The sequence below is a fragment of the Odocoileus virginianus genome, chromosome 11 (assembly GCF_023699985.2).
Source record: "Odocoileus virginianus isolate 20LAN1187 ecotype Illinois chromosome 11, Ovbor_1.2, whole genome shotgun sequence".
NCBI lineage: Eukaryota > Metazoa > Chordata > Mammalia > Artiodactyla > Cervidae > Odocoileus > Odocoileus virginianus.
Window position 1 is genome coordinate 6,580,077 of NC_069684.1, and position 72,089 is coordinate 6,652,165.

Here is a 72,089-nt window from a genome sequence, read left to right on the forward strand (position 1 = left end):
GCAAAGTTCGTGTCCGCATGAAGACATTCTGGTAATCAAGGAATTTCACCACTAGTTTTGAATCCTCAGAGCTGCCTTGTGAAATGGATGAGGTGGGTGTTTATTTGTAACCTGCTGGCTCGCTAAAATATTGCAAAAATATCTAATCCATGAAATTTCATTCAACGAAGTACATCAATGACAAAAATAATGTAACCATCTGAACATGTTTTTTAATTCCAAATTCCCTTCTGTTCTTAACATAATGTGATAATTTAGTATTATTTTATTCATCAATTTTCCTACCAGTTAAACACATACACACACACACCCCCTACCATCCTAACCCAACCCCTTCACACCCCCACAGCAGTGCTCAGTGAAAAATATCACTACCGCGTCTGTTACGAGCTTATCATGTGCTGGACACCTGGGCCTTATTTTATATTATTTCTGATCTTTCCTATAACCTCAAAAAGTAATTATTCCTATCCTAGATTTACAGATGAGAAAACTGTGATTCAAGAGACGATTTCACTCAAGATCACAGGGCTAGTTAGTAGCTTTGTCCGAGTCCAGATATATACCTGTCTTGGTTCTGTCAGTGTTTCTGACTCAGAGTAGAGTTTCCCTAACTCCCTCCTCTTCTTTGTTTAACCCGTTCACTACAACTCTCCAAAGTTATAGTTTGAAACACAGGTTTGATCATATAGCTACTCTTACAAAGAATGAATGGATTACCTCAATTTTTAAGATAAAATGTGCCAACCTCAGCATAGAATACAGGGTCCTTCTTGGCTGTCCCCGGGCTTTGCTTGACTCTCTTCATTTTCCATGAACCATTTATTCCCAGCACACAGCAGGCTTTCTTTGTGGCTGTTCATGCACACATTTCATCTCCACCCTATTCTTTTTCTCTCTCTAGGAAAACCCTACTCTTCCTTTCATACCTACTTCAAAGAGTTCCTTGCTTGGGAACCTTCCCTAGCTTCTCCAGAGTTATTTCCTCCTCCAGGGATCCCCAGCATGCATACGTGCTAAGTCGCTTCAGCTGTGTCTGACTCTTTGCAACCCCATGGACTGCAGCACGCCAGACTCCTCTGTCCACTGGATTCTCCAGGCAAGAATACCAGAGTGGGTTGCCATGCCCTTCTCCAGGGGGAGATCAAACCTGCATCTCTTAAGTCTCTTGGGATGGTAGATGGGTTCTTAATCACTAGTGCCACGTGGGAGACCTGGATCCCAGAGCCATCATGTTAACGGTGTTAATCATAAAGTCCCTTGTGGTGGCTCAGACAGTAAAGAATCCATCTGCAATGTGAGAGACCCAGGTTCAATCCCCGGTAGGGAAGATCTCCCAGAGAAGGGAATGGCTACCCACTTAAGTATTCTTGCCTGGAAAATTCCATGGACAGAGGAGCCTGGTGGGCTAGAGTTCATGGGGTCGCAAAGAGTCTGCCACGAACACACTTGCCACATGGGTTCCTTTACTTGGTATCGCCTTTGTTTAATTGTCTTCCTTCCCTTCCCCGCCCCCCTTCCCCCACGCTCTGGGCTCCTTGAAAGCTGAGTCAAATGGAGCATAGCACTGGGCTTGTCACACAGTAGGCCTCGAAAAATTCTAGGTGAATAATAAACCACTGCCCCCTTCCTCCCTGTCCTTCTTTCATGACCTCAAATCCAACAGAGCCGGAAGAGAAACGCAACTAAAGCATGGCTAGGAGGGCTCCCTGAAAGGAAGCACTCCAGGGCAGCAGAGTGGCTCCGGCGACGTCCCCAGCAGAGATGTAATTTACAGGTTGTCTTGATGTGACTCGATAATGCAATAATTGACGAACTGATCGCATAATGTAAAACCGTCTGGCTCTGAATAGACCGCTCTCAGAGATGAAACAAAAATGAGAGCATGTCTGCATAATCGGTGTGTAAACGCAAGCAGGGTATTAAGCATTCCTTTTTATTCTTAAAGAGCTGAAATGAGATGAGCTCTCCCCGCCCCAAAGCAATCTCTCTCTCTCTCTCTCTCTCTCTCTTTTTCTCTGCTAATAAGCTCTGAGCAATTTGGAGGCAAGGTGTGATATTGCTCTCACAGATAAATAATAACAAACAAACAAAAAAATCATAATGTTGATGTGATTATACCTCACTGACTACAGGGAATTAAAGGTAGATTCTCTTTTTTATTAGTTTACTGATCCTGGGCATCCGACTCCCCATAACTGCTCCATATATCACACTAGTTAATCATTCTTGTCATTATCTTTAATGTCTTATTAGAGGGCTTCATTCATCTGGTTTTTATCTGTTTCATTGGAAGCAGTTTTAATCGCATTTCCACAGCGCTGATAAGCCTGTTAGTTTGCACAAATTGGTTTTGGTGACAATGTGTAGATAGCAAAAACGTGCCATTTCCAAACGGAGCGGAGAAGTCTATTCAGGTCCAAAAAGCCAGGTGGCTTGAGCAAAGGAGAGGTGGAGACAGTGGTACTGGCTTCCTACAGGAAAAAATGAAGAAGGTAGAAAACAGGATGAGAAGAAGGGAGAACAGGAAACTCAGATAAATTGTTACAAGACCCCCGCACCCGCACCCACAGCCGCACCGGCCCAGCCCCGCAAGTCAGGAGAGCCAGCGGTGATGGCCGCATCTGACCACTAGATGGCCGCATCGAGTCAACAGTGTCCCATCGCAGCGGTGGAAGAGGGCGCACGTTTGGTGGTAGCGCTTTGCCCCCCAGACTGGAGCACCTAACTCTGACTCCACTCTGAGGGTGCTCCCAGCACAGCCAGAGGTCTTTCCTGAGAGACCTTGTCAGAGTTTCCTTCCTGCTCTGGGGTGTTTAATTTCAGGCTGTCTTGTGCCATCTATCCAGCTAATGAAGCAGCGTTCATCACTTCCACCTCACTTTAGAATGGCCTGGCTCTGGGTTTCTTAGAATAAAGGAGGCAATAAGCCTATCAGGTCCAGTAGCTCGAAAATGCATTCATCGTAGATGCTAAGTACAGTTTCTGCAGGTTTCCAGGTTGGGAGTCATCTTTTGCGGGGGAGAGGCGGGGGTCGGGGGGAGAGAGGGGAGGGAATCAATAGCCTGTCGATCTGATTGGCAAATTTCGGAGTCTGTCAGGTTTAAGAAGGCAGCCTCTTGAATTTCCTGACTCCTGCTGCTCGGGTCCTGGTACTGAAGCCAGAAAATGAGGCTTGTCTATTACTGTCCTGGCCCCTTTCTTGGGAGAGTTGATCTGGACGCGGGTGTCTGGAAAGATTTAAATCCAAAATCACTCTCCAAATGCACTAAACTCTATCAGATTTATACTTCACACACACATGAAACACCAAAATAATAGTAATAGGGAAAGGAAGCATTTCAGACAAAAAAAAAAAAAGGGTCTCATAATAGGCTTCCAAATCACTTGTTTCCGAGGCAAACAGATACCAGCCAGATGCAGACAGTCAATTATCTGGTGGTGTCTGGGGTGGGAGGGCGCTAATAATATTCCAAAATCCTCAGCTGCCAAAACACTTTGCAGATCCATTTTCAGACCCTCTGCTTTTCAAGGAACATTCGGTTCATGTTTGTCTGATTCATTCTCACAACTCAAATGTTGATATAAAGTCTGCTTATGAAATTCTGAGACCTCTTGTTTTTAGAAACTCAGGAGGCCACACTTCCCTCAGACCTAGGCGAAGTGTGAACGCCTCTCTATTTTAGAATCTGAAACTCGTTGAAATTACAGTCTCAACTAAGTTCTTGCAACCCCTCTTTATCCCGTGTTCTGATTTGCCTGGTTTAAAAGCATATCCATCTCGTAACTACTCTGTGGAGCAAAGAATTGAGGATGACGTTTATGTGTCGCTTCTGACCTGAGCCTCCAAGGTGGAAATAGAATCCCAAGCCTACAAGATAAAGAGACCGGTTTTCTGCAGCTGGCTTTACCTGCGCTCTCCCTCTCAAATCAGGTGCCTTGGGGCAATCATGGCAACAAATAATGTCTAGAGCCCACAAAACCAGCTAGGTTTCCATTTCTTTCCAATGTGGTGCTGTTCCTTCACACGGAAATGATAGCACAGGGCAACTGTGTACCTGCCTGGGGCCATGTGAGTGCAGCCTCCATCATTATCCAGCCCCAGTGGGGACATAATGGTCATGCACGTGGTCTGATGAGAACGTGGCCTTTTGAAACCCGGTTTGTCCCGGTGGCCATGGCGCCTACTATCGGGGCTGTCTGTTCCGGATGTTCCCGTCAAGATTTGACTTATATGTGTGTATCTTTATTCTTCCTCTAAAACATGCCATTAACTCTTTGGAACAAAATGCACATGAGGTCCCCCTACCAGCCAGTATGCACCAACTGTAGTTGGATTTGCTGCCCAGCAGCTTCGGATATGAACTCAAGGCCTTTCAGGGACCATCCTCTCTGCCCCCTACCCCCACCCCAACCAGTTCCCAGCAGGACATCGAGCTCCTAAAGGTCAGGGTATGGATCTGTGATGGATGTTCTGGCTCCTTAAACTACCCCAGAATGCACTGCTGCATGCCGCATAGCATCAGGAGCCTCAGACGCATCGTGCCAGCTGCTCCCACACAGAACAAGGTCTACTTGAGAGGGGCAGAAGGACCCCACACGGGGCTAGAGACTAAGGAACTCATCCCTCTTCTGTTTCACATCCTTACACCGAGAACCAGAAAACCGCATCTGTGAGGACACACTTTATGTATAAAGTGCCGAGTGCATAGGAGTCAGATCTGTTAATAGCCTGATCCAAGTTAGCAAGGGCTGTCAGAAAACAGAAGCCAGGAAAAGCAGACACGTAGCAAATGGTCCATCTGCCCGGGCCCAGAATCCAAATATTACAGACCCGATGTCGGGAACGCAGTTGTAACTGCCAGTGGGGGTTCCTGCCAAACTTTTTCAAAACTTTCTGTGGTGCAGCTGACACCTATTTGAAAGTTTCTCCCCCCTTCTACCCACTGAGATAATGTCAGGTTTCTCTGACCTGAGTGCAGAGGGAGAATAAAAATCAAAGTAAGCTGTGTTTCTTGGACTCTGCAGTCTGTCTTAGAACAGCATCTCTGCGTCCCTGTCCCTACGGGATCGCCAGCTTCCCTTGGATTCCCAGTGGTGTCCACTGACTCTCGGCGCCTCTGCTGATACCTACTGCCGAGACCATAGACAGCTAGACCGAGGTGCAGATCCTAGGCTGTCTCTTGGATCTGGGAGCACCCAGGGAAGCCGATGCTTCTGTTACGCTCTTGTATTTATTTGTCTGCGCCGGGTGTCAGTTGCGGCACACAGGGCCTTCATCGCGTCACGTGGGATATTTCGCTGAGGCCCACGGGCTCTTCAGTTGTGGCGGGTGGGCTCCAGAGCTTGAGGGCTCAGTAGTTTGGGTGTGCGGGCTTAGTTGCTCCACAACGTGTGGGATCTTAGTTCCCCAACCAGGGATCGAACCTGCGTGCCCTGCGTTGCAAGGCAGACTCTTCACCCCTAGACCAGCAGGGAAGTTCTGTTGTGCTCCTATGTTATAGCTGTCCCCTCATCCAAGAATTTGGGTTTACCATGGGGTCTGGATTCTCAAAAGTAAATGTCAGAATTTCCTCTTTCTCTCCCTTTGCTGCATGGTCATAGACCACTCTCACACCCTTCGGCCTTCTTTCTCAAGGACATGCTCTTTCTCAGCATGCCTTTGGTGCCTCCAGCAAGTAGGTGCTAGGTGGCCAGTGAGGAAGGCTCCCCAGATGGAGCCCATCTTTGGGATCAAACAGCAGTGGCTCAATCTGGGACCTCCCCCAGCTCCTGATGCACACACACAGACTCCACACCTACACATCCCAGGGCTTAGGACACTTAGAAGCATTGCTTCTGTTTCCATTTGAGAGCATCTGTTCAGTCCGATTTAATATTTAGGAAGATGTACGTAACCCAGATAAAATGGGTCCCAAGTTACAGCCCCATCTACAAATTAAGTCATATTCAAAGAAACCCCATCTTTCCAGATTTTTAGAGAATTTTAATATTGAACAGACTCTCTTGGGAGAAAAAAAAACTGTCAAAGGAGCCCAATTCATAGCTCCTAGTAAAAACTTCTTAGAAATTACCTTGCCTCCTTCCTCTGATTCTCAGGATAACTCGCCTGCCCCGGGGGATCTGAATCCTTTCCCCAAGGAGTCCTGTGGGTACCCGTGTGAGTTCTTAGCTTTCCCCATCTCCCCGTTTCTTCCCTTTCTATTCTCTCATTTTCCCCATGAGTAAAGCTCAGTCCTTTTATATGCAGCCCCTCCCCCACAAACTCTCTTTTCTGCCTCTCACCACAAGTCATTGGAATTCTGCTTCATCAAAGTCCAAGAATTGAGCCCCAGAGAGATTCAGTCATCTGTCTCTCAAGGTAGAATTCTCTATAGAGAGTGGGAGATGGAGACGCTGAGGATGCCAGACTGTGTCCCCTAGTGTTCCCCATGATGGCAGGCGGTGGCGGAGCGGACAGTGGCTCTCACATTAACGCTTTATGTCTCCAAAACACAGAGATGGAGGTTGAGTTGTGGTCACAGCCCTCTCCCTATGGTCTAAACCAGTTGAGAAACAGGCACTACAGCCATAGGAGACCCAGATAGAAATTTATCCGTTGGCAAACCTGGATGGCAGAACTTTAGACCTGCGATCAAAATCAGGCTCCTCCCTGCTTTCCATCACATTAGTTCCTAGGTCTCCGACAAGGGAGATGGAGACTGAAAGCTGACCTCATCCTGCCCGTCAGCCACCTGGAGGAGCCTTGTCTGTCACTCATCTTCCTAGACTCGGAGGGCCCAAGAGCCAAGAGGAGGATGAACGTGTAGACTCTCCCGCAGAGGAGCGGGATCAGAAGGAAGGGTGCTCACCTGCAGTGAGAAGACCTTGGAGGGTTTGAGCCATGCCCGCCCCTGCCCTTCATCCAATCAAATGAGTCACCCTATTCTCATCACCCAATGTAAAATCCTCTCCTGTGGGGGTTTGGCCGCTAAGTCGTGTCTGACTCTTACAACCCCATGGACTGTAGCCTGCCAGGCTCCTCTGTCCATGGGATTCTCTAGGCAAGAATACTGGAGTGGGTTGCCGTGCCCTTCTCCAGGAGATCTTCCCGACCCAGGGATCGAAACCGGGTCTTCTGCATTGCAAGCAGATTCTTTACCAACTGAGCTATAAGGGAAGGTTACAGATCCTCTCCTGGGACTTTTAAAAGCTCAACAAAAGCCCACTCCATGCTAATCGAAGACATAAAGATAGAAATGGGGAGAAAATAATCTGCTACAACTAATAAGCCTGAGTTTCTGCATACAAAAAATTTGTTCTAGACGTTGATCTTTTAAAGGATTTTGTCGTCTTTCCTTATTGAAAAGATTTTGGGTGTCTTTTCACATGAAGTAGCAGGAAGAAAAATAGAATGAAAAGAGTCAGAAAACAGGGTTCTAACTCAAATCCTTACTCAGGCTCTTCAGTTGGAATTTGTCTCCAGCACTCTGTCTCTCGGTTCCTGGCAGACCACTGGCCAGGCAGCCCCTTTATCCACGTACCCGAGGGTCCTCCTTGGTTCAGCAGTCCAAGTTCTAATCTGTATGGAAGAAAAGACACCTCCGTCACAGCAGTTTTATTTTTTAAAGAGCTATAATCTGAGGTCCTAGAGGCTGGATAGTGCAGAGAAGCCAGGAATAGTCCCTAGAACACTAACTGCCTCTGTTGAAATAGTGGCTCCACCACTATTTAGCTGAGTGACCTCTGGCAAGTTATTTAACCTATTTCCTCACCTATAAAATAGGAGATAATAGCAGCGTAAGCCTATTAGGGAGTTAAATGTCTTAGGGTGCGTGAGCCTTGCAGTAGTCACAGAGGAGGAGACACGAAGTCATTGCCCGCATTGTTGTTCAGTCACCAAGTCGTGTCTGACCCTGTGACCCCGTGGGCTGCAGCACCCCAGGCTTCCCTGTCCTTCACCATCCCAGAGTTTGCTCAAACTCGTGATCATTGAGTCAGTGATGCCATCCAACCAGCTCATCCTGTCACCCTCTTCTCCTCCTGCACTCAGTCTTTCCCAGCATTGGAGTCTTTTTCCAATGAATTGGCTCTTCACATCAGGTGGCCAGAGTCTTGGAACTTAAGTCTCAGCATCAGTGTTTCCAATGAATATTCAGGGTTGATTTTCTTTCAGATGGACTGGTTTGCTTTCCTTGCTGTCCAAGCAACTCTCAAGAGTCTTCTCCAGCACTGCAGTTCCAAAGCATCAGTTCTTTGGTGCTCAACTTTGTTACGGTCCAATTCTCACATCCATACGTGACTACTGGAAAAACCATAGCTTCGACTAGATGGACCTTTGTCAGCAGCGTTATGGTTTAGTAAAGTTCAGTGCAGAAACCAACAGAATACTATAACCTCATCACAATCACTTTATGAACCTTTCCAGTAACATGGAAATGCTCAGGCTTAATTGCTAAATTTGAAAGCCAGAATTAAAATGTTGATATACCATTTTGAACCATGTTTAAAAATAACAGCAACTAGAATGCATTGTAACAAAATGTTAATTGTTATCTTTGGTCGTCAGATTACAAAAAAATATTTTATTTTTTCTTTCTGCTTTCCCACATGAATGTTCTACAATAGAATGTATCCATTTAAAAAATGCTAACTTTGATTATTTAAATAATTCTGGCATCAGGGGAAGATACAGCAGGCAAGCCATTTCTAACAAAATGTTGCTCTTTCTGTCTGGATAAACCACACATTGGAGTGACAATAAATTCTATTTTCGATGGAAGCAAGGCATTCCTTTGTCAGTAGTAAATCACTCTGCGGCTACCCCACCCCACCAGCGTTACAAATGCCTCTGTAGGTGTTTCTCCTGGGGCTGCATTCCACAACCCCACAGCAGGTATCAAGTTCTGCCATTCCTTTGAGGATCCATCCATCCTGAAGACAGGCGTTGCTTGAAGCAAGAAGCCTTGTCAGCCCCACCTGCCCCATCACCCCACCCTTCACATCATATTTACCGACGTATTAAGTATTTGATGACGGAATGTGCTCAAGGCCAAAGATGACAGCTAGGCCTCTCTTCTATTGCTGTTCCTTTACCCTGCCACCTAGCAGGTAGAAAAATTTTACTGAATGATACAACTAGAATAATTCCAGCCCCAGGCTGAAGCCTCAGCCTCTAGGTCTCTGACCCTCTAAAACATTCCTTGGATGGAAACTTCCAGCTGGACTCTCATCCTTGAGGTGCATGGCCAGTTTCAGTGGGTTGCAATTTTTCCCCCCAGTATTTATGAGTTTAGATTGCTGCAAACCAGGAGAGGTTATCTGCTAAGTGCATCACAGGACTCAATCTGTCAGCTTCAGCATTTACCCTAGGGGGAAAGGAGCTGTCTGGCCAAGCCCTAGGTGATGGCCCATCGTGAACTCACACACACCGTGACTCAAAGCTCAGTGTCAGCAAAGATGGACTCAGCTCCAGGCCACCCACATGCAAGATCTGCCTTGTCTTGCCTTTTTTTCCCTCTATTTCTTGCTTTTTAATACTCCCCTGGACTCATCAAAGTTCCAAAACATTGTAGCTAGAGAGGAACTGAACTCTGCCCAACATCACAGACCTAGTCAAAAATAATACTAATAATAGCAGTGGTAGTGACAGTAACAAACTCAGACAAGCTTACAGGCCAGGCACTCTTCCAAGATTTTCAATAAAGTAACTCATTAACCTGCACCACAACCTCATAAGGTAAATTCTATCTGGTTGGCCAAATTGGCCAACCCAATGTTAGTATCCACATGTCATGGAGGAGGAAACTAAGACCCAGGATATTAAGTGGCTTTTCCAAGCCACCTGCGTGAACCCAGGACCCTTGGTCTCTTGATTTATCACTCATTTTTCTTTCCAAGATACTAGGCTGTTGCATGGAACTCAAAAGCCAGTACCCTTAGAATCTTCCTCCTGACTGCTGGACCAGACAGAAACAAAACAAAATAATCACTGACGTGCAGAAAAGAGCCCATTTAACTTTATCTCAGAAAAGATTCTCTGACCACCCACCCGGGTGCCAGATGCTGTGAGAAGTCAGTTGCAACTTAAGATGTAATAGGGACAGAGGTCAACACAATATTGCAAAGCAATTATCCTCCAATTTAAAAAATATAATAGGGGAAGACAGAAGAATGAAATAAGTGTTGAACATTGATAACATTTATGGAAAATCCTTTTTTAAAGGACTGAACACAATGCAAACAAACCATAGTGAGACAGATTCTTGACTCTCCCACCTAGCTCTCCTTCACCAACTCTAAACCTCAAGGTCAAGACCCTCCGGTGAGGCTGTAATTAGCCAAAGTGAGGGGAAGGGGATGCATCTTGGTTGATAATCTCACTGCTTGCAAGGAGGCTGGGGGAAGCTCATCCCATTTTAGAGATCAAATAGCCAAGGCTGAGGGCGATTCGGTCATTTGCCTCTGACATCATAAAAGTACTCTGCCGCGCACACAGGACTTGAAACCCTCTGTGGCCCCAAAGCAAACGTGCTCCCACTGCAGAACACCTCCTCCCCACTCCCTCCATTCCCTGGACTCATCTCCCAGCAAAGCCTTTACCTGTGGGTCCCACTTGGTGAGTGATGGATGAAAATTTCTGAGCAGTGCCCCGCTCCTCCAAGCCTGGCCTGGCGGCTGCGCCATTCCAGAACAAACACGTGTTTGATCTACGAGGCTACTTTCTCGCCGTGAAAGCCATGAAAGGATGCGTTTCCCAAGTGACCTCTTCCTTGGTAGCTGGAGAGAAAGTGTGATAAAAAGCAAAGCCGTGTCCTTTGAAGATAATTCATACATTGGCCAATAGATGCGATAAAGTAGCTAGAAATCCAGCACAGGCTACAAACAACTCCACATTAAAGGCATCTGTGTTTAATAAAACTAATAAATCAAATGCTCTTAGGTGGTGCCTCCTGGCTATGTTTTAGGGCTATAATTGCTGCACATGGATAATACAAGGATAAAAGGCATTGAGTCAGCAGAGAGACCGCTAACCCCTGACGTGCCCCTTGAGTGTTTCTGGGATTCTTTCAGTGTTTTGTTTGCGGAAGTTTATCAAAAGCAAAGTCCCTTTCCTAGAAAAGTGCCAGGCTACCAACCTATGCTCTTAAACAGGGAGTACGCTTTCTCTCCGGGAATCTACAAGCACAACAGAAAAGCCAGAGAGGAAGGCGAGACCTGATACAGACTTATTTACAAAACAGACTCAGAGAAAGAACCTACGGTTGCTGTGGGAAAGGGTAGGGGAAAGGGACAGTTAGGGAGTATGGGGGAGAACGAATACTTGTATATGTATGGCTGAGTCCCTTCGCTGTCCTCCTGAATCTATCACAACATTGTTAACTGGCTGTTCAGTTCAGTTTAGTTCAGTCAGGTCAGTCGCTCTGCCGTGTCCAACTCTTTGAGACCCCATGGACTGTAGCACCCCAGGTTTCCCTGTCCCTCACCAACTCCCAGAGTTTAATCAAACTCACGTCCATCGCATCAGTGATGCCATCCAACCATCTCATCCCCTGTCGTCCCCTTCTCCTCCCACCTTCAATCTTTCCCAGCATCAGGGTCTTTGCTATACTCCAATACAAAATAACAAACTTAATTTTTTTAAGTAAAAAATTAAAAATGGAACAAAAAAGAGGGGACATTAAATATGTTAATTTATTATGCCTCTCAGATGTGCATTTCAGAAGTCTTTTTCGATTTAATCCTCACAGGCACCCCTCAGATGTGTGACACTATTGCCTTACAGCTGAGAACACACACCAGTGACGTGAATGTCCAATGGCAGAACTGATAGACTTCCAAGCCAGTGAACGAAGAAGCTGAAGAAGCTTGGAGTATTCAGCCTTGAGACAATGAACTACAAGAGCAACTGCTATAAACTCTAGGTCCGTCTAAGACTATTCCTTGAAGAAGGGAAACCCCTTTGCATTAGACCAGAAGGGAACAAAGGATGTGGGTTTAGAGACAGGAGGAGCTTGTTGGTAGTAGCCTTCTCAGAGGACTGTTGCACCTAAAAGGAAGTGGTGGAAGCTCCTGTCCTGGAGAAAACCTAGATTCACAGCAACGCTGTAGACAGGACATTTGACGGGGTCCGTGCTCAGGCGTTAGCACGTACAAACAAGTAACCACCTCTCTCACCTCCCCTGTGCTTGGTAAAATGGAGACAGTAATAACTAGTTTGGAGGATTGGGGGAAAGCAGTAAATGAAATGATGTATATAAAATCCTTGGTAAACCCTAAGTTGATATCAAGAACGAGGATTGTTAAGACTCCATCTTTCTGGAACTTTTATCATATAACCCAGCCTAGAGACAGAGGGATGGACTCCATGACTTCCTAAGACTCATTTTTATCACCAGAAGTAGACAACTCAAAGCTTGGGAGGGAAGGCAAGCGGCTTCTAGGGATCGTTATCTTTACAAGCTTTCAGAAAACCTCAGCCTAAAATAGAGATGGCTCATCCCTCCCCTCTCCCATGAAATGCTTCAATGACATAGTCAACTCCATTTCAGCTGCAGAGTGTGAGGGCTGCAGAAGTGGTGAAAGTCAGCCCGCCTTCTGCCAGGACGGAGGATAGTTTGGGTGACGAGTTACAGGGTCATGATACTGATGCAAATTCATGATTTGGGGCTGAAAGAAATCGGCCTTTGCCTCAGAGGCTATTTAATGCCGTAAGACTCCAGGCCCCATTTCAGAGGACAACTTAAAAAAAAAAGAAAAGACAGTGACCTTAATTATTATAGCATATTGATTAGTTAGGGACAGATGGCTTAAAGTTTATTCCCTACCTTTACAATAACTTACCAGATACACACTAGTTCATTTCTTACTCAGTTATCCCCCTTCATTGGATGAGCGATAACCTCAATCTTTTATGAGCCATAATATACATCGTTGGGTTTCCCAGGTGGCGCAGTGGTAAAGAATCTGCCTGCCAATGCTGGAGATCAGGAGATGCAGGTTCAATCCCTATGTCAGGAAGACCCTCTGGAGGAAGAAATAGCAACCCACTCCAGTGTTGTTTCCAGGACAATCCCATGGACAGAGAAGCCTGGTGAGCTAGAGTCCATGGGGTTACAAAGAGTCAGACATGTCTGAGCACACATGCACGCACACAATAGGCATTCTTCATATGATATCTTTCTAGCCCTGTGCAAGCTAATGGAGAGGCTTAAGCTAAAAAACTTTAAGAGCCATACAGATGTAGAAGAATATAGAAATAGAAATTGATATAGATATACTTAGACTGATGAATTATCATGACAAAGCAGCCTGAGATCTTCTCTGTCATTTGTTTTAACAGTGAGAAGCTGTAAGTACTTCACAACTACATCCTTATTCTCTCGAAACTCACATCAAAGAGCCTTCTGATTTTTCAATAATATAATAGCATTTTGGCTTTTTTGAAAGCGTTTGGGTATACTTTTGATAAATTTTTCCACACAAGTCACCAAAAATCCTTTATAAGACTAATTAAATCACTAGAAGTGACTGCGTTTATCAAGGCCCCTGCAGATTAAAAGTTAAGTCAGTCAGCCTGGTACAGGTATGATGTTTCTGGATGGGAGACTTTAGCTCCCATCACACAGAAGCGCTACCATAAGATTTTCTTCTTATATTTACAACTCTAGGGTGTTTTGTAGAGCCTGAAAAGTCAGAAGTGGCAGACTAACTCAACCAGCCTCTTGGTACTGATGATTATCATCAAGGCACACTAGTGCAAGCACTGTGCCTGGTGAAAGTGAAATGAAAGTGAAAGTCACTCAGTCATGTCCTACTCTTTGTGAATCCATGGACTATACAGTCCATGGAATTCTCCAGGTCAGAATACTGGAGTGGGTAGCCTTTCCCTTCTCCCAGGGATCTTCCCGACCCAGGAGTCAAACTGGGGTCTCTTGCATTGTAGGAGGATTCTTTACCAACTGAGTTATCAGGAAAACCTGGATATGAGGTTGCAAATACCTACTTTCCCTCCATTCTTTCCCTCATTTACCTACCACCAAGGCGAGAAGGCAGAGCTATGTTTCAAGTCATAAAGGGCAACCTAACCTTGCCTCACCCAATACCACATGAGTATGATGGATTTTTGATGGTTATAAAAATTCAGAAGAGGGAAAAATCTCTCCGACACAGGGGTGATTAAGTAAGTTCTGAAAATTCTCTGAGAATTCTTTGAGCCTCTGGTATCCACTCAGTAGTTTGTGAGCCTAGAGCAAATGGGCTGCTTGCAGAATATTATTATAAAGCCAGTTATTCTCTCAGTGTTCTAAGCAATTTCCTAGCTGCCTCTTGGACATCTGACCCCAGTTTCAGCAACAGGAAATTTCAGTGCCTACGAAAGTCTATTGTTTGGTACAGCGCTGGATCTTAAACTTGAATTCAACTGCCCAAATGTAATATTGCCATCCCTTGTATTGGGAAGTTATTTCTACTTTTTAAAGTGTGTTTCCATTCGGGGGGCATTTTGTCTTAATAGGATTTCTGAGATCAAATAGAAATTATTAACCTCAATTTACATCTCAAGTGACTGAGGCTCAGAAAAGTTGTTCAATACCAGACAAAAATCTGGAGCAGAAGCAGGCCTAGGACTCAGGACCTCCCAGATCCGCATCCAGGTGGGAAGACAAGTTTGTCAGCTAGCAGTTACCTGACATCAAGGCAGTGGGATGTGATTAATGGTCGTTTGCCAAATGTCTGCAGATCCTTCGAGAAAAAGGCATTGCAAAAGTGCAACATATTAGGCTAATTATTACCAGACCAACTCCTTGGAGACGTATTTTCATCAGAAGCTGTCTTTAGAGGCTCCCCAAACAGTAGGTAGTTCTGTAAAGCCAGCTTTTCCTGTGATGCCCAAATCATAACCACTGTTTGGTCATGCATCTCTTCTTCAGAACAGAGCTCTGAACATGACGAGAAATGACTTTCAAGTCACAAGGAGTCAGGCTATGGACAGAACCCTTACCTTAGACCTGTTCCTTAACCCCAACTGGAGTGCGCTGTTCTGGGGAGAGAAGATGACATGGAAGGAATCAATGTAGACTTCCAGGAATGAAGGGGCCATGGGGATAAGCTTACTAAGTGTCTACACTGTGCCAGGTCATTTTGCACAGACCCTAACAGTTAACACTCACCACATCCTATGAATGATGTAAGCACAGTTATACCTTTCTAAGCCGAGGAGCCCTGCCAGAGGTTAGCAAATATGCTCCCGGTCATCTGGGTATGAAGAAGTGGGCTCCACACCAGCACTCCAGTATATCTGATCAAAAGTCCATGCTGTTTGCGCTTCCAATTCTAAGTCAAGCCAACTGCTGAAGGAGGCTAAAAGAGAATTTAGTTAAGGTTTAGAAAAAAATCTGCCTCTAACCACCATACTTCTCCCCTGGAGGACTGGCCATTTTATGCAGTGGGCTGACAGCAAAATGAAAATGCAGGAGCCCCTATTTAGAAATTATTCAGAATTTTAAGACAGCCGCAGAGGATTAAACCAAACGCAGGAAGCTTCTGAGCACTGGGTCCTGTTTAACTGCATGGGTTGTATGAATAAGTCTATGAAGTGGCCCTGCTCAACAGAGCCCGGGACATAACAAAGGTGAGAAGGCAAGAGTTCTGAGGTTGGAGGCCAATCTGGAAATTTGGTCCCAGGGGAAGAAAAATGGACTGTGTGGTCCCCAGGAGCCTCCCCTCCCATCATGGGCTGCTCATCTCACACACACACACACACACTCACACACACACACACACACACACACACACACACACACACTGCCTGGGGGAACTCACTGATCAAGACTGATAAAAATTACATGGCAAGGCCCTGGGGGCAATTGTAATCCTTTTTCTAATCTCAGGAAGATTCGAAATAGCATCCCAGTGACACAAGGCATGAGCGAACATCACCCCTATTGCAGCTGTCACTTGTATCTGCAATCAGGTGAATTATAGAGATTAGCCACGTCCAAGAATTACTGCACTTTTTGCATGCTTCTGTGCATGGCCCGTCTTAAGGTGGAACTGCTCAGGTTTGCATTCAGACTCTGGAGGAAGCTTCGGAAGGTCCGTGCTGCCACCCAGTGTTCAGAAAGCAAGTCCAGAAGAAGCCACTGAAGCCTGGGCACACATCGCAGGCTCTGCCAGGCGCTGGAGCCAACCTGAAGCCACAGAAAAGGATGCTGTAAAGCCTCTGCAGGCCCCAGGTAAGCTTATTGAGAAGTCGCATCCTATATCACATCAAAGATATTAAAATGAACCTACACTGCATACTAGAAATTGATGTGCAACCATCTAAGACTTGAGTAATTTTTGAGTTTGATGGACATGTTGTTTTGTGGAGATTTAGTTAAACATTTATTCTGATTTTGCAATTTTTGTTTTTGGAATATGGATTCAGTGTGGGGGCCCTGGGGGAAAAGGAAGAGCTCTTAGACTTTACCCTAAGACAGAAGTGTTTGAAAAACCACCTGCCCTTTGCGCCTTTAGTACCTGCTACAGTGTGGGTAGGCGTGAAAACAGAGGAGAACCATGGAAGAAGAGAAAACGAGAGGAATGTTGGATCTGATCACCTCTGAATGTACGCCTCAAGTACCAGTCCTTTCATTATACTTGTGTGAAGCAGCGGCCTCAGTCTGCTGAATGCATAGAAGAACCATAGACAAACCATGTCCAGGATCTACTAGATCTTTTTTTTTAATTTATTTATTTTTAATTGAAAGATGATTGTTTTACAGCATTGTGTTGGTCTCTGCCATACACCAACATGAGCCAGCCATAGGTACACATGTGTGCCCTCCCTCCTAAACCTCCCTGCCAGCTCCCACCCCATCCCACCCCTCTAGGTTATCACAGACCCCTGGTTTGAGTTCCCTGAGTCATCCAGCAAATCCCCACTGGCTGTATATTTTACATATGGAAGTTACACATTTCCATGCTACTCTCTCCATCCGTCCCACCCTCTCTTCCCCCCACGTCCACAAGACTGTTTCCTACGTCTGAGTCTCCATTGCTGCCCTGAGAATAGGTCCATCAGCACCACCTTACTAGATTTCATGATTGAAATACCAACAACAACAAAAACCCTTGGTCAGGTCTGCTGTCTGGTGCAGTTTTTCCCAAAGGCCCTCTGCCCTCTGACAGCGGAGGGTTCAGCTGCCAACAGCTAAGCTGCCAACACGGAGTCTTCACACTCCCTGAGGACCCGGATCCCTCCTGAGTTGTGACTCTTAACTACATGAGAGAAAGTCCCTCGAGATTTTCCAGCAGCAGAATAACAGCATCCAAATCGAATTCCCTGCTCCCCCCACCTGGCCTTGCTCATGACTGACAAGTGGAATGCAGAGGTGAGACCAGGGGAGGCCCAAATGACCAGCTTTGTGTAAAGGAGGGCAAATTGGACCAGGAAGAGAAGTGAGACGTTCAAAATGGGAGAGGCTGTAGATAGCATTTAATCTGTCCCTCTGCTCTCTAGCAGAACTGAAGTGCATCTATTTTGACTACCATATGGACTGAACCTCGTAAACCCACATGTTTGTGGATTTAAGATTTCTTTGGATTTAGGACACAGGGGGTTTTTATTTTGTGAAATCGTGTCTTTTTTACCCCCTTCCATGATTGATTCTGTTTTGTTTTCTTTTTCTTTTTTGGCTGCACAGCATTCAGGATCTTAGTTCCTCGACCAAGGATTGAACCCAGGCCCCCTGCATTGGGAGAGCTAAGTCTTAACCACTGGACCACCAGTGGCTGTAAGTCCCCATTACTTTATTCTGTAAGCTCTTGAATTTTATCTTCAATCACACTGGTTAACACCCTGTTCCCCCCATTGATTATCCATGGCTGCATTTTACCATGAGCCACTCAGACTCGGCCTCGAGAGAATGATCACGGGGTCACATGATTCAGAGTTGGCCGAGTCTTTGTCTATAGACCTGCGCTCCACCTGGAGCGGAAGTCATCTTTCCAGCACTCCTCGTCAGTGCCTTTTCCGACTCTCCCTCAATAATTACCTATCAAAGGAAGCTGCCACTTCGTGAAGCACTCTGCTTCCTACTAGTGAAGTACATCTGCTGGACAGGCCTTCCTTCTGCTTTCCCTTTAAGACTTAAAGGGCCAGCCAGTGGGAGCCAAGGTGAGCCAGGGATGTTGAGTCTGGAGGTAGGTGTGTGGCTCTTCTCCACTGCAGGTCACCAGCAGGAGCCCTGCGTGGCCTTGGGGACTCCGTATGGAAAAGGCTAAATGCTCCGAAGAGAAAGCACCAGCAACCAGCTCCATTCCTTCCCCCAAAACTGCCTCTAAGGAGTCTAGGCTTTTGTGAAAGAAGTCAGTCTAAGACCTCAAAGGACAGGTGAGCTTAGGTGACTGTGAGCAGGCCACTTTCTTGCACTTGCTCCAGCGCTCGGCCTGTTCTGAGAACATGGAACTCTTCCTTGTAGAGCTCATCCAAGTAGCATCCGCGAAATGTCTGAAACGGAGACCGCACGGAGCCGTATGTGTGTTCCTCCACACGCACCGGTGTCAAAGTGCGGCTCCAGTACCTGGCTGCCATCTGTGGTTTCGAGTGTGGGTGGGTGCTTGTCCAAATGCTGAAAGCTCAGTCCTGGGCTTCTGAAACCCAGAAGGAAAGACCACCCGAATGTGAGTCAAAAGCCCCATTTGGCTTTAAATTCTACACCATCCACATAAAAAAAGGAGGGGGCAGGGAGGAGAAGGAGGGAAGGGGGAGGATGAGAAGGAAAAGAAACTCAGGCTTGAGTTCCGGCATCAGATGGAAGATGGGCTTCAAAGGGTGGACAGTAGGTTTTGAAATCTCATCCATGTATTTTTCCATTCAAGAGCAAATGATCATGGGCTGACTAGCAGCTGAGCGTGGGACTAGTGCTAGGGATACAGAGATGAACAAAATAAACACAGGTCCCCGGCATTTCAGTTTAAAGGGAAAGTAAATGATTCAACACCTAAAATATATTTACAGGTACGATTCTTATGAGAATCTCTCAGTCTACCCATAATTATTCACTTGCCCAAATTTAACTCAGAAGGATTGTCCCTCAACCAGAAGGTCTTCCACACCTGTCCCTACTGACCCTCCACCCAGCAGGCCCGATAGTGGGAGTGGTTTTACAGATTATATTAGTTTCCTATTGCTACCGTAATGAGTTACCACCCAATTAGTGGCTTCAAACAATACAAAAGCTTTCTCTGACAGTTCTGGTGGTCAAAAGTCTCACTGGGCTAAAACTGAAGTATTAGCTGGGTCCTTGTAGAAATTTTAAGGGAGAATTGTTTTCCTTGCTTTTTTCCAGCTTCTAGAAGTCTCCTATGTCCCTTGGCTCTTGGCCTCTTCCTCCAGCTTCAAAATCAGCCACAAAGCAGTTTTCAAATCTCATGACTCTGGCCGTCCTGCCTCCCTCTTATAAACACCTTAGTGGTCACGCCGGCCCACCAGACAGGCCAGGCTAATCTTCTGCCTCAAGATCATTAACTTAATCATATATGCAAAGTCTCCCTGGCCGTATAACTTCACATATTCACAGGTTTTAGAAATTAGGTCGTGAACATTTTAAGGAGGGGGCCTCTATTTTGCCTATCACATGTGTCATTTCTTGTGTTTTAACACAAATAATCCATGTTCGTTATAGAAAATTTAGAAAATATAGAAAAATTTTAAATTAGAAAACAGAATACAGACACTTTAAAAAAACACTTCCGTTTTTGTCCTTTAAAAAAAAGCAAACAAAACTTGACTAAATATTCTCCAACACACTTCCTCATCTTACCATATATTGTTATCATCCTCCTTTATCGACAGATATAACTCGATATACCAGCATTTGGTTGACTTCACGGTGTTCTATTATGTTATTGATATTGTACTACAATTTTTGAGCATGTAGGTTGTTTTGGATTTCTGTACATACCAGTAATGATGTTATAACATTCTTGTCCGTGCATATTTGTATATTTGCCTGGTATTTTCTAAGGATGAGTTCCCAACAATGCGATCACTAAGCCGATGGCTGTGGCTACGTTTGAGGCTTGAAATATATGTGGTCAAAGGACCCTATAGGAAATTAGAGCCAATTCAGAGACTTCCCTGCAGAGCAGACTGTTACCCCACATGCTCAGAGCCCTGGCTGGGTTCTGACTTTTAATCTTTCACCAAACTGATGGGCAGATTGAAATCCCATATAGTTGTTTTAATTCATAGTCCCTTGAAAACCAGTAATGCTGAGCATTTTTCCTATATTAATATTTATTTTCTACTTACCTTCCTTTTGTTACTTGCCACCTTATGTACTTTCTATATTAACATGCTTCTAATTTTCTTAATGTGTGTTCATAAATCTATATGTTAACCCCTTGTCATATTTAAAATGAGCCCTGGTGGCTCAGACGGTAAAGCATCTGCCTACAATGCAGGAGACCCAGGTTCAATCCCTGGGCTGGGAAGATCTCCTGGAGAAGGAAATGGCGACCCACTCCAGTATTCTTGCCTGGAAAATCCCATGAATGGAGGAGCCTGATAAGTTAAAGTCCATGGGGTCACAAAGAGTCAGACACGACTGAGCGACTTCACTTTCACTTTATGTCATATTTACCACAAATAATCCTCTTAGTTTGGTGCCTTTTTTGATTGAGTTTTTATTGGGAAATGGCTTTAAAAATTTCTGTGGTCAAATCTATCAGGTTTTATTTGCTTTTTTTTTTTTTTCTTTTAATAGTATCTGCCTTTGGGCTTCTCAGCCAGCTCTGGGGTAAAGAATCCATCTGCCAGTGCAGGAGACGTGAGAGATGTGGGTTTGAGTGGAAATGGCAACCCACTCCAGTATTCCTGCCTGGAAAATCCCATGGACAGAGGAGCCTGGCGAACTACAGTCCATGGGGTCTCAAAAGAGTCCGACAGGGCTGAGCAACTGACTGACTGATGACACCTTTGGATTCATGCTTCGTATCATGGTGTGGTAGTATGGTCCTCACCCACCCAATATTACACAAACATTCTGTGTTCGGGTTGTTAGTCCATCTTGACTGTTTTGCCTAAAATATATGCTAGTGCCGTTTGCTAAAAGGATTCTGTTCAGGCAGCCACTTGAAATGCAATGATGCAGCTGCCTTTGGGGCTGACATCAGGCTCTAAATAATGGGCATGTTGTGAGGCTGCGTCCAAAGGCTTGGCAGCCGTGTCTCTAATTGGGGTTACACTTGAGGTCCTAATTCATTGTGATTTTTAAACCAAGTGAAGAGCCTTCAGAGAGAGAGGACCTACCACCTCGTTCTATTCAGTTGAGATAAATGACTCAGCTCTTGCTTTTTATGGTGAAGCAATTTAATTTCATTTTCCTTGGATCACTGAGGTGTGGGAAAAGATTCGATGAAATGGGGTCCAAGCCCATGGAGTTCTTGGCTCTGGTTTTAGGCTACAACCAAAGAGAATCAGGAAATGAAGGGCTTTGGAAAGAAGAACTTAAAGAAGTTACTGCCATAGACCCATGGACCACTGCCCACTGCTTGGGGTTGGGAGTGGGCACATTTCTTTGTTCCTACCCCACCTGGAGGGGTAGCTGTGGATTGATTCAGCAAGTGTTTCCTGCTGAGTTTGGGTTGGTGCCAGGTAGATGCAGAAAACCCAAGCTGACATGGAAGGAACTCCACTTATCAGATGGATTTAACTGTACTCAGCAAGCCGAAAGATTTAGGTGGAAGCACTTCTATTTTTCTGAAAATCTGAGTCCCAGAACTTTCCGGTGAATAGAGAAACTATATGCTAAACCTCCTCCCCTTTCTCTAAGTCTGCAAAAGTACATGGGAGCAGAGACTCTGCTGAGGACGTCACAAAGGAGTCAGACACAACTTAGAGACTAAAACAACAGCAATTTATATAATATTGTACATTAACTATACTTCAATAAAAACTCTTTTTCTTAAGAGACTCTGCCATCTAAGCAGGCATTACCCCACACCAGTCCACTCCTCCTCTTCCCATCCAAATTTGAGTTTGGTCATGTTTGGGGCCCGGTCCCATGAAAGGAGCTCAGTTTCCTCAAGCACACCCTTTAGCAAGACCTTCCCTTGGACTTGACACTAATCTGTTGCTGCCAAATCTCATTCCACTTCCAGGAGGAGAAAACATATGGCCTGTTAATTTTTGCCAAAACTGATCAGAAAACAGAACTCAGTCCTCATAAAAAGCACACAGTACCTGCCTCCCTTTTCCTTGCTGACAATAAAAATGAAGCTTGAGTTTGGGGAGCTATCTTTCTTGAAGGAAGTATTTTTCATCCAGATCTAACTCCTAGTTCCATCATTTCTCACCTGCTCAAACACCCTGATCACCAGGGCAGAGGACTATAAATAACTGAAATTAAAACTTTGTTAAGAATTATGTTTTATGCATAATAATATCCAGATCATTCCATAGAACTCCATTGATAATTTTTGAACTTTCCTTAAAAAGGTGGAAATGAAACCACAGTATTTTTTTTGTATTTTAATTACTCACTGAATAAAACCTGAAAGTATTTAATTATTAGATTTATGCCTCAAGATAAGTTCAATGGTAATTACAGGATGTCTTTGTTTAAATTCTAATTCCAAATAACAAAATCCCAAACACATTGGATCATTATGACTATAATTAGAATAAAGGTTTCTTACAGTTGAAACCAAAGTTTGGCTTTTTTGTTTAACCTTTTTGCACCTCATCAAAGGGGAATGCTTTGGGAAGAAATCTGTTTCAATCTCTCTAATGCTGGTTTAAAACAAAATAAAAAACATAATTGTCTGCAGGAATGCTTTTTTACTGCAATACTGGCAGAGAGAAGGCAAGCTCGGAGCTTTCAGCTTACTTGAGGTTTCAGGGCATGCTGACTTTTCTCTGGCCATTTGTCACCCTTGGACACAGGGAGAACTCAGACAACCAGGCAAAAAGATGAAATAGATGCAGCCACAATATCAAGGCAATCGAAAGAGAGACCTATGAAATAATCCATCTTTCCCACCCCCAATTTGTCAACCAGTTTGGGGGTAACTTTTTCTGAGTTCTGCTTCAATTAAAGATGAATGAATGAAGATGGGCTGGGATTGGGTAGATCTTAGAAGGAGCCACACAGAGACTGGGATATCTAAAGCAAAAATCCATAAACAGACCTCTAACTAAGGCTCGGAAGGTATTTAGTGCTTGGGGGCTGGCAGCAATCATTTATTGAGAGAAAATGAGCTGCTTCTTTCCCTGTGTTGACGAGGCTGTAGAGAAACCCTTGCTGATGGCTGCAACAGCATCTGAATTGAGCTCACCACCCTGAAGACTTGTCCACGCTCTGTTTGGGGATTTGGGAAGTGGTAAGGGCAGTGGCTTGTGGTTTCAAGGGAGAGTTGCAGGATAGGGAGTTCAGGAAGGAGAGGAGACACACATCTTAACGAAGTAAATAAACCAGCCCTAGGTGGCTTCCCCTGGCTGGAGGCAGAAAGGCAAGTGCTTGCTTACTGGAAAGCGCTTGAAGACTAGAGGGATGAGAGGACAGGAGGAGGGAAGCAAAAGAAGAAAGGAAAGCTGTGCAGAGAAGCCCAGAGAGCAATCATAATACTCAGAAAAATGTCACATTAAACCTCCAGCTGCCGGTGGTTGAGCGGAGAGAGTTCCAGACAATAGCTAAGAAAACAAGTTGAATCTTGCGTTCATTCCTGTGGTTAAAACAAGTCTGTACGACCACGAGGAAAATTCCATTCTCCACAGACCTTAACTCCCTACTTACCTGAGCTGCAGACACTTTCTGTTGAAAGGCTCCTTAATGGAATCCATTCTTTGTTTTTTTTTTTTTAAATGGTACAAATGAACTTGTTTACAAAACAGAAACTTAAAGTCACAGATGTAGAAAACAAATTTATGGTTACTGGGAGGGGGGGAAGGGGGAGGGGGGAAAGGGGGCAGGTGGGGAGGAGGGATAAATCGGGAGATTAGGATTGACGTATGCACACACTCCTATATATAAAATAGATAACTAATAAAACCTTTTTGATAACACAAGGAACTCTGCTGTGTGTTCTGCAATGACCTATATGGGAACAGAATCTAAAAGAGAGTGGCTATATGTATATGCATAACTGCTTCACTTTGCTGGACACCAGAAACTAACACAACATTGTACATCAACTATACTCCAATAAAAATCCATTTTAAAAAAAGTCCATTCTTAAAGACAAAACAGTGGAAAACCTCCTAAAGTTAGAGCTGGTGATGCACAAACACCCAGCACCCCTCTTGCCTCAACCTTTCTCTCCTGTTTGGGTCCTCACATCTTGGGAAGTACCTCTTTTCCTACTAAGGGCCCAGTTAGTATGTTGGCTAACGCGCAAAGAATAAAGAAGGTTCGGGAAAAGGACAAATCCTCTCTGCCACTGTCCTGTACTCCACCCCCAACCACAGCCACATTCATGTTCTGACCCTTGAGACCCATGGATGTCAAATAAAATTAATTGCTAGCTTAATAAGGGCTTATTGAATGTCTACTATATCTCGGACTCCAGAGAATTCATCTAGGAAGAATAACAAAGGTCAAGCTGTTGTGAAGAAGTTCCAAGTCAGGAGGCACATGGCTGCTAATTGTATGACAGATAGAGCAAGCGCTGTATACCATGGACACTGAACTGGCCTTTTCCTTTCCTTCTTTGGGATCTTCAGGAGTCCAGGTGACATGCGCTGCCTCTGGACTCAGTGCAGCCACATGTGCCGCTTCTTCACCAAGAACCCCAACATCTGCTCCTTTTCCCCCCTCCCAGACAAGCCTTTGATCAGCCTGCTCTGGTAGCTCTCCTGTTGGAAGACAGAGGTATTCAGTAGTTGTGTTGGGTCCAGGGGAAGCTGGGAAACTAGTTATCTTTCCTTAAGCCCTTTGATTCCTAATCCAGGGCTGGGGGCTGGTTAGCACACCCAGGAGAGGGAGAACGTACTCAGAGGGACATGGGTGCTGGAATCAAGCGTGTCTCCCCACTGAGAAAATATAACACCAATAATGCAATTCTGTGGGAAAGAGGGGACGTTGGTAGACTGTGGCACTCCAAGGAGAGGATGACTTATTTATAGTCAAACTGGGAAAGATTTGCAACTTGACATGTCTTCTATGCTCATCTTTTAAAAGCTTTCAGTAAATGCTAATATGTGTTTAGCTAGCTATAAAGAGAGCTATAGGAATTGATTAGTGCCCTCAGGGAGTTTATGGAAGTAGTGTGCTTACAAATATTAACAACCAGTTCTCCAGCAGGGGGATAAATACCCTGTTTTCTAGCTTTTGCTGGTTTCCATGGTGTAAATACTCCCTCGGTGGTTGATTTTAAGCTCCAACATGAGGAATGGGGAAGAAATAGGTGCCATCAGGTCTTTTTAGCTACTATGAACTCACTCAGAACACAAACGGCATATGGTCTAACACACTAACCCGAGATAAACAGAAGCTCCTGATCAATCGGCTGATCGACATCAAATGGAAAATCTTTAACCAAGACCAAGAGGGAAGCGTGTTTTAGGGGTAGCTGGGAAAATGCACGGTATCTATATCCCCCTTTCAGCTTCCTTGGAAGCACAAGATATCTATAGAAAGTCAGAGCATGCAAAGACTGCAGATAATCAAGACCCACTACCTATTCCTCCACTTACAAAAGGGGACCTGGTTATATACATACAGCCTCTGCTCCAAATGTGCCACTTTTGTGGATAGATCTAATTTCCTTACCATTAGGTTGGGGGTATTGAGCAGGAACCTTGCAAAATGAACTACATTATTTTCAGAAAGAAAATCAAGCAGAACTTATTGGGGTCCTCCAAGCACCCATGGGAGAACAAGTCTGTACAGCTGACAGTGGGTGGGCGAAGGTGCCGTCAGGGTGAAGGCACTGACTGTGTCTGAATTTGTTATTCAATGACTTGCCCTGAACACAAGCTTTCTTGCAGAACAGAAACAAACCCACAAGTCTGCCAGGCTCTGGCTGCCCTAGCCTTTGAATCATTGGTGAGAAATAAGCTCTGTCTAGGAAGAAAAAAAAAAAAAATACATTCCCATGTGAAGAACCCTAGCAGTAATTTTCTGGGCGGGAGAGCTACTGCTGTGTCTCCTGGGCAAATGTAATGGGATTGCAAAGTCTTTGGTGCTGAGAAAGCTCAGCTTCTTCCTGCCTGTGATTCATGATCCCTGAGACAACGATGAGCAATGAAAAGTCAAAGGAACATCAAGTGAAGCTAGATTTAGGAAAATAACACATTACATTTAAATATCCATATATATTTAATCTGTGTTTAATAATGCAAGGAATACATTACTCAAGGCTTAGGCAGATTCCACATTGAGGTTAGTTACAGAACAGCCTGGCTCGCTAAAGTTTCCCAGCCTTGGCACCACAGGAATGAAACTTCTGGAGGAGGGAAGCGTGTCGTTGCAAACCTGGGGCACTGCAGACATGCGAACGGGAGGTTTGTGGAGGTCACCATGAAGTCAACGTTGCTGCAGAGAGAAGAACTTGGGGTGAGCGAGAGAAAGCTAAAGCTCCAGCCTCTGAACTGACTGACTCTTTTTCCCACCCTCTGCAGGGCAGGACAGGGAGTGGGAGGTAACGTGATGGAGGGGCAAAGGGACTAGGGTCTCTACTCCAGCTATTGTTTCGCCTCCAGTCTCCTCTCTCGTCCTTGGCTTTAATTCTAGACCACCAGATGGGGAATGGCTGTGTGGGCCCCAGGAGAAAGTCAGAATGGTCCCCAGGGTGCAATGCCAGGCCTCCAAGACTCCTGCTGCCATCTGGAGCGGAGAGGCAGGTGAGTGTACCGGAGGATGAAGGGGGAATCACGAGTGTGCCCAGCCTTCATTGCCGTCATGCTCCTCCAGAGCTGGAAAGGGAACCAGTGGGAACACAGCATCACATATGCCAAGTGGCATCTGGGACCTGGAGAGAAATAAGGGGCTGGACTGCCAAAAAGGACAAGAAATCCTTCTGCTTTGATTTGACCATTGCCCAATATAACAATGATAAAGCCTCAATTACTTTGAGCTTGTCATGACTTCCTTATTCATTTGGGGGGGACTCTAAGTCCTTGACAACCTCAACTAAGGCAGTCTGAAAAGCAAAGTTACAACAGGAAAGGATCTCAAATCATAACCCAATCTCCCAATTTTACAGATAAGAAGATTGAGGCCCACAGAAGCCATGCAGCCCCTCCAAGTTTGCCCAGTCAGTAAGTGGACAAGCAGGATGAAAGCCCAACTCTCTCACTCCAGGGATCTGTCCATGCACTCCCCTGCCCCTCCTGTGAAGCCCTGCTGTGGAACTAAATCACTAAGCCATACCCGACTCTTTGCGACCCCAAGAACTGTAGCCCACCAGGCTCCTCTGTCCTTTGGATTTTTCAGGCAAGAATACTGGAGTGGGTTGCCGTTTCCTCTTCTAGGGGACCTTCCTGACCCAGGGATCAAACCCACGTCTCCTGCATCTCCTGTGGTGGCAGGTGGATTCTTTAGCACTGAGCCGCCTGGGAAGCCCATGGGTTTGGGTGGTCTGCAGAAAAGGAAAGCCAACACGCCTTACATACCAGGCACTGTGCTAAGGGCTTGAGTGTATATTATCTCCGAAAGATTAAATACTAACATACCTCCGCAGACATTTACAGCCAAAAAGAAAGCTTGGCTCTGATTCTGGCTCTGCCAGTCTTCACCTGTGTGACGACGGCTCGGTCACTGTGCTTCCTAGGTGCCCTTCCTCCCGTCACCTGTAGGACCCCCACAGGCCGTTCACAGACTCAGAGTGAGGGCTAGTCTGGTCCAGAGCAGAAAGGAAGGGGCGAGGAGGAGGAAAAGTAGGCTGGGGACGTGGACAGATGTGACTCTCACAAGCGCCTGGAGGAAGCAGAACTATGATGAGCGTCCAGCTAGGAGCCCATATGTATCCTTGAGGAAGCCGTGAAATAACTCCAAGTCTGTACTTGGGAGCATCCTCACTCCATTCCCTGTGAGAGTCTTCCCACAAATCAAAATGGTCCAAGCTGTTCCCAGAAAAGAATCGCAGGAGATGCAGGGACCTGGGTTCTTTCAACCTTCCTTCTAAGAACTGAGTCCCTAAAGATTGAAACCATCTGAAACTTCCTCATCCCCCAGAGGGCTCCTCCCTTGGAGGGAAAGCAAATTACCTCTTTATGTCATTTAGGTTAAGTACCACTTTGAGAAGCATGCTCATTCTAGCAGTTGGCACTTAAAAAAAAAAAAAAAAAAAACATGAGTTGTGACTCACTAGTAATTTTGAGCCAAGTGTTTTGAATTGGCTCAGGGCAGGAAAATGGCCAGGGGGGTGGATAGAGAGGGGTGGAGAGGACCCACGTAGATGATGACCGAGATCTACCCAACTCAGGTCCAAAGAGGCAAGTACAGGGGAGACTCTCAGAACATATGCTCCTGTTCTTGTTGTGTCGCTGCCAGGAGCTTCCTAAATCATTGTGAAATGGCTGCTTTCTGCTTGCCTCTATCATGTATTATGGGGCATTAATAAATAATGGGAGGTTGTAGGACGAAAAGGCGGGAAAACCCAAAGGGAAGGTGATGGAGAGGCATAATTTAACAAGTAAATGAAAGAAGCTATTAAATCATAGTTAAATTATGTTGGCACTGGCAAAAAAAAAAAAAAGAGTTTCCTGCTGCAAAATGCTTTCAATAAAAGATTGAAATTTCTCTCCTGGCTGACAAAAGACATCTCCCAATCATAAGGATAGGAGTCTGCGGCCTGCGGTTTCTTTAGATACAGCGAACTTGGGCAAGGGCTCTGAGGATGGAGAATTTCATGGAGTTTCTTAGTACATACTTGTTCTAGCATGAGTCCAGGTTCAACATTTGATGCCCCATCTATGACCAACTCTTGCTAGTGGCCTCAGGAACCAGTTTGCTAGTCGATGCCTATTTTTCCATTGACTCCCTTGGGCATATTTTGGGTTTCCCACCCTAAAGGAGGGAAAATTGAGGTTACCAAAGTTGTGACTTAAAAATAACTCTTTGTACGTATAGTTTTCTACCTTCTCAATTACCATCATATCCATTAACACTTTGAGATTTGCCATAATGATGCTACAACTCAGCAGGGAAACTATATCCGGTTTATCTCTGTGTGCCCAGAGATAGAAAACTGCACATTTTATAAAACTGAGTCAGATGAATGGAGAGATGTATCATACCTGGAGAGGTGGGGGAATGAATGAATTCTCATCTTATAGCTGAGAGGCTCGGAGAGTCTACGCGGCTTGCCCAAGACTGAACGATACAACATGGGAGTTGTAACCAGGCAGCCACACTTTCAAAAACTCAACCCTGTGCTCTTTCGACACAACACGTTGTCTCTCGTCAAGGTCACACAGTAAACCACAGCAGAGCCTGGACTCACACAAGCAGAAAAAAGACACATTTTTCTCTGTTGGGGCTGTCTTTCACATTGTGGCATAGACTGCTGTTGAGTATTTGAAGGACCTTGAGGGTCTCTCTATCTGAAGGAAGCTTCCAGAACCCTTTGGCAGAAGAGTCACACAGAAGCCAGGCCACTGCACAGTAAGGCTCTCCCTTTCCCTGTTTCCAGGGATGTTTGCTTGGGTGTTGGCAGGGAAACTTGCTGCCATTCAATTTCTCAGACATGCTCAGGCCCCAAGCCCCAGTGGGAGAAGTGTGTGTATCAACACGCCAGGGGAATAAAGTCATGGCAAAGTAGATTTGTTTGGACAGGCAGGCTTAGCGGTCTGACAGGGTGTGCAAGACATCCATGCTACCCTGCATTTTAAAAAGGAGCTACTTGGCAAACATATCAGATAGCTAGCGGATAAGTTTATCCAGGGTTCCTGAATGGTCAAGGCTACAGGGGTTGGTTGGAGCATCTTTCATGAAGGGGCCTCTGAACCTCTCTCCAGACAACAGCAGCTGCACCAAACTATGCTTAGTCAGAAGAATCTTTCCATCAGGAATAAAGATAAGAAGGTTACCTACAGGCCTGCACTCACCAACAAGAAGCTCTGCCGTGGGCTTCAGCATGGGAGAGAACCAGGCTCCAGCACTTACAACTTGCTACTTAGGTAATTTTGAACAAGTTATCTAACCTCTTTGAGCCTCGATTTCTTCTTTTAAATGGAACTATTTGAACCTACTGAATCCATTAGTGTCAGATTCAGCTACAGGTGACAGAAACTCAAAAACCCCAAGGGACTTAAGATGTTAAAGAGAATAGAAATAACCTGGATGCAAGTAGTTTCAGATGAGTAAGATGGCTCCACAGGTCATCAGGGCTGAAGGCTGCTTTTATCTGATTGTCCCACCATCCTGCCACACCATCCTATTCATACCACAGGGTTCAAGATGGCTTTGCCAGCTCCAAGCACTCTGTCCAAAGTCCAGTCATCAGGCAGAAGGGAAAGCACCATCCTTGCTTTAAGGGTATTTCTCAGAAGTTCCCCATAGCCCTTCCTCTTAGAGTCCACTGGCCAGAAGTTAGTCACACAAGCCATATCTCCATGCAAGACAGGCTGGAAGATTTAATTTTTATTTCTAATGTTCATGTACCCAGCCAAAGCTCAGAGGTTTCATTTCTTATTAAAAGCAGGAGTTCAGCATCAGGGCAACAATCAATACAGTCTCTTGTGTCTAATTTACAGGACAAAATGAAACGGCGGCTGTAAATCATCTGCTTCAGAGCCTTGCATATAGGTAGGGCCTGGTAAATGCTGATGTCTGCTATGCTTATGTTGATGTACATTCACTCAGGAATAGATTTCTGTGGGACATGCTTGGCAATGCCCAATACCTGACTTCATCCCAGGGACCCCGTGTCAGTCCATCAAAAATATCACTCTGATCAAAGTGAAGGTCCCAGTTAAGTCAAAGAGTGAACTTGGAGAGGGCTCAAAGGAGAGAAATGTAGATGAGTAAAGCACCGGTAAACAGTACTTATGAGAGACAGATGAAGGAAGCCGTGGAGGTTTCAACCAGAAGGCAGGGGTCTTCAAAGTTGCAATGTCTATTTTATCAGTGATGGCAGCCAAATTCCACTTTCCGCCACTGATGGGAAAAGCAAAGAAAAAATATGAAACAAGGTAAGAATTGGATGATTTCTGGGGTTCTCACGTATATAAATTTTCATGCAGGGGGAAAAGATGGAGGAGGGGGAGGGCGGGTATTGTCACCATAAAGAAGAATCGCTTTATTGGCATCTCGTGGCTGGCTATCCAGTAGGTTATTTCTTGAAAAGAAGAAGAAACAGTAAGATTGCTGGAGGACTATGGGTATGAAGGCTGTATCGCTCAAGGTTATTCTCCAGAAAGAGAAAGAGACCCAGAGAGACGGATTGATTTTAAATCATTGGCTCATAAAATCGTGTAGGCTAGCAAGTCCCAACCTGCAGAGTCGGCCTGCAGGCTGGAGACCCAGGAAAGAGCTGATTCTGTAGCTTGAGTCCAGAGGCAGTGTGCCACGGCCAGGGAAATTCTCTCTTCCTCGGAAGAGGACAGCATTTTTCTTAAAGTATTAACTGATTGGACGAGGGCCACCCACATGACGAAGGGTAATCTACTTTACTCAAAGTCTCTGGTGCTTAAATGTTAAACTCATCTGAAAAACACCTCCATGGCAGCATTCAGGGGAGTTGGTCAAATATCCAGGTACCACGGTCTAGGCACTTTGACACAAAAAATCAACCATCACAAAGACCACTGGAGTCTGATCCAGCAATAGTCATATTCAGTTGGGTAGCTCTTTTTGCGGTTAGGTTCTTTTTGCTTAGAAAGTCTTTAGTAGGCAAACAAATAGATGACAAACAAATACTTAGAAATATTTTAAAATACAAAAGACGTACATCAACGAAGGAGTCAGGCTCAAGATACCGGTCATGGGTTTTCACTTTAGAATTGAAAAAAAATTAAAACCAAAAAGGCAGTGGGTGGGAGGTGAGGTCTTCAGCCTGGACAGCATGGAAAAGAATGAAATGACAGGAAATGATCACAGCCAGGAAGTGGCTGACTGATGAAAAGTCTGTGACTAACTAAAGCAGTAGATGGATATTTCATAGAAATTTTAATTGACTTTTTATCCGCATTGCTTCCAGTGGAACCAAGGCAGCTAGGGGAGGAGATATAGTGAGTGAGTAAACATGCTGAGTATGTGGGTATATATGTGTTTATGTTTGAAATGCCTTTAAACAAAAGAAAGAGGAATAAACAGGAGAAGGATATCAATACTTTTAAATTTATTTTTATCAAAGTGTAGTTGATTTACAATGTTGTATTAATTTCTCTTGTATAGTGAAGTGACTCAACTATGCACAAATATACATTCTTCCTATTGTGATTTATCCAAGGATATTGTCTATAATTCCCTGTGCTGTACATTAGGGCCTTGTTAATTCATTCTATAGGTAATAGCTGATATCTGCTAACCCTAAACCCCTAGTCCACCCCTCCCCCCATTCTCTGTGTCTGTGGGTCTGTTTCTGTTTTGTAGGAAAGTTTATTTGTGCCATGTGTTATATTCCACATATAAGTGATATCACATGGTATTTGTCTTTCTCTTTCTGACCTATTTCACTTAGTATGATAATCTCTAGTTGCATCCATTTGCTGCAAATGGCATTATTTTGTTCTTTTGTTTATTTTGTATGACTGAGTAATATTCCATTGTGTGTACACACCATGTCTTCCTTATCCATTTATCTGTTCGTGGGATATTTAGGTTGCTTCCATGTTTTGACTATTGCAAATAGTGCTGCTATGAACATAGGGGTGCTTGTATCTTTGAATGATAGTGTTGTCCAGCTTTATGCCCAGAAATAGGATGGCTGTATCATATGGAAATTCTATTTGTAGTTTTCTGAGGAAGTGGAAGTAGAAATATAGTCACTCAGTCGAGTCCAACTCTTTGTGACCCCATCAACTGGAGCCTACCAGGCTCCTCCGTCCGAGGGATTTTCCAGGCAAGAGTACTGGAGTGGGTTGCCATTTCCTTCTCCAGAGGATCTTCCTGACCTAGGGATTGAACCCAGGTCTCCCACACTGTAGGCAGATGCTTTACCATCTAAGCCACCTTTCCGAGGAAGGAAATGAGCATGCCAGCCCAGCCTTCCCAGTCCTGGCTCCCTGAAACTTTCCCACCTCGTGGATTTCCCTGGCATTGCATCTTTAGGCTGGAATCCTTCTTCCTGTCCCTCAGCACCCTCACAGAGCTTTCCAAACCCAGTGCTGTGCTGCCTTCATCACCTAGTCCCTTCTTTTTCATTTTAATTGCAAGAAGAATGAATCTGTCATAAAATTCTCATTCATCAGGAAAGTATAAAGTAAAAGATTTCTCCACGCTGCCCCTCCCACCGCCACTACAAAGAACAACAACCTGGCCTGTACCCAGTGCCAGGGATGAGGGTGTGATGGGCATCCCCTCATTTAGGTAAGCAGGTAAGATCTCTCCAGCCTCTGAAGTGCACTGGTGCTTAGTATCCTTGTTATGATATTTTATCTTGTTCTGCATCGTGTTACAGTTGTGCTGTGCTTAGGTGTTCAGTCGTGTCCGTCCCTTTGTGACCCCATGGACTGTAGCCTGCCAGGCTCCTCTGTCCATGGGGATTCTCCAGGCAAGAACACTGGAGTGGGTTGCCATGCCCTCCTGTTATTACAGTACAGTACTGCAGTTATATATAGACTTATCTTGACTGACCTCTGCACTCACCCAAATGTAACTTATCTGAGGATCCTCTGTGTTTCACCTTTGCAGAGCATAGGACAATCGGCTCCATATTTGGTTTAGCGCATCAAACCTCTCTGAGCTCCTTCCCTAGGTCCTATTCAGCTAAGAGCTAAGAACCAAAGAGGAAAAAGAAAACACAACCCAATCTTCAAGGAATCTGCAGCTTAGGTGATCTTTCCTTTCTATCAGACAACCAACAAAAATGTTTGTGGAACGTGTGGGTACTAATTAGAGTTGAATGGGCTTCCCTGGTGGGTCAGTGGTAAAGAATCTACCTGCCAATGCAGGAGACCCTGCCTTCAATCCCTGGACCAGGAAGATCCCCTGGAGAAGGACATGGCAACCCACTCCAGTATTCTTGCCTGGGAAATCCCATGGACAGAGGAGCCTGGTGGGCTACAGTCCATGGGGTGGCTAAAGAGTCGGACACAATTTAGCGACTAAACAACAATACAAAAGCAATAGACCCTATGGAGACAGTACTCCTTTGAGGAAAGAAAATGCTAGCCAAAAATAGTAGGAGTACTTAAAAAGCAATCAGCAAATGTGAAGACTTGATAACGAGTTCGAAATAGGTTGGGGGCGGGGGGGGGGGGGGGGGGGGTTGTTGGTGGTAGGGAGCAGGGAATAAGAAGGAATGTGAGTGGAGGGGGCGGTTCAGATGGAAATTCTCTAGAGGAGAGTGGCTGAGGGAGCAGTTGGAGCACCTGGGATGTTATTTATGATGCACTGAAAGTTGTCAACAGCATTCTTCTGGAGAATTCTTCCTGCAAGGGGAGATCATTTAAAAAGGAGGCCTACCACACTGGACTAGATGAATCCTTCTAGCTTCTAGTGGAATCCTTCTAACCCTGCAGATAAATTTCTTTTTCTGTTGCTCTTCCCTGGTCTTTGGTCATCAGCTGTTATCTATATCTTCAGTAAGTATGGCATATATTTAGTAAAGAGGCTTTGATGTCAGAAAGACCAGGGTTCAGATGTTGACTCTGAGTTCACTGGGCACCAGAGCAATGGAGAGCCTTAACTTTCCCATCTGTAAAATGGGAATAAAAGTACCTAACACCCAGAGCTGTTGTGAGATGAAATTTAACTACATTTGGGAAATTATTTAGCCCAGTAGGTGGCACAAAGCCTGTGGTCAATGAACAGGGGCTATTTTTATCATTAGTCCCCTTACCTCTAACTAGAACATAGTCATTTCCAAGAGAGAGAGGGCTCTAAGCTTCTAGACACTAGCCAGATTCCCACAGGCTAAGAGCACTCATGAACTGCCACTGAGGTTCCTGCTTGAAGAAGACTTCTCTCAAAGGAGATGGAAATACACAAGTTCCCGTAGCAGCTCATCGTGGATGGAGCCAAGAACTGAGATGGGTGGACAACACTCTCCCACTAAGTTTTAAAAGATAGTTTAAGAGCCCTAAAAGGGATGGAGAGTAGGAATGTGAATGACCAAAGGATCATTCCCATCAGAATGAAGGCACTTGAAATGCATTGTCTCAGACTTGTTTTCTTTAGTTTTTTCAAGACAGGGTTAGTATCTTCCATGGAAAGATGGTATTTCTGTAAAACGTGACATTTGTGTGAAGTAACAGAACATCACTTGTATGCAGCTATAGCTATAAGGCAATGACCTGAAATCTAGAGAGAAGTGAACTCAAATCTTTGTCCTGATCCAAAGGAAAAATACCATTCCCGCAAAGAGTTGAAAATAGATGATTTGTTCCAGTTTCCTTGGGCCTTACAAATGCATATTTTCATACCAAATCTCACTCTATATACTGTATACAAGATCAGACTTAGGGAGGACGAGATCAATATTGAAACCTCTGCCTGAGATCTCATTTCTTTAATACCTTTCTCATTTCCTTTAGTGGTAGAAATAGAGCTAATCTCTGTCTTTCAAAAAGTTGTTTTGCATTTTTTGATCGGGGAGAATTAAATTGAATTAGATGGCTCTGGAGTGGTTATTAGAACCATTAGATTTGGCATAATGGATATACCTTAGAGAAAACATTTACATAAGGAAATCAAAGCTGGACTCATATTTTATCCAGTACTCTGACCTCTATTGAATTCTGACAAGCAGAATTTAGCTGAATATTTCTTAAGATGGTGCATGTAACAAAATGCATTCCTTAAGATATTTATATAATTCAATATTTCCTTTTGCTCAATAGAAAAACTGCCAAGAGACAGAGTGGGGTGGGGGGGTGGATGGAGAGAGAGAGAGGTCTTTTCAAATATTTATAGATATATTTTTCATCTGGATCCTTATTTGAATTTTACTCTCATTTAGAATACAGTTCTGACAGCTCCATCATTAATACCAGTTTTGGCAATATTCCATGAAAAGACACCAGTATAACACAAAATCTAGATGTGAAGACGATTATGATGTCATATTTAAAAAAGAAAAAGAGAATTAAAAGAAGAGACCTATCTGAAACCATCAGAAATAAAATTCTCTTTGGGATAAAATGGTCTCTTGCAGAAACGCAGCCATTTAAAATAAGATTAAAGTGGTATTTTATAAGAGCTAAAGCAGAATATAAATGATCTCTCACTGAATGCATACAATAGAAGGTAAAAGAGAAAGAGAGCGTTTTTAGTCTATCAGACTGAAAAAACTTCTCCACTCTGTCCTACAATTTCTCAACATACACTCCTACATCAGTAACATCAGGGATCCATGTTAATGAAAAAAATTCTAGGGCTCCAGGACCTCAGAATCAGAATGTGTCTGGGGGAGAGGGAGAGATTCTGCATTTTAAACAAGCCTCCACTGATGGCGGAAACCTCCGGTTTGAAGGGTCTCTGGGGGACCCAGGTGGACCCAGACAGAATTAAGAGCAGGCTGCTTGTCCCAAGGATCACCATCTCTACTCTGTTGTCCTGAGTTCAAGCCCTTCCTATCGCTACCAAAGTGACCTTAAACTTAATCACCTAATTAAGTCACAAGTCAATCTCCCAGTTTTCTCATTTATCAAATGGGATCATTTGTTTCACAGCTTTGAGAAGGTGATAGTCTATAAAAGTTCTTCTTTGTTACCACTAGTGTTGTTACGTGGCCAAAGGTGTGATAATCAATGGTACTGTTGTTTAACTATCAACATAGCACTGTAAAGAGAAGAAATGTAGAGATCACAAACTAAATACTGTAGCCCAGAAAATAACTAGCCAGTAAAATTCTATACAATCATCAAATGCGTGTCAAGAGTAAACATGAATCAGTCTGTTGGCACACACCGAGATGAAAAGAATATTGATGGGAAAGACAAGGTAGAATTAATTTGGGACAAGGCCATGATGATGCATGAATAATCAGACCAGGGTGGTTGCCAGGAAGTATGTGGTTTTGTTTCTCAGAGGTATCTGGATGATGAGGATTGGTGAGAGGGGGACATGGACAGGTGAGATCTGGGAACTGAAATCAGAGAGGAACGGAGACACCTCCAAAGGCTTGTGTCTGAGATGAAGGGCATTAGGTGAAGGAAGGTGAGGCAGACATGGCCATTAGAAACCACAGCAAAGGAATAATGAAGAATCCTAAGCTAAAGTTTGCTTCTAACTCTGAAGCGAATCATCAGAATGCCATGATAGATGAAATTTTAAAATATTTCCCTGATCACAGATGATGCAAGCTTGTTGAAAACCACAGCCTTGCTCTCCTTTCAGGTTTCCTACAACTGCGGGAGGGGGTAGGGGAGGAAAAGAGGGCAGGAGGCAGCTATGCTTCTTCTGGAATGGGAACCAGAAACATTAGGACCAAAAGTTTCATTCCAAAAGGGTAGAGCTCTGGTTTCCTTCATGTCAAGCTCTTTGGAATTTAAATTTAAATTGAAGATTCCTGCCCTTGAATCCCAGATACTTTGCTGTTCTTCCTGGAAGTTCTGTTCCATGCCTAGCTTTTAGTCATTGTGCTGTCTTGCCTGAGAAGGCCCTTCCTTACACCTGTCTCTGACCTTCGAAGTCCTAATTATCCCTAAGGACCAATTCTAAGCGTCAATGCATCCCCTGTCCTCCTCTTCACTACATCCATCCCTCCCTTCCCTCTGACCTGTGTTCATGTTAGGCATCTGCATGAGTCTATGTAAAGAAGGTTCCTGGAAGTCAAGGATGACGTCTGATCCACTATGTGTCTCTTTAGATGCTTTCTTCCCTGTAGGAGGAATGCTCAAAACACATTACAATGATACCCCCCTCATCCTATATCTTTACTGGACCTCGGGGTGTTCTTTGACCTGAATGATAGAACATCATTCAACAGACCCAACAAAGAAATAAGCAGCCATGGGGTTCTCTGAACCTTACAGCAGGATCTAAAGAAGGCTGCTTCTCTGCCAGCAAGCCAGAGGATCACAGTAAAGGGCTGCCTTAACCAGAGACCTCTGTTAGGCGGGATCATCTATTACTGAAGGGCGAGACCCCAGGACTCCTGTCTGGCCTTTCTCTGCTGTCAGGCTTGCCCTTTCTCTTGCAGTTGCGTGTGGTCAGTGTAGACGCCTCCACTCACTGTATGCTGGCAGGTCTGGCCTGTGCTTGGAATTCTCTCTGCTGGTTGCATACTATAGGAGCTCCCTGCGGACTAAAGCCATAAAACAGATCAAGGAGAGTAAAACGTGTCAAGTGTCTGAATATGGCTCCTCTAGACTCTAGAAGGAACTGGTCAAGTGCAACTCCAGTTCATATGCTTGTTTCCACCCAGGACTGGGCTATGAACATCCTAGTGAGTGAGTCCGTATTAATTGGGATTCTCAAGCAGGAAAATTTGATCTCAGTTTCTGTTCTTAGAGGGCTCAAAGATTGTCTGTGCTGGAAGGGAATTTCAGATCACTCAATCCAAGACCTTGTTTCAGAAAGAGACAGAATTCAGAGAGGGGAAAGTACTTCCTCAAAGGATAGAATCTATCAGTGGCAATGTGGGACCAGAGCTCTCAAGTTTTTCAGCTTCTCCATCAAGATTTCCACCTCTAAGGGAAGCAACACTTCATTTTCCCATATAAAGGATCCCAGCGGACACTTTCACATCCATCCCTAGCGGAGTCCAACTTCCCACTTGGTTTCTCAACAGGTCAAGAAAATCCCCTCCGTTAGAATATAGTGCGTGCAAGGAGAACTCACTTGAACAAGCAAACGTGTCCTGCTGGATCGCCACTGCTTCTGCAGCAGCCAACCCTCGTCCCCATATGCCAGCCCGCCCCCCGCCCCACCAGGCTGTCTTCACCCATCGCCTTCTCAGAGGGTGCTTCTCCGGTATCCCTATCCACACTGTGCCGCACAGACACACACCTGCTGGTTATATCCTGTCTCCGTGATTTTTCAACCTCCGTGGTGACTTTTGTGAATCGAGATCATGGGATTTGTTTAGCTTTCTGTCTTCTCATGGCAGAATGTAAGCCCCATTAGGTCAGGGACCTTCTCTGTAGAGTCTCCCACACCTAGAAGATTGCCGGGTACAGAGCTGGTACTTGGCTATTGTCTGCTGTATAAAGGAGTGAAAGAACGAACTGAAAAAGGACTAGAAATCTGGGCTGTCACTTACAGATAGACACAATCTGCACACAGAGGGAGGGGAGAAACCATCTTTTTTTATGGATCCTACTTACCAGCAAAGTCTAGAATGTTAACACAATGGCCACATTCTCTTTGTTAACTACAAATCAAAGGGGAAAGGCAATAATGTTGGGCCAAACATTTCAACCACCTTGTCCAATTTATTCAAAGAGCTGGTGTAGAATCTTAGTCCAGGAAGGATACACCATTGTTGGCACTACACACAGGGACACAGGGAGTGTGCACACTCACATATACACTCATTCATACCCTCCTATTTCCTCCCACCTACTGATACTCTAACAGTTCTCAAGCTAAAACTGACATGATGCTGTTAAGTATCTCAGAGGAACCACATATTCACGGAATTCAAGAGACCAGAGAGGCTGGGCTATTGGGGAAAAATTACATTTGTCATTTTTCACAGGAAAGATATTTGTTTAGTCCAAGAACAAGCAAAGAAATGTTGAAAATGTCTTTTGCAAGAACTTTTTGACATCATTCATTTTTTTTCCTGCAATTCTATCCCCTCTGCCTTAAAGATACATTCAGCACTAAGATGTAAACATATTCCAAATTTCAAAAAAAAAATTACTTTTTTTTAAATAAAGAAATGCCCACAGTGTCACAATTGTGCATGAGAATACACAATTCCCATTAAGCTCTGTACATGTCCAAACACAGTGGCAAATTCAGAGGGAAACAAATTCAAATTCCAGTTTAATTTCTGTTTTCCTGTTTAGTTCCAAGCTCAGTGTGTGCTCTTATAAGTTGACAAGGAGTAACATTGCACCTATTAGCACTCGTCAACCAAAAGGAGATTGTTCAGGTTTCAATAAATGTTTTTTGAATTGGATTTAGGTTGGTGAGAAAATAAATTAAGTTGGAAATTCTTTGAGGCAAATTACATATTGAAATGAACAGTTTGATGCACAACCCCTCCATCACCCCTGGAGGGGAAAAAAAAAAAGACAGAAAGAAAGGGAAAAAAGCAGAAGTCTTGCTTTTCTGAGCTGTGAGAATTTCTTCTGCTCATGCATCTGTGAACACTTTACAAGGCAATGTCTACAGTTGGATTTTTACAGCCTGTGTTTGAATGGGAGCTTGCATGACATCTGGGGCTATATTTTTGGAGAAATTTCAAAGCTAGTGATTTCCAGTTTTTAATCACCAGAGTATTTATTTTCTCCCAAAGCATAATTATCCATGCCTCCACACTTATTTTCTACGGGAGCAGTGCAAAATGAAAATCAGGCTGAATTAGTAACTTGATCTTGCGTCTGTCAAGGCTTGATGGTTCTTACCTGCTCCAGAGGTTGAAAGTCAGTGTGCTGACCTCACCTCACCATGTTGGAAAAATTGAACACATGGCCGTTGTCAAGGACAAGACACTCTCGGTCATAAGAACAAAAGGAACGGCAAAGGCTAATGAGAGAAGAGACCACACAACCCAGACGAGTACAGAGCATCCTGCCCCCTCTGCTCAGACCCGGGTCATGTTTGCGGCTACAGGTGCGATGGAAAGAGAGGTAGGCTTTGCACATGTTATTTGCAACATCCTCTCCTGTGAAAGAAAAACCTCACAATGCAGCAGGCTGCTCCCCTGTCAGGGAATGAATAAGAGCTTGCTTTTCACTGCGGTTTAATCCAACAGCCTGGTGTGCACAGAACTGAGGAAAAGAGCAGAGGCTGTTCACCCACCACCTCACCAGGGCTTCCCCTGCCCAGCAGTAGGGGATTTGGGATTCGGTTGTTTGGTTGTGATTGTTGATTTCTTTTCCTATGCTTTGGAGGAAGCTATTGAAACTCTCAAGGGATAGCGGCCACTAGGCTTCTATCTAAAGGTAAGTGATTTTTCCTGGTCACACCAATAGTTTGTGAAAGAGCTTTACATGACTCCTTACATAAACCAAAGCAGGTGAGGCAGGGAAAACCAAGAAAGAGGAGAAAGTGAGGACCTTAAGTTTGTAAGAGCCGCGTGACACGGAGGGGCTTTGAGACAAATTGATGGATGGTGTTTTCAGTGCCCCCCACCACCACCCCTCTCTCTGGCTTTACTTTTCACCAAGCCCTCCTTTATTCTGAGTTCCGTCTGGGCAAGTCCTGAGCTCCTGGAATGCGTCGCTGCCTTCCTTATCTGGGAGCTAATCACTAAATAGCAGGTGGCGAAGATTCTATTTTTCATCTCTCTTGCTCTTTCCCCTCCTCTCTTTTCCTCATTTCCTCAGGGCTATGAATCTCTGAATCTCAAGCAGGAAACCTCCCTGATGAGTTCACACCTGGAATACCTCTCTTTCTTTCTTTGGTGAGGAAGGAATGGGGACAATCCAGAGAAGAAGCCCCGTTGTCTTAAGAGAGAAGAAAGACATCAGCATTTAAATATTAGTACACACCCTGCATGCAGCAGGGACACATTCCCGTCTTTTAAATTAATCATTCTTTCTTTTAATTCCTATACTCATCTCCACTCCCAGCCAAAGTCTTACAAGACAAAGAGCATTTATTGTTTGTCATTTCAGTGATCAACGCTTCACACAAATAGGTTGGCAGAGGAAACAGGCCAGGTACCGTTGCAAGCCTGTCTGGGGCTGAAATAACAGCTACACAGCCTAGAGGTTCCCAGAGATTAGCTTACTTTTTGTTCCTACAAATGTTAGAAGCTGACTCTTGAAGGACGCCGTCATCAACCTCCCTGATTCCATGGGAGTTGGGAAGTCCCAGCCTTTTTTAAGCTCTGCGTTCTGTCCTTTATGGACTTTTCATGTCGCTTTTGGAATGTCAACTGCTCCCATTTTTAGTTATCGTGTGTCTCTAAACCCACAGACCAATAGTTGTGCCCTACTGAACACTAAGCTCCCTCAGGGGGAAATGGAGAGCATACTGGACCCAAGGATAGAAATTTAAATCCATGATTTCCAATCTGTGAGCCCTAGGACCCATGGGGGCACCATCTTTGTGTGAATCAGCACCTATAGTTGTACATGACTCATACTATTTAGTCAAACTATGCTGATACTTCTTCTGTATTCATTTATTCATTCTACAAACATACATGATGTGCATACTTTGTGTCAAGAACTGTGCTAGGTGCTGAGTATACAGTAGACAGTGAACAAGGGGCAAATCAACTATGGCCTTTGACATGTCCAGGCCAGTGGTGAAGACAGAGAGTTACAAAAACACACAAAGAAAGCAATAACTCAAATTTGGGACCATATATAGATGGCACTAGTGTTAAAGAACCTGCCTGCCAGTGCAGGAGACCTAAGAAAAGTGGGTTCAGTCCCAGGGTCAAGAAGATCCCCTGGAGGAGGGCATGGCAACCCACTCCAGTATTCTTGCCTGAAAAATCCCATGGACAGAGGAGCCTGGTGGGTTACAATGCATAGGGTCACAAAGAGTTGGACTTGAGTGAAGTGACTTAGCATGCATGCACAAAGATTATCTTGGTGATTAATAGCATTCAAGCTCCCTTAAAGGTGATATGTTCTGTTATTAAGTATTTGTTCTACCAATGCATTCTTAAAATGTATCTTTATCTGCAGTTCTATAGATCTTTTCAGATTAAAATATGCTCTCTATACTAAAAAAGGTTGGACCTACTGACCTAAATCAGCCCCAAGAGATGTCTCTCCTATCCCAGATGAGTCAATGAAATAGCAAGAAGTAATAGTTCACCAATATTCCAACAACTCTGGGGTGGATAATTCTACCCTAAGTCTAAGTTTGCATTGCTTCACTGAAAGCTAATCTCAGAGATCTCTGTACCCCATCATCCAGGAATGCTACCTCTCTGGGGAAACCTGGAGAAATCAAGAAAGAACATTACCCACTTGGTCATAGATCCCTCCTCCCCAGGGGGCAGAGAGCAGCCCCACCTCCACTCTCAACTTGGGTGAGGTCGGAGGGAAGGTCTTGTGGTTGAGATTGGTATGCTGGGGAATTGCAGGCCTGGAGCCGCGGGACGTGACTTGTTGCTCTATTAGACACACTAGATAATCTCCTGAAACAAAGAAATAAAGCAAAGATTAAATGGGAGGATTTTCTTGTCAAGAATTATGAATGCAAAAATAACCCAGAAAATATAGCTGGATTTGAACAGGGCCCAGGCAAGATAATGGACAGGAAGCCCTGTTACACATGAGGTCCCATTTAAATCAAAAGGTACCATCAAATCTCAGTTGCCAGTGGGGCCTCTGTATGCACATTCAAGGGTAGAAATGTTCTAGGGACATTATTACTGCATAAGACCATGTGGTGGGCACTGAACCTATAAATAACATATGGTCCTTAAAATGGCTTTTATTTTTTAGCAAAGAAAAGTAAACAGCAGTGCTCATTTGAAAGATAACTAAACAGTATTTCAGGCCTTATGACAATGGGCAGAAGACCAGCATAGGGCCAGAACCAAGTTAAGAATCAGGAGTCTAGACTTTTCCTGGTTCTATGTCAGATTTGAGTCTTACCTTGGACAAGTCACTTCCTAATCCTCAATTCGGTTTCCTGACCTGTGAAAGGACAAAGGGTATTTCCAGCTCCTCCAGCTCTGATTCCAGGCCCCATATGAGAAAGGACTTCTAGTAAAAGCCCCTGAAATTATCTGGTTACAGTTACGTTCCTGTAGCATTCATCACAGCAGGACAGAAAATCCACCTATTTGTGATAGACCTAGGCTGTAGAATGAGATATTTCCCAAAAGACCCCAGGAGTACGTACAGATCTTCTCAAGTGGCCCCATGAGAAGACCTGTGAAAGGAAAGAGCAGAAAGTCAAATGGTGATGGTGATTTGGGGGGCCGCCTCTATTTAGTAAGTGGAAACATAGACACGTGTATCATACATCTCCCCAGGCCACCCCCCCCCCCAATCCCACCCCCACCAGGCCACCAACAAAAGAAAGAACCCAGCAAAACTGCTGGCACAGTTAGACCACACCCGCCTTCAGCCCGGTCTCCCACTGAGGTCATGCCTTCCCGCTGCCAGCTAGACGTGTTGGTGTGTGTACTTGCTGCTTCTCTCTGACTCACCGCAGCATGCTCTGCGGCAGTGAACCCCGCAGCCATTGTTCCCGGGGATCTCTGGCCTACTTCTTCCCAAACGCCGCGGGGCAGTCATGGAGAACGGAGGGGAGAGTGGGGGTGGATCGGCGTTCCCTCCGTTAGTCAACTGGCCCTTTTCGGCCCAGCTCCCTCTCCCTCCTGATCCCCTGTAAACCTTCCTGAGAAGTTACAACCTAGAAATTCTAGTAAAAGCCTCCTACCTTCTGTTAATTCCATAAGGGCCTTTTAAAGAGTGAAAACTGAGTGTCCCAGGCCCCATAAAGTGGCACACATGCCACGCCCTCCAAAATCAGTTATTTGAGGAAATCAAGCACAGTGAGAAGGCTGTTTGCATTTTGAAGTCAGATAAACTCTAGTCAGACCAACTCCAAGGCAACACCAAACTGCTCAAAGTTCCACATACCTTGCTGTTTCTTAATTCCATGCCTTGGTTGTGCTGCCTCCTCTTTCTGAAATGTCCCACCCTTCAGCATTTCTTCTAACTTCTGCTTATCCAAACTCTCAGCTCAAACATCACCTCCTCCAGGAAGTCTTCCCTGATCCTCCCAAGCTGCAATAGATGCCCCCTTGGGGCTTAGCCCAAAGCCCTGTTACAGCTTTAGCATTGTACCTACCATATTGCTATGTAATTGCTGTTTTCCTCTTCTAGAATGTGAATTTCTTATCAACTAGAACCCACTCAACTTATTCTTTTTTTTTTTCTCTCCATAGCTTAATGCATAATCTAGTTTGTCTGCTGAATGAATATATTATCTGATTTATCCACTTATTAGTAGTATGTTCTGGACAATTTAATTTACTTCTCTAAGCCTGTAATTTTTCATTTGTAGATTGCAGATAACAATCCATTGCTCATTGAGATGTTCAGATTTGCAAGTAACCTATGTAAAGGTCTACCACAGTGCTGCCACATAGGCATGGAGAATTAAAGCGCATAGGCCATGGGTCTCCTTAGGGGATGATGAAAAGGAAAGAAAAAGCAGGAATGAAGAGTTCCATGGTCAGTCCGCAGCCCCTATCTCCACGGACATATGGTCCCACCCATTTGCTCCCTCCCTACAAGGAAGCTTTTTTTTTTTTTTTTTTGCTTTATCTAAAATGAGAAATAGTTTCATTTCTAAAAGTCTCCTAGGATTCCAGCATCTCCAGTTGGATTGTTTGATTAGCCTAGATACTTTTGTCCTCTTTTCCATTGACACAGAGCCCTATAAACCTGTACATCCCCCCCTTCCCCCCCCCTCAAACCCTCAACTCTATCATAAATAGGTCCTTCCAGTGGTGAGGTCAGGCTTACCCAGAGAGTTTCTGGTGATGTATCCGCATACTTTAGGGATGAAAAGAGGAAGCAACAGTGGTCTGAGCCTCTGAAGACTTGGCAAGTAGCCTGACACTTGGAGGGCTTGTTCAAAGTTTCCAGAAAAGTTTCCAAATAATGGAGAGAAGCGAGTAGGGACAGTTTAGTGGAAGCCCAGTGATCACCATGGCAGCAAGTGCTGTAGGCCTGGCCCACAATACTATGCAATGAGGACCATCCCCATCTGCCCTTAGTTCCCCCAAAATGTACACAGACATGAACAGACACACACACACACTACCTCCCTTTCGGAACTTGAAGCCCTCTCCACTAGTCAAATCCCCCCAAATCCTCTGGTGAATCAGGCTGAATCAGACCCTGTGAGTCATCTAGAGCCCATGCAAGCCAGGGTTAATCTGTTCAATCGTCATTTATTAAGCAAGTGCCCGTGCCAGACTCCGTGCTAGGCACTGCAGACCAATGCCTTCTAGAACGTTCTTGAGGGCCTTTTCCCCAAAACCACCCAAGGGGAGAAACCACTTCAATCAGAAAGTTGATGAGGCAAGGACTTAGAATGGAGGTATTGCTAATGAAGAGACCCGAACTGACCTGGACATGAACCATTTCACCCAACTCATCCTGCAAGGACCCACAGAAGGGCGCCAAACCACTTCTAGGGACCCACAGGGTGGACACCCAAGCTGAACCCGAGGAGGGCCAAGACTGGGCAAAGAGCAAAAAGAAGGAGGATTTCCCCCAGCATTGCTGTCATTTTGAAATTCAGCCATGTTCAGAGAACCAAGAAGCACTTGAGTCACTTCCCTATGGTAACCTCTAAAGTGTCCTAGGATCCCAGAGGTGAAGAGGAGGGAGCGTTTTCTAGGGAAAATGACAGAGGGGTGGTGGGGTCTATTGAATTTCACAACGTGGGCTACTGTGGAGGTTTTAAAACCAGTCTGAAAATACAGTCTTCCCTGGGAGAAATAGGTTGATAGCCTCTCCACCTGAATCTGGGTCGGCTTCTGACTTGCTGGAAGTCAATTGAATGGGGCAGAAATGATGCTCCAGGACTTCCTCAGCTAGGTGGAAAAGGCCTTATAACTTCCGCCTTGTTTGCTGGAATACGTGCACTCTGAGCCCTGAACCCTGAGCCACTGTGAGGCTGCCCTGGGGCTGCCATACTGTGAGGAAGCTCAAGAATGTGGAGCGGCCGTGTATGTGTGTGTGTGTGTGTGTGTGTGTGTGTGTCCAGTCTTACAGCCACTCTGAGATCTCAGCCCACCACCAGTACCCCATGCCAGTCTTGTGAATGGATGAACCTCCTAACCATCACATCCCAAAGCCTTTGAATCACCCCCAGTCTTTGAGTCTTCCCAGCTGAGGCTCCAGACATTGTGGAGCAGAGATAAGTCATCCATGCCCTGCCCTGGGTGAACCCCTGGCCCACAGAATCCAAGAGCAGAACGGAATGGTGATTTTAGGCCACTAAGTCTGGGCAGTCTATAGTGAATAGCAGGGCCTCAGCGACCCAATGATCCTAGAGGTGAGAATGAAGAGTTTTAGAAAAAAAGACAGAGGAGGGAGCAAACTCAAAAATGACACTCTACAAAAAGGACAGTGACCTGAATGATGCTGTTTGCATTGTTTTATTTTTTAAGGTAAAAGGAAGTGAATGCAATCACTCTTCACAAGTGATCCCTGGGCTTAGCTTTGGGTGGTCCAGCCTTGCCGTGGCCCTGGGACCCTCACACCTGGTGGTCCCCAGCCTCCCATCCCACGGCCCCTCTCTTATCGCCTCTCAGGTAAGAGTGGAACTTCCAGCATTTGAGAGGCCGCCCACGGTGGGAAGACAGATGACTTCACAGTGGGACGTCAGTGCTGCAGTGAAGCCGATGCGGAAGCTTCAAGTCAGAAATCAGTTCTTCACTGCAAGAGAGAGAGATCACTTCCCAGTGATGCAGCTCTGGGTGGGGGCTTCTGCAGCTTCTTTCCCTTCCCACCTCCCAGGGGTGCTTTAGGAGGAGGTGACAAGGACTGGGTCTGCCCGAAGGCATCCCAGAAGTTGCCCAGTTATCCCTGAGACGGTTGATAGTCGTCATCCTAAAAGAGACCCTAACCAGCATTGAAAGTGTCTGCTTCATCCCAGCCTCTGGGAGTTACCTGTGGCAAAAAGCTCTTCACACTTTGAGTTTCCTCTAGTTCCACTGCTTGGACAAAGGAACACCTCACCTCTACCCCTCCCACCAGACTGCTAGGAATATTTACCCCTGTTTAAACAGCCCCTTATTAGAGTGCGTGTGCATTTTAAGAAACCCCTGTGATACCCATGCTCTAGGAAGAAAGAGAGGCAGCCACTGAATGGACCCAGGCCGGAGTCTGGAAGCTCACCCAGCGGTCAGGCCCCAGGCTGGGGAGCACCCAGCGGTCAGGCCCCAGGTTGGGGAGCACCCAGTGGTCAGGCCCCAGGCTGGGGAGCACCCACCCAGTGGTCAGGCCCCAGGCTGGGGAGCACCCAGCAGTCAGGCCCCAGGTTGGGGAGCACCCCAGGCCTCCGGAGCCCTTGAGGACAGGCTGGTCCGAACTCGCTGGAGTCAGTGCAGATGAGAGTTCCCAGATCTGAAGGAGTCACCTCTGCTTTGGTTTTCTGAACAGCTCCACCTTCCAGGGGTCCACGCATGTTGTCAGAAGGCCTTTCCGTCTGTCTTGGTTTGCTCTGATTTCAATCTCCTCCTTCAACTTAGTGGCTCAATTAGACCTGAAGTCATAGACTCTTTGAACTAGAAGGGACCTTAGAAACCACTTAGGTCAACCCCCAGGAAGGGAAAGGAACTTTCTAGGATCCCACAGCAAGGGTTCTTCAGCGTCAGAGTTAGAACCAGAACCAGGGCCCCTGGCTCCCAAGCCAGGGCTCTCTGTACAGTGCCCTTCTCGCGGCCAGATGGCCTGCTCCCTGGAGAGTATGGATTCAGAGAAACTGCTTGAGCCCCACCAACCCCAAGAATCGGATTCCAAAGAGCCTGTCTGCAAGGACCAGTCCTCCCTCCTCTCCTCCCGACCCCAATCCCAACCTCCCAAACCTCTAGAATATTTTGGAGGCAAGCGAAAGCAATCCGCCAAGGCAGAGTTCTACTCTTTAGGCATCCTTAGAATGAAAGCTCCTGGTTACTTTCAAAATTAAGACTTTCCTACCCACCCCTCTCTCCCTTTCCATTCTCCTCCCACCTTTGCTTCTGATTTCATGTCTGCTTTTCTGTTTCCTTAACTACGTGAGGCATTTCACACAGCCAAGCTTCCATATGGGCCATTTCCTGTAAATGCATACACTGTCCTGGACATACCAATAAAACTTAATTTTGATCAATGTGCTGATTGGGGATTTTTCAACACATCATGTCCTTTGAACACATTTTTGAACAAAGTGAAATACCAAGAAAAGAACAACATGATTATTCGCAGACAATGGAGGAAGCTCTTATACGTAAATGTTATAATAAAGGGACGGGCTGTCCTGTACTGTGACTGTTTGGGTAAGCATCTGTTTTCCCCACTGGAACTGACTCCCAAAGAGTTTATATCATGTCTCTTTTCAATTCCACATCTCTCATAACCTCAAACTGCTTTTCACATACAAGGGCCTCTATAAATGTTTGTTAAATTGAATCTATTTTTTTAATTTAGTGAGAACTTACTATGCAATAGGCAGAGGGCTAGATGTTTTCACAGCTTTTTAAAAATTTATTTTCGTGACCACCCATCAGCGATTTCTTGCCACAGTCATGATGTTTTACAAACCAATCTAACAATTCTGACTCCTGTTTCAGTCTGCAGAGGGATTTCCCAAACCAGCCAAGCAATTCTGCAATACCAGCCGGAGGTCCTACAATTCAGCTCACTCCTGTCACTCTCTACCTGGAGACAGCGTCAGATCCTCAGATTGAGGACTCAGCCCCACACAACTGTCCCCAAGTCAGATGTCAATCACAAGCCCAGGTTGTTACCTGGGCTTCTGACTTCCTGGCTATAAATCAGAGGTTCCCACAATCCCCTACTTGGGTTCAATGAATTTGCTAGAGCTGCTCAAAGAACTCAGAGAATCATTTTACTGACTAGATCACCGGTTTATTATAAAAGGATATAACTCAAGCACAGTCAGATGGAAGAGATGCAAAGAGCAAGGCATAAAGAAAGGGCACAGAGCTTCTGTGCCTTCTCCAGGCACGCTACTCTCCCCACATATCTAAGTGTTCACCAGCTGGAAGTTTGCTGACCCCTGTCCTTTTGGGGTTTTATGGAGGCTTCATTACATAGGCATGATTGATTAAACAATTGGCCATTGGTCCAGACTGACTCAACCTCCAGCCCTTCATTCCTCCCCAGACATCAGGGGGGTGGGACTGAAAGTTCCAACCTCCTAATTACCTGCCTGGTTTTACTGTCAACCAGCTCCCACCCTTAGGGGTTTCCCACAGGTCACTTCATTAACATAACAAAAGACTCCCTTGGAGCTGCCCACACTTGAGAAATTTCAAGGGTTCCAGGAGCTCTGTCCCTGGGGGCTCAATGATAAAGAATCCACCTCCCAGGCAGGAGACTTGGGTTCAATCCCTGGGTCAGGAAGACTCCCTGGTGGAGGGCATGGCAACCTACTCCAGTGTTCTTGCCTGGATAATCCCATGGACAGAGGAGCCTGGCAGGCTACAGCCCAGGGGGTCTCAAAGAATCCAACATGACTGAGCAACTAAACAACACAAACCAGGATCCTCTTTGGGCTTCCCAGTGGTAAAGAAAGGAAAGTGGCTTTCCTAGTGGTAAAGAACCTGCCTGCCAATGCAGGAGACATGAGACATGTGGATTCAATTCCTGGGTGAGCAAGATCCCCTGGAGGAGGGCATGGCAACCCACCCCAGTATTCTTGTCTGGAGAATCCTATGAACAGAGGAGCCTGGTGGGCTACCGTCCACCGGGTTGCAGAGGGTCGGACAGACACATGCACGTCACACACCCGAAAGCTTAGTAGCTTCAAACCGTCCCCTTCTGCTGTTTCTTGTCAGTCTCCAGGGTGGCTCACCAGCTTTGCTGATCCAGGCTGTGTTGGGTCAGTCTTGGTGAAGCATGCTGATGCACCTGTGATCAGCTGGAGGGCATCTGGGGAAGCTGATCTAAGCTGGCTTCGGTTGGGGTGGCAAGGATGATTGGGACCTCTCCCCACAGGCCTCCTCATTTTCCAGCAAGCCAGCCCAACCTTATCCTCGGAGTGGAGATAGCAGAGTTGCAGAAGAGCAGGCAGAAGCATGCAAGTTCCTCTGAGGGTTCAGCTTACAACAATTTCATCTTCACGGTGACCACTCTTTATTGGTCAAAGTAAGTCATAAGACCAGCTTCAAGGGCCGGGGAAATCAATCCCATCTTTCAATGGAAGGAGCAACAAAGTCATGTTGCAATGCATGGAAGGATTAGGATTGTGGTCATTTTTGTAATCAATCCACCACATGAGTTCAAGTTTATTAATAAGATGAAGGGGAAAATGGAGAGAGGTTGAAAGATTTATAAAACATGTTATTAAGCTGCATTGTGGCAGTGGTGGCACAACTCTATGCATTTACTAAAACTCACTGAACCGTACCCTTAAAATGGCTGACTTTAATGGTATGTAAATTATTCCTCAGTAAAACTGTTTTTAAAAACTGGAAAAAATTAAAAATTTATTGATGATCATTCAACACATAATTGTCCAAATTTGCATTTAAACTTAAGTATTTTCCCACAAAACTCAGTAATCTTTTCAATACACTGTATTTATCATACCTAAAGTATTAGATTCTCAGAATCGGAGCATCTAAGAGCTAGAAAGATCTCCTAATTATTTGCCCGTCCCTCTTTCTTTGAGCAGCTAAACATGTAAGCCTTCTGGTGCAGGTGCAAGAATCCTCTTCTTAGGATGAAAAACAGAAAGAGTGCTTCAGAAAACCTGGACCAGATGAAAAATACACCTCGTCTTCTCATATGCTTTTGGGATCCAGTGTGATTAGTGCTAGAAAGAACTTGACCCACTGTTCTTTCTAGAACCAGAAGCTGCAGACAATTCTTTTGATTATGACTCCTCTCATTTTGGGCTGACTGCATCCTAAGTATAGCCAGGATACCTAATGTCCTTAGATTCTGGTAGTAACAGACCACATTTTTCTTCTATTTTTATTACTCAGTGTCCAAACCTAAGTTCTTTTCTGGGATGAGAGTTACATTCAAATTAAAGGTTGCCCAAAAATTCTCCTTTGTGGGTAAAAATCTCAGACATGAGGACACTGGGAATAACAACAGTTAAAGAAAAAATAAAAGGGTGGATTATGCAATGTGTTCCATCTCTGGTGAGCATTAAGGCTTCTGTGAGGGTGATGATCACATGGGAAGTAGCCTGGATTCCTCCGATCCTTTGGCCTTGTTTCTGGAAAGAAAAAGAGTGACATCCCGAGGAGATGCATCCGGGCTTTCCATAAACAGAGCTTTGAAGAGCAAATTGAGCAGCTTTCATCAATCTCACACAGACCACATCAAAAGCTGCCTGAGGGGAATCACTCACCCGATGTCAGGCAGGGTCAGGCAAGCGTTATCAAACGCTCTTTCAAGATGTTATGAATCAGAATCAGAGAGGAGAGAGAGAGAGAAAGGTAAAGAGGAGCATCAAAAATAAGACCATGAAAGGAAAGGAGGGAGGCAAACAAGGCGGAGAATGCGGTGCAGTGGCAGAGGATGAGGAGGGAAGAGGAAGGGAGAGGAAGGGAAACAGGAGACCAGCCAACGACGGAGCAGTAAGGAGAGCGTGACAGACGGGACCGAAGACACTCAACAGCTCGAGAGAGACAGAGAAAGGGAAGTTCAGGAGCCTAGTGCAGAGAAACAGCCTTTACACACGGTGCAGGCCAGGCTGGCGGCCATCTGTCCTGAGGGTGCGTAGTCTACGCAGACATCTGTGGAAAATCTGCCAGGACAGATCTTTTCCCCCACCTAGAGGAGCAGCATCAAGTCCCACTGAAAGCAGGTGGAATGGAAAACAAAGGAAAAAAGAAGCCCTCCAACCTTCTTCCTCTCCAACTCCTCAAATTATCTTTTATCTACAATGAAGGGCTCTTTGATCATCCCAGCCGGCTTCACTCAGGCACTGAAAATCAGAGGGAACTGTCATTAGAAACCCGGCCTGACGTCCACCCAAGCCCCCACGGGAGCGATTTCATCTTCCATTACAACAAAGCATGGGCAGTCATGTATCAGCTCACGCTGTAAACCTGTCTTCTTCAGAGACCAAGTTCGATTTTCCAACTAATTGGAGAGAAATCCATTCCTGGGTCAAATCAAGCAAATTTCCCCTGATTCTGTCTTAATCAAGAGGACCCTGGAGCCTGGGTGTTCCCGTAAGGAGCTTTGGGGAGCCGAGGGTCCATGAGAGGGGGCTAGGTATGGAGAAAGGCAGCCTTGGCAACAAGGGGGCAGAGACGGTAAATGGAAGATGGAAGGGCTCTTTCCAGAGCAAACTCTGCTGATTGTTCATTTTCACCACATAGGGTGAGGCTGCAATAAGAAGCAGTGTCCTAGTAGGGTGGGAAGCAGGGACAGTTAGGGAGTTTGGGATTAACATGTACACACTGCTATATTTAAAATAGATAACCAACAAGGGTCTACTGTATAGCACAGGGAACTCTGCTCAATACTCCGTAACAACCTAATTGGGAAAAGAATTTGAAAAAGAATAGATACATGCAAATGTATAACGGAGTCACTTTGTTGTACACTTGAAATTAACACAGCATTGTTAATCAACTGTCCTTCAGTAAAAAACTAAAAGTTAAAAAAGAAACAGGGCCCTAGAGACGGCTTTGCTCCCGGTACTCTGTGCACATTTGTTGAAATAAGGCAGGATATCAAAGGGCGGTTTGCTAGTGGTTCCCAATCCTTAACTGCAGGATGTAGACAGGAGCTGAGAGAATAACAGTGCCCAAATTCATGGAGCCAATCATTTTACATGCCTCATTTCATTTAATCCTCACAACAAATCCATAAGGTAGACACTCTTATTATGATCCCCATTTTACTGATGAGAAAAGAGAGGCTCAGAGAGGTTAAATGACTGATCCAAAGTTCCAGAGTAAGAATGAAGAGGGGCAGAAATCTGAGCTGCAGCTAAAGCCAGAGCTGGTCTTACATGGCCAAGATGGCTCAAGAGCAGATGGAGACGATGGAAGACCACTATGTCCTTGACCCCTTGGAGCAGAACACAGCATGGAGAAGAAGGGGACCCACAACAGCCTCAGCCTGGTTGGGCAGGTTCAGGCTTTTGAATAAGATGGTATCTAACAGCCCATGTTGCAAGATAGAGGCCAACCTATGATATGAACATATTTTGAGCTTGAGGGTAAATGGTGCAGCCACATGCCAAGCAGAAGGTAGCATTACTATGGGCTGTAACAAATGTGGGGGGCTCTCAAAATTCTTCTATTTCCCTTTATAAAAGCAAAAGACCAGAAAATTATCCATAATTGCAGAGTCATTGGCACTGAATTGCAACATCTTTTACATGGACCAACATGACTAATGACTCCACAGCATCGGGGGTCCTAGGGTCCTTCTCCTGTGGCCAGCTCCACACTGGCATAAGCGGCCCACCCCACACAGCAGCAGAGTCCGGAGCACCGGCTGTGTGGTCAGACAGACGTGTGTGCAGGTCTTGTCTCCACCACTTACTACCTGAGTGATTTTAAACACTTTGCTTAATGTCTCTGAGCCACAGTTTCCTCATCTGTAAAATGGGGGCTATAAATACCTTAGACCCAAGTAATGTTAGGATAAAATTTTTTAAAAAAACCATAACATCTAGAACAATACCTACCATATAATAAGCACTCTTTTTTTTTTAAAGAAAAGTTATGATTATTATATTTTCCACCCCTTCATCTTCCTTACTTGAAGCTAAGAGAGGAAGAGGCAGACCAAGTGAAACTGCTTATATAAAAGTCAGATTGAGTCTGGCGATTCCACCAGAGGCAATAATTACAAAACTGCTTCAGAGCACAGAGAGTTCCAAGAACGAAATACACATTTGGAGCAAGTTCATTAAAACAAAAATGCTTACTCATAAAAGCCGCTGTGGTTATAGCCTGACAAATGGAAAACAGCACCAATAAACAAGATGCCAGTAGTAAACAAGCCAGCCACACCAAGAAGCTGCTTGATTTCTCTTCCCACCCTCCAACAGTTTCTTAACCTTTTATGGGATTATAATGACAAGCTCAGGTAGGTTTTATGGGACTGTTTACCGAGGTCCCCCCAAACTCCAAACAGATGGAAGAAGGCTTGGACTTCTCTGCCAAATTTCCAGGACTGGAATGAGGCTGCCGTGGAGCCCAGGCAGCCTGTTCTCACTTCTTCACCCAGGAGAGTCAGCTCCAAGATTTTCCACCTCTTCAGCCTGTCTAGAGACACCCACACCCTCAGCATCTCAGCTCCAGGGCTGCCCCATCACACCTCATCGGTCCATTTCAAGAAGAACTATCTCCTGGCCAGTCTGTACCCTGCTGCCTTGCCCCAGCCCAAGTAGGTCACCTTCCTGGTACTGGAATGAACACTAGGTGGGAAGTCAGGAGATTGGGATGACAAGCCACTCAATAGCTGATCCCTGTCATTGAACTTCTCCAAGCCTCAGTGTTGCTGTCTGTAAAATGGGGCTAATATCACCTCCCTCATAGTGTTTCTGTGAACCTTCAACACTTTGATGGCCATGAACTTCCCCTACAGAGGGTCTGGTACCTGTGGGAACTGTGACAGCCAGCCAGTGACATTGACTAAGCTCCCTGATATCAGAACTCTGTGCTATGAACTTGGGGCGGGATGGCAGGAGGGATGACAATGGAAAATGAGTGGGGGGGGGGGGGGCCCACCTGCCTGCCTTTGGAACACAAGGGAAATCACTAAGACTTCAAATTGCTTTCAAAGGGCTTCTAGGTGCAGATAAGACCTGAGGAAACAGAGTAAAGAGAGCTAGGTGCTGTCAACACCACCCCCCACTCCACCCACCTTATTCTTGCCTGACTCCAGAATCTACAGACTCAGCGAGGCCTTATTTCCTGCCAAAGAAAAGTCAGTAACATCAAACAGGAAGCAGGTCGGTGCTTTTACAGGGCCTAGGGCAAAACAAACTTTTGCCAGCATTTACCAGAAACCATGACAAACCTTCTAAATCCTTAGGTAATGAAAGCCAACGATCTCCATCTACTCCGTTCTCACCCAAATCACACGTAGTTGACTACTGTTTTTCTGGAGGTTTAAACAAAACCTGAGCATCACTAAGTTACACAAATAGCAGCTGATTTAGGCTTTGAAACCTTCAGTTCTTTTGTTAAAAAAGGAGACTAAATAATACCTTTTGAGAACCAAATCCTTCAGAAGCAAAATTTCTGGGAAAATTGGCTTTCTGTGTGAAGGTGCTTGGAGACAGCATATGGCTGGATTAAATCTGAATATGTAAACACTAGGCTTTTAGGCTTCCACTCAATTATTCTAAAAATCTAGAAATCATTCTAGAAACTGAATGTTTGCTATGCAAAGCATTGTTCTCAGTGCTAAGACCAAGACAGATGACTCATGATTACTTCCTGTTCATACCTGGGTGTGCTTGCTAAGTCCTTTCAGTCCTGGCTGACTTTTTGTGACCCTGTGGACTGTAGCCCACCAGGCTCCTCTGTCTATGGGATTCTCCAGGCAAGAATACTGGAGTGGGTTGCCATTTCCTCCTACAGGGCATCTTCCTGACCCAAGGATTGAACCTGCATCTCTTAAGTCTCTTGCACTGGCAGGCAGGTTCTTTACCACTAGCACCACCTGGGGAGCCCCAGAAATACCTGGGGAGTTTTTAAATAATGTAGATATCTGGGTCTCACCACTAGATAATCTAATTCAATTGAAATAGACTGCCTTTTTATTTCCTACCTGCAAGTGAATTTTATGTGCAGTCAAGGTGAATGAACAGAAGCTAATGGGAACTGTGCATGTAGAAGAGAGACAGGAATCCATGTTGAAAAGGATCAAAGACCAATCGTGGCAAGTGGGACTCATTCACTCTACAAAGAGCTTCATGTTAAGGACTGTGTTTTGTGCTGAGGATACGAGGAAGCCAAAGAGCCGGCCGCTACCATCAGGGACTGCACAGAAGAGTATGACGGGTACAGTTCTTCTGTGAGTGGTTTCTGTGATGAACCTGAGCACAGATAGCTCCTGAACCACTCTGGTGAGTTCCAGATGCCTTCTCAGAGGAGATGACACCTGAACCATACGCTGACAGATGCGAGAGAGCTAAGCCAACACAGGGACCGATGTAGAGGACACTGCTAGCTGAGGAAACCACCCCTGCAGAAGTCCCGAGGCCAAAGAGAGCTCATTGAAATACGGGGATCGCAAGAGTGGTGCAGAGCAGGGCTGGAGGCAGGGAAGGGGCCAGGTGGGCAGTGAGGAGGATGAAGCGCTCACGTTTCAGACCCTTTAGTCACGGGCCCCTTGTCGCTGATCCCCAGCTCCTAGCACACCTGATAAGCTTGTTACAAGCACTGGTTGGATAAATGAGAAGAAGCAGAAGGCCGAGGACAGAGCTCTAGGGGAACCCAGACACTTACAGGCCAACCAAGAGGGCGTAGTCGGAGAGAGAGAGGGGAAAACAAGATGAGCGGTCCAGAAAACAAGGGAGGAGAGTTTCCAGAAACAGAGGCTGGTGTCAAGGGCTGGAAGGAAGCAAAGGAAAGATGCAAAAGGCCAGCTGTCGGGCAACAATGAGGGGTCACTAGAAGTCTGGCAAGAGCCGGGGGAGCTGAGGGAGAAACACCGTGGTGGGGGACTCAGGAGGGACGGCTGGAAAAGAGATTTGTCCATGATGAGGCTCGATCAGGAAGGCGCAGGTAGTGAACGGTATCCAGGGCTAAGAGAAGGTTAGGTTGTTTGCTATTTTTACTTGAGTTAGACTTGAAGACTCTTTTCTTAACATGTTCAACTGAAAGACCCTCTAGAAAATGTTAGCCACGTGGGACAGTGTGCTAGCATGAAAAGAGCAGACTCGCCACTTGCTATGTGACTCTGGCAACATTAGATAACCTCTCCGAGCCTCAGTTCTCATCTGTAAAATAAGGACAACTATGCTTGACTTGAACAGTTGTTGTAGTAAGTGGATAAAACGTGTCTAGCAATTGGCTTCTATAAGTTTTCAAATTCTTCTTTTTTTAATCTTTAGTTGAAAGAGGAGGTTCACTTAAAAGTTGTTGGGATAGAATGACCTGTGTTCTCCTTCTGTCTCTCAGGAGTTTCGTGGCCTCGCGCAGTTCAGTTCAGTTCAGTCACTCAGTCGTGTCCGACTCTTTGCGACCCCATGAACCACAGCACGCCAGGCCTCCCTGTCCATCACCAACTCCCAGAGTCCACCCAAACCCATGTCCATTGAGTCAGTGATGCCATCCAACCATCTCATCCTCTCTCATCCCCTTCTCCTCCTGCCTTCAATCTTTCCCAGCATCAGGGTCTTTTCAAATGAGTCAGCTCTTCGCATCAGATGGCCAAAGGATTGGAGTTTCAGCTTCAGCATCAGTCCTTCCAATGAATATTCAAGACTGATTTCCTTTAGGATGGACTGGTTGGATCTCCATGCAGTCCAAGGGACTCTCAAGAGTCTTCTCCAACACCACAGTTCAAAAGCATCAATTTTTTGGTGCTCAGCATTCTTTATAGTCCAACTCTCACATCCATACATGATTACTGGTAAAACCATAGCCTTGACTAGACAGTTAGTCACTAAACACCACAACATCACTTAGGTTTCCTTGGTCAGATGGAGACTTGTGTCCCTGCCTTGTGAAGTTGAGCCCTTTTGATTACTGAGAACAGAACTGCAGAAGACACTTGCAAAAGTTCAAAGTGCCATTGACATAATCTGATCACTATCCAGGCAGTAAAAAGGGGGAACCTTGAGACGGGTGACTGGTATTTCCTCAGGGTCAGTTTGACTCATGGATTCACTCTTAAAAGCCATAAGACTTTAGGGAAGCTGAACACAGAGATTCTATATCTTGATCTCCAAAAGAATTAAAACATTTTTTAAGCATATGAAGTTCTCTGAGTGTGGTAAATGTCAATAAATATTACTTTCTTGTCTCTTGATCTGGAATTTCTAAAAACATCATCATCTTCCATCTCCATGGGATAGTCTGGGTGGAATTTTACTTGGTTACAAAGGAAAGAGAAGAAAATTCAATTTCAAGTTTATGCAATGGTCTCTAGAAGGCTCAAAAAAGAGAGGCAAGCTTCCTCTAAACTAAGCTGCTGCTGGGGACCCTCCATGGTGATCTTTTTAGCCTTAACAACTAAAATCTTCATTCTACCAACCCTTGCCCCAAATCAGCACCTTGATCAGAACATAACAGTCAGTCTCTCTGATTTGACTGCAGTTTCCTTAAATCTTTAATCAGTTTTAGTCATCTTTTTTTTCCTCCAGCTTCAGGTTCAGTATGTGCTCCATCTTTCAGAGTCACGCTGCATCTGTGTTGTGTAGACCTGGGCTCCAGTCTCTGTGGTATTTCAAGCAGTTGCTGTCGACAGAGTGATTCAGTCTCCACAGTAAGCTGTGGTTTCTTCATCTATAAAATGGAGACACTTGTGACTTGCAAAGGTAGGAGGGAAGGACAGAGTGGGGGTTTCTAAGGAGCTGACCTGTGACTAGTCACGTCATAGGAGATCAACGCATCACGGGAGCTCATATTATTGTAAGAATAGAAGCCTCCATATATACAACCACATGTCAAATAGATAGCCAGTGGGAAGCTGCTGTATATAGCACAGGGAGGTTAGCTCAGTCCTCTGTGATGACTTAAAGGGGTGCGATGAGGGAAGTGGGAGGGGGATTCAAAAGGGAGGGGATGTATGTATACATATAGCTGGTTCACTTTGTTGTATAGCAGAAACTAACATAACATTGTAAAGCAATTATATTCCAAAAAGAAAAGAATAGAATCCCCCAGGCAAGGGAGTCCTGTAGATCAGAGTACACACCAGGGTGATAGAATATGACCAGTCAGATTCTACAGCCAAAAAGAGGAAAAAAGGCTCAAGTGAATTTTCTCCCCATTTTTTCAGTAAAATAATATGCTCCAAGCCTGAGACCTTTTTCCTCCTGTCTACTGCCCAAAACTCATTTCTCCAACAGAGATCTGAGCCACCATAAATCCCATCAGGGGTCAAGATGGCTGACACAATTTTAACTACAAGAGAGCGCAGCATAAATGCATCATTATTATCCCCAAGGGCTGCTCTCTGCCTTTTCCAGGGGACAAAAGAAAAAGTCATATTTTTATAGTATTCGCAAATTTTTGAGGGACAGACAGATCCAAGAACTCAGAAGCACAAAGGCTGTTAAAGCAAAGTATGACCAGACTTAAAGGGAACAATCTTTCTATCTTTTAAAAAAATCTCTTTATTGCTATCCTACCAAAAACCTAGAGACACTGTTTCTAAATAAAGCCAGTTCTGCCTCCAATTGCCTCTGACTATACAGTCCTTTCTGTGCCTCTATGTTCTATGACCACATCTCTTTTAGACATAGGGCACTCAGCCCCTCACTGAGTCTGTTGCAGGAAAGGGAACATTTTTCAGCACCTGAAACTGGGCTCTTGTCTAACACTCAGAGACGGATTGTCTGAAGAGACACATGTGCTGCTAAAGCAAGAGATTTTATTGGAAAGGGTACCCGGAAGGAGAGCAAGAGGGTGAGGCAGCCCAGGAGAACTCCTCCACCACGCGGCTCACAGTATCTGGTTTTACAGTGATGGGACTAGTTTCTGGGTTTTCTTTAGCCCATCATTCTGACTCAGAGTCCTTCCTGGTGGCGCAGGCCTTGTTCTGCCAAGATGGATGCCAGCGAGGAGGATTCTGGGAGGTGGTCAGACTTGTGGTGTCTCCTTTTGACCTTTCCTGAACTCTTCCGGTGGGTGGTGACTTATTAGTTCTGTATTCCTCACCAGAACCTTCTATCGTAAAACACCTCATGCAAATGGTGACTATGGTTCCTGGCCAGGGTGGGCGGTTTCAGCCAGTGCGCGTCCCCTGACAAGTCTACACACTTTCTCCTGGGGAGGTGAGATATTGCAGTGCGATTCTGATACCCACTACCTGGAGTTAGCTCAGATGTCATGAGCTAGGGGCACAGTCTCCAACAAGCCTGCCCTCAGTTCAGACAGCAGCCGTTAAGTTCAGGGTCCCCAGGCTGCCTGTGTTCTGACTGACTGGGTTCCCACAGCTCCCTCAGGTTCAATTATTCAGGATAACCCATGGAATACAGGAAAGTGCTTTACTTATGATTAAACTTTTATCACAAAGAATACAACTCCCCAGGCCAGACAAATATAAAGATGCCTAGGCCTCGGAGGGTTCTGAAAGTGAAGTTTTTGCGTCCTGCGTGATGGAAGCAGGATGAACCACCCTGGTGGACAGGGTGAAGCCCCTGATCTGGGCACTCAAGTCACCCTGGCAGAGATCCCACCGCACCCATCAGGAATACGCAAGAGTAAAGACTAACCCTGGTACCCAATCACCAAGAGATGAATCAAAGTGAATTTCTAATCCCCATGTTGCTCCCGTTTGTCCAGGGATCACAGAACCTGAGTAGGCAGGGCCTCAGTTGGCCTATACCCACTGTCCAAAGCAAGTAATCCTCACACGGTCCCTGACAACACCGCATACTGCTCCGTGGGGGCAGCAAAGGCCCTGCAAACGGGGGACGGAGAAACACACAGGGAAGACGCCCAAACGTGCCAGCTCTAACGCAGAATTTCTCCAGGGCATGGCTCAAAAACCAGGACAAAGTAAGGAACTCTCTTCTACGTCTTCTTCCCTCCCCACGTGGATGCCTGTCCCCTTCCCGGTGAAACTCTTAGCAACACATTTCTTCAGCCAAGCAGAAGAAACTTGGCCACTCCATGATTAAAGGACCATCTTCAAGTAGATTGTGTTCTGGGTTCTAAAGACTTCCACTTGTAAATTTCAGGCACACAGCTTATCAGTATGAAGACTGACTATTAAACCAGGTTTGAGAAAACGTATGAGTTTCAATTTGTTTTGTTCAAGGATCCTGTCAATCGAGGTAGGGTGGCTTACAACTTCTGCCAATAAAGACGGACTCACAAAGGCTCCCTTCCCTTTATAACCTGTAAAACCTCTTTCCCTGATGGTTGCTCACCTTACTAAGAGCTGCATGCCCATCCCTTTCGGGATTCCACCCAGCGCCCTCCTGAAATGGCTCAGGAGGTGTCAGAACCCCATGACCACAACAACCCGTGAGCTTCACTGCAGACTTTGGCCCCTAACTTCAGGGTTATTGGAGTATTCTCTGGTGGCTCAGACAGTAAAGAATCTGTCTGCAATGCAGGAGACGCAGGGTCAATACCTGGGTAGGGAAGATCCCCTGGAGAAGGTAATGGCCACCCATTCTGGTATTCTTGGCTGGAGAATTCCACGGACAGAGGAGCCTGGCAGGCTACAGTCCATAAGGTCGCAAAGAATTGGACATAACTGTGAGGCAAACACTGCACTTCTCAAGAATCAGCCTGGAGAGAATGGTCATATCACCCCGAACGCATCCCATCTCAACTGATCTCAGAAGTTATGCAGGGTCAGGCCTGGTTAGTAGTTGGATGGAAGGATGCCTTGCCCTACAACATTGTAATGTATCCCTAAACTCTCTCTATACCTTACCTTCCTCTCCCCAGGCCTTGCTATAGAATCTTAAACAAACTCAGATTGATCTGTGATCTCGGAACAGCTTTCCATTCAGATTTCCAATAGTAGATTTTCCTCCTCTTTACCTTTTTGCTCTTCTCTCCTTATCCAAAAAGAGCAATAAAAGGAATCAGAGAAGAACTCAAAGTTTCTCACCTTGTCTTGCCTCAGTCTAAACAAGAAAATGTCTTATTAAAAAAAGGGGGGGGTGGGCTGGGTGGGGAGAGAAAGGTGATATTTAATTTTATTGGGGAGAATGGATCATTGCCGGAGAATGCCTGCGGCTAAATGAGACCATCAAACCAAGAGCAGAGCGGCGAGCCGTGCGCACAAATATGAAGTAATATCTTTCTACTCCAGGGGAAACTGACACTCAATTTCAGAAGCTTCAGGCAGGCAGCTCAGAGTTGGGTGAAATCACAGATGCCTTCTTGGAACCATTTACAAGGCTTCTACTCTCTGCAGTGAAAGCTTAAAAATGCAAATGAAATGGGGCCATTTAAAGAAAAATATCCCTGCTAACTGTGCTCTGGGAAAGAAAAAAAAAAAAAAAAAGCCTGTAGCTCAGAGGGCAATCTTAAAGTCAATGAAACTCAGCAGTGCTGGATGATGCTTCATTCTGATGGATAATGTGTGCTATGCTTCTCCCTCAGGAGTTTAGGAGTATTTAAAGAAAAGGGGGGAAATTGCCCTGTTTAGGAGATTAATTTCTTTTCTGAAAGAAATGTCTGTTTTTGCTGTCAGTTTGGGTTTGATGAAGAGTAAAACCAGAGCTTATTTTAAATGTTTGCTGCTGAAAATTACCAAGGTTGGAGGCTGGGAGGGGAGGACCCTGAAGAGGTTAAGTCCTGCCCCATCTCCCCAGGCAAGTTCATGTTTAAATAATCCAAGAAACCATTACAAAAAGTATTTAATCTAGAATACAGATTCTAATAATATGTGCAACACTGCTGATCACTGAGTGTCAGGGATTGAGCTTAGCACTTTTATATGAATTATCTCATCTTCTCAACCCCCTCCCCACACACACGCATGCAGGAGGTCCTATTACTCTAGCCATTGTACAGGTAAGGCAACTGAGGTTAGGGAGATCAGATAACTTGCTAGGAGTTTCATAGCTGCAAAGTGGCTGGGCAGGATAGAATTGAAGCTCAGACCAGAGCCCAAGCCTACACAATGCTTTGAAGCCCACAATACTCTCAAGGCCAGTTCATTTCAAAACAATTTAGTAAGTCTCATCAAACAGTGACATTGCTGCAATTTAGTAAATTATGTCTTGCTTTGAAATTTCTTTCTTTGAAGACTGCATTTTGAATATAAGTTCATCAGTACTGGATGAGCAGGCACTGTAACCCCAGGGCTGAGGGACCAAGCAGCAATATCCAGCTGATTTTGGCCTTTCCTGCCCTTTATGCTGTGGATGTAATTGGAAGCCCATCTCTCTTAAGCCACTGAACTCAAAAGAAGAACTCACACCGATTCGGAATCAAAATTCTTCTTGGTGCAACTCAAGGACATTTTCCCACGTGATGAGATATTAGAGCCAAGCTGTCAATCTTATCACCTCTGTTATTCTTAGGTAAAGACTGTGGTATTTGAAAAGATGCTCAACATCACTAATTATTAGAGAAACGCCAATCAAAACCACTCACACCAGTCAGAATGGCCATCATCAAAAAGTCTACAAACAGCAAACGCTGGAGAGGGTGTGGAAGAAAGGATACCCTCCCACAGTGTTGGCAGAAATGTGAATTGGTGCAGGCACTATGGAAAACAGCGTGGAGGTTCCTTTAAAAACTAAAAACAGAGTTGCCCTGTGATCCAGCAGTCGCAATCCTGGGCATATATCCAGACAAAACTATAATTAAAAAAGATGCATGCATTCCCGTGTTTCTAGCAGCACTATTCACAGTAGTCAAGACATTGAAACTCCCTAAATGTTCATCTACAGATGAATGGATAAAGAAGATGAGGTACCATGGAATATTTCTCAGCCATAAACAGGATGAAACAATGCCATTTGCAGCAACATGGATGGACAGAGAGATTATCACATTAAGTGAGTGAAGTCAGAGAAAGACAAACATCATATGATATCACTTATACATGTAACTAACACAAAATGATGCAAATGAGCTTATTTACAAAGCAGAAATAGACTCACAGACACGGAAAACAAACTTATGGTTACCGAAGGGGAAAGGGAGAGGGATATATTTGGAATTCTGGATTAACAGATATAAACTACTATATATAGAATAGACAAACAGCAAGGACCTACTGTATAGTCCAGGGGATGATATTCATTAATTCATTGCCTTGTAATAATCTATAATGGAAAAGAATCTGGAAAAGAATATATATCACTATTTTATATATATATATAACTTTGCTATATACTTGAAACACTGTAAATCAACTACACTTCAATAAAATAAAAATTAAAAAAAGGCTGAAATCTGAATCAGACATGTACATGAAAAAGTGAGAGCTGGTACACTGCTGGTGGTCACGTAGATTAATACAATCATTAGGAAGGCAGTTTGGCATTATCTTGAACATTTGAACATTTGGGGATGTGAGTAGCCTACAACCCAGAATTTTTATTCCCAAGTACTTTCCCTAGACAACTTCTAGTACACAAGTATGGGAAGTCACACATGAATGTTCCCAGAAGCAATGTCTATAAAAACTAAAAGCTAGAAACAGCCCAAATGCCCATTAACAGCAGAAACAATAAATAAATGGCGGCATATACACACAAGGGAACAGTCTGACCTATTGAAAATGACTTAATTAGAGCTGCATGCATGTATCAACATGTGAATCTTATTAGCATAATAAGCTAAAGAAGAAAGTAGTAAATTAAAACATGACACGCATACCATTCAAAAATAGGCAAAATTAAGCTATGTTATTTAGGAAAGCACAATAGGTAATAATAGGGCTTCCCTGGTGGCTCAGTAAAGAATCAGACTGCGATGCAGGAGAGCCAGGTTCAATCCCTGGGTCGAGAAGATCCCCTGGAGGAGGGCATGGCAAGCCACGCCAGCATTCTCGCCTGGAGAATCCCACAGACAAAGGAGCATGGTGGGCTATGGTCCATGGGGTCGCAGAGTTGGACACGACTGAGCGACTAAGACTTTGACTTTTCACTTTCACTTCACTTATCAATAGGTAATAATGCTATTTTTTTTTTTAATGAAAGTAAGGAATAAGTCATCACAAAAATCTGGAGAGAAATCATCTTAGGGAAGACAGAAGGGATGTGATTGGGAAAGGGTACCTGGCACATAAGATACTGGCAATGTTCCAGTGTTGAAACTGGATGTGGGCTAAATGGGTATTCATTTTTAAATAGTCACTCAACAGTATATATTGAAAAGGATATTTGTTGTAAAACATGGTCTTATGTTTGTATGACATATTATATATGAATACTCACGCGTGTCATTCAGTATTAAGAAGGTATGCAATCTGACTCAATCTGTGTCATGAAGAGTTGCAGAAGTCCTGAAATCATTGGCGTTGATCCCTTAGAATCATGAAAGTCCCTCTAGAGCACACGACATGAAATTGTCCAGCCCCCTGCTTGGCTGCCTAGAGTTATGGGAAGTTCTGTACTTCTCATTGCAGCCCTTTCATCCTTTGTTCTTTTAGGGTTGCTTCTGTGGGCAGTGGAGCTCTTAACTTGTTTTTTTAAAACCATGGTAAGATATACAAAACATAAAAATTCACCATCTTGATTATTTTCAAGTGTACAGTCCTCTGGCACTAAGTACATTCACATTGTTCTGCATCCATCACCACCACCCATCTTTAGAAGTTTTTCACCTTCCCAAACTGAAATTCTATTAATATTATACCCACTAAACAACTCCCAATCCTCCCTTCACTCAGCTCCTGGCAACCACCATTCTACTTGCTGTTTCTATGAATTTGCCTACTCTATATACCTCATAAAAGCAAAATCATACACTATTTGCCTGTTTGTGTCTGGCTTATTTCACTTTGAATGATGTCTTCAAGGTTTATCCATGTTTTAGTGTGCATCAGGATTTCCTTCTTTTTAAAGACTGAATAATATTTCATCATGTGTATATACTCCGTTTGTTTATCTATTCAAACATTGATGGACAATTCAGTTGCTTCCACTCTTTGAATTTATAAATAATGCTGCTACAAACATGGGTTGGAAGCCCATTTCTTCTCAACTACCAGTAAGGGCTTCCTTATGCTCAAGTTAAATATTTTTCTTATAACTTCTGTCCATGAGTTTACATCCTAGTTAAGTTCTTATAAGGTGAACCCTCTCCCCCTTTCCCACAAGGAAACCTTAAATATTGGAAGACAATCTTGACATTTTGGTCACCTTGTCTTTAACCCAATTATTAAAAAAAAAAAGTGTTAGTTGTTATTCAGTCATGTCTGATTCTGTGTGATCTCATGGACTGTAGCTGTCCAGTTTCCTCTGTCCATGAGATTCTCTAGGCAAGAAAACTGGAGTAGGTGGCCATTCCCTTCTCCAGGGGGATCTTCCTGACCCAGGGATTGAACTCAGGTCTCCTGCACTGCAGACAGTCTTGACCATCTGAGTCACCAGGGAAAGCCCAATTATTGTAAGGGCTTTTGTTATTTCAATCATCCCTTCGTAAGATGCATTCTCCAAGGCTCTCATCAACTTAATGTGCTTGTCTGGAGCATCTCAGATAACAATAATTTTTATGGAAACCACATCCCACTGATGTTTTATCTCCTGCTTCTTGTCCAATAAAAAGCCCTTCACCTAGAAAACCCTCTTCCTTTTGATGTTAAAGTCTATAAAAACAATCCCTTAATTCTGTGGCTATGCAGTTGATCTTTTGTTTCAATACAACAGATCAACATTTGTATTTGGTAAATCTCATCTTCTCAAATTTGGTTCAGACTCCCAGGCTACTGGGGTTACTTTAATGTTACCCCATATGACTCTTTACCATACAAAGAAATTGGAAATCATACTTGTTACTGTGTACATATATATATGATATATATGATATGATATACTGTTACATATATCAAAGTATTGATATATGTATTGAACATGACATGGTTAAGGCAAAGGTAAATCTTTCCTTCCACATTGTTATTTGTTAACATTCTTTAAATATTAATACACAAATTGAGCCAAATAGAAACTCACTTAACTACAATACTTCTTAATAAACCTATGGTAGTCTTATCCACCAGGATATCATGGAAGATTGTCAAATGTTGTAGAAATCAAGATGTCCTATAAACGTTTATGGACCTTCACGGTTGGTCAAAGTAGTTGGCCCAAACTGGGTCAGTTTATGGGACTGTGCTTAGTCGCTCAGTTGTGTCCGGCTCTTTGTGGACAGGCTCCTCTGTCCATGGGGTTTCTCCAGGCAAAAATACTGGAGAAAAATCCCCTCCTCCAGGCGATCTTCCCAACCCAGGGATAGAACACAGGTCTCCCGCATTGCAGGCAGATTCTTTACCATCTGAGCCACAGGGAAGCCCCATTTTATGGTAGTAGTATCCATATTGGCTGCCAGAAATCACCTCATTTTCTTCTAAGTATGCATAAAGCATGAGTTTAATGTACTGTTGAAGAGTTTTATTAGATGTAATGTCAAGTTTCCTTGGAGTTACGTTCTAAAACTACTTTTCCTCTTTTTTTGAAAATTAGAAGAATATTTTCCTATTTCTAGTATTTTCTATTTCTAGTATTCTGGGAACTTTCCCATTCTTAATGATTACAAAAATGAGTTTTGAGATTTCATCTGTAAATGTCTTTAATACATGAGGGTGAAACCACCTGGACTTGGAAACTGTGATCTGATTCAAAATGATTGCATGTTAATATTTCCCCACCTACTCTTAACTCTTACTTTAACATCTCTTCTATGACTTTCCTATTCTTGACGAAGATTGTACCTAAACTCCCATTGGGCTTCCATCGCCTCTCATTCATCTACTAACATTGCAGTTTTCTCAAGCTCAATCCATTTCTCAATAGCTTATCCATTCTTGGAAACTGTAATTTTCATTATTTTTGCACTTTTAAACCCATTAATTGGTTAGGAAAATAAGATTTGTGGGCCCCAGTGGATAGGAGGGAAAAAATTAGATATCCAAATACCAAAACTTATACCAGACTTTGATTGGTTCTCTGATTATATAATGGAGAAGATCTCTTCACATTAGTGGTACAACCACTGTTGTACCACTGTTAAAGTTGGCAGAAGGGAATAAAATAAACTGGATCAAATCCAAGCTAGATCTGTAAACCAGCCCCATTTATTGTCATTTTATCGACTTAGAGGATATCAAACCTTAGTAACGTTATAACTTTAATGATGAGCTGGACTCAGTGTTCTAAGCAGAAGCATTCCTGCCATTTTGGAGAAGGAAATTCTCAGTTTCGTGAAACAACGTCACACCATATAGCAGGTAAGCACATGGAATGTTTAACATCCTTAATTTCAGAACACTGAATTTAATTATGTGCCACAGTCATTGTGACATTCCAAAGCAACCAAATACATTTCCAAGTGCCCTGGTTGAGACTCACTGAAAGGTATCTTTAAAGTCTCTTTCAGCTGTGAATTTCTGGGTCTACAATTCTTTGCAGACAAAGACACTGGAGTTTCAAATCATTAGTAATTTTATGTTAAGTTTAGTCAATAACACATTACACCATTGGAAGTTGTTTTCAAGATGAAATAGAAGCAGTCTGTTCAATTTCAGCAGACACGTAATATTTATCCAATTTTCTTTTAATTACCAGGAGTAACTAATTACAAATCTGGACATTCAGAAAAACTAGTACACAATGAATCATTTTAAGTCAATTGGAAGAACAGCCTAAATGAACAGAGATGATGACAAATTCTTACCAGAGTATCACAATAGAGCTAAGAAAGCTGCTAAATCTATATGTCATTTTCCTTTGTTTTAAGGGAGTAAAAACCTAAAAAGCTTCTTACTCTCTACTGTACCTGAAAATTCTCCTGCAGATCAAAAGAATTTCTCCCAATCCCAGAGAATTACCTTCCTGCTCAGAACTTGTCTCAGAGCAAATAATTTCGCCTATCAACACTGTGTCTTCCAAGAAGGCTTATTTTTCATCCTTCCCCTTTCCAATACCTTCCTGGGCCCACCCTCACCCCCAACACACATCAGCCCCACCCTGCACCCCCGTCATCACCACCAACCACTGGCGCAGCCTCCCTCACCACCCAAGGAGGGCCAGAGCCTTGGCCAGCTGGCTCCCTTCAGCGGAACTGACACAACTACGCCTGTGCAATGAGGGGTCTCTGCGGCCAACAAGTGCAGGGCTCTACTCTCCAAGCAGAAGGCCACATTCCTACAAAAACATCTGGCACCTTCCAAGGCGTCTAAGCTAGTCCAGACAGAGAGAGATGGTTGTGAAACTGAAGACGCCTCTTTTTCTTTTTCCCTTGGTAGTGGGTAACAAAACCAGGAAGGAGTCCTTTTCGAACAATGCATTCTGTCAAGGCTTCCTTTCCCTTCCCCACAGTTCTAGGATCCAGCATCAGCAAAACATGTTAGATCACGTTCTTTGTGTGGAAACAAAGAGAGAAGAGCATTCACTTCTCAAGGGTGGGGCTTTGAGACTCTCGGCTTCTCTTACTGTATTACTATCTCCTTTCTTCCCAGATGTGGGGAACAGGAAAAGACTGCAAAGGATTGGGTGAGCTGCCCAGAAAAGAGTGGAGGGACAGAGTGTGTGAACAGCGGAGACATACACGGCTACTGTAAAGATATCAGAGGTGGCGCCCAAACCTCAAATTCAGTTTTGTTTTTCTGCTAATTATCTGGCATAGAAAGCCAGCCCTGGGGCAGCTCTCCTCCCAGCAAATGGATTCAGGTCTCCAGCCTGGATTGGAACCAGGCTTTGGACAAAGGCGGTATAATCCCCAAAACTGCTTCTGCCTCATACAGAAGAAATGGGATGAGTTATTCTTCCTTAAGGACAGAGCCAGCGAAAACAGGTTCATACTGTGGCAGTTGGGATCCAGCTTAGATAATGAAGTTACTGGCAATGAGTCCTGCAGCGGAGGGATGTTATGAAACGTCTCATCCGAGGTCTTGATATCTGAAGTGTCCCTCATCTCCCTCTTGTGTCTAGCCTGGCTTTTTCAGGAGAGAGTAGTTGGTAATAGTTCACGTGTCTTTCCTTCCTTTCTCTGATTCATGATTTAGCCAACATTTCTTCCACATCTATCCTGTCAGTCTCTCTACTTGGAACTGGGTGGGGGCAGGAGGTGGGGGGAAACTTCTCCTTTTGATTCTAATCCAGGTGATTCATACCTGTGGTCTGCACCAGTGTGGTAACAATGAGAATGGACAAAGATGGTTGGATTTAAGGCCTATTAAGATAATGAAATTGACAGGTTTTGATGACCTGAAGAGTAAAGGAGAGAGAAGAATCAGGGGTGACTCCTAAATTTCTTACATGAGCAATTGGATGAAAGGTGATGCTGTTTACAGAGAAAAAGAATACAGGAGTGTTTGAGGGAACAAGTTTTGGGGGAAACATGATGAATTCAATTTTGACATATTGACTTTAAATTGCAGATGCTCAAGAGAAAGTTGGACAAACAGGTCTTATGTTTAAGACAAAGATCTGGGCTAAAGACACAAAATAAGAGAGGCATGCCTTAAAGCAATTTGTGAAATGGGGAAAAAGGAAGGGATGGAGAAGATATGTGCATCTTCCCAGCCCCTAAAGAGAAGATTCAAATGGAAATCTCATGGGCCTTTGGGAGTTGATCACTAGCCTAGATTTCAAAGAAAGATGCTGAACTAGTGGGAAATCCCATAAGTCACTGAAGGCATCCTTGGTTGGCTGAGAGATTCAAACATCTTTCCATAACAGACAAACTGATCCTTGATCCTTGGGCAGATACTGCTGGACAAAACCTCCCTTTCCACTCTGCCAGGCCCAGCCAATGATGGCATGACCTTTCAAATGACATAAGATCCTGGTAAAGAAGACTGGACAAGCAATAGCTTATAGCTGAATAGCACCACCAAACCCAGCTTCCCAAGAATGGATTCACAGGATGGGGATTTACCAGCCCATTCAATGGTTTTTAAAAATATTTTTCAGGGGAAGTTGACTTGGTTTTATCTCAAGAGCTTTGAGATCTTCCCAACCTGTCCTGGATTCATCTCCATCCTTGTGACAGCCCCACAGTAAGCAGAGTTTCTCCCCAATTCTAGCTCCAAGGTCCCCAAGGGGGCATTTTAAAAGCAGAGAACCTCTGTGGGTGCCCTTGGAAAGAAGGCCGTTAGTAGGTTGGGTGGGGTGGGATGACGTGGCAGGGGCCAAGCTGAGCACAGAGAAGGGAGAGGCGGGGTGCCTCCGTGCCCCAGCGGAGCCAGGGCGGGGCGCAGGCTGCCTGCCAAGTTAGGAACCTCCCTCCATTCCAGATGCTTAGATGTCAAACCAAGCCCACCCCTTCGGGGCTAAGATCTGTTTATTCTTGGCTGAGGAAGATTTTAGGTTTTCAAAAGAGTGAGGAAATGAGAAATCAGAAGAAAATCCTAAAGGTCTTATTAAATGACATTTAAATACTTCTGTCAACATAGAAAGCACCAGAAATATACAAATTTCTTGTAA

At 44.6% G+C, this 72,089-nt stretch overlaps 2 long non-coding RNA genes and 1 other non-coding gene across 3 annotated transcripts in view; 2 read left to right on the forward strand and 1 right to left on the reverse strand.

The window, feature by feature from the left end:
* LOC110130215 (uncharacterized) overlaps window positions 1–133 on the forward strand; it is a 6,608-nt gene extending 6,475 nt beyond the window's left edge. The window contains exon 5 of the long non-coding RNA XR_002311767.2: window positions 1–133. This exon is cut by the window's left edge and continues 36 nt beyond it. This is a non-coding gene — a long non-coding RNA (uncharacterized lncRNA).
* A 20,255-nt stretch (window positions 134–20,388) lies between these two features.
* Window positions 20,389–20,460, forward strand: TRNAC-ACA (transfer RNA cysteine (anticodon ACA)). Its single transcript has one exon. It is a non-coding gene; the product is annotated as a tRNA-Cys (tRNA).
* Window positions 20,461–26,280: 5,820 nt separating this feature from the next.
* Window positions 26,281–26,946, reverse strand: LOC110130238 (uncharacterized). Its single transcript, XR_002311785.2, has 2 exons — window positions 26,820–26,946; window positions 26,281–26,501 (listed from the first exon to the last, which is right to left on the reverse strand). It is a non-coding gene; the product is annotated as an uncharacterized lncRNA (long non-coding RNA).
* Between the last annotated feature and the right edge of the window lie 45,143 nt (window positions 26,947–72,089).